We start from the raw sequence: 60,948 nt of genomic DNA, 5'->3' as shown, positions 1-60,948 counted from the left end.
AAGATGGGGGCTACATGGCTCAACAACACTACAAGCAAGAAGGATCTTGGAATTGTTGTCGATCACAAGCTAAATATGAGCCAACAATGTGATGTGGCTGCAAAAAAGGCAAATGCTATTTTGGGCTGCATTAATAGAAGCATAGCTTCCAAATCCCGGGAAGTCCTAGTTCCCTTCTACTCAGCACTGGTTAGGCCTCATCTGGAGTACTGTGTCCAGTTCTGGGCACCACATTTTAAGAACGATGCAGACAAACTGGAGAGGGTTCAGAGGAGGGCAACAAAGATGATCAGGGGACTGGAAACAAAGCCCTATGAAGAGAGACTGAAAGAACTGGGCATGTTTAGCCTTGAGAAGAGAAGACTGAGGGGAGATAGGATAGCGCTCTTCAAGCACTTGAAAGGTTGTCACAGAGAGGACGGCCAGGATCTCTTCTCGATCATCCCAGAGTGCAGGACACGGAATAATGGGCTCAAGTGACAGGAAGACAGATTCCGGCTGAACATCAGGAAAAACCTCCTGACTGTTAGAGCAATACAACAATGGAACCAATTACCTGGGGAGGTGGTGGGCTCTCCCACACTGGAGGCCTTCAAGACGAGGCTGGACAGCCACCTGTCAGGGATGCTCTGCCTTGGATTCCTGCACTGAGCAGGGGGTTGGACTCGATGGCCTTGTAGGCCCCTTCCAGCCCTACTATTCTATGATTCTATGACCTCCAGCATCTCCAGGGAGGGCAGAAAAATTCCTACCTGCAACTCTAGAGAGCCACTGCTGCCAATGTTGACAATACTGGGCTAGATGGACCCGGGGTCTGACTCAGTATAAGGCAGCTTCCTATGTTCCTTCTGAAGGATCAGGTTTGCAGATTTGGCGTGCTTTTAAATCCAGGCTTATCTTTAGATGTCCAAGTGCCATTTGTGGCATGACGCACCTTACAAGAACTATGGCTGATATGCCAGCTGCAAACCTTCTTGGACAGAGGCAGCCTGTCTGCTGTCATCCATGCCCAAGCGTGGAGAGTAGATTAATGCAAAGAGCTCTACATGGGGGGCTGCCTTTGAATGCATCGCAGAAATGTCCAATGGGGTGCTTCCAGATGAAGCTTTTATCACACCACCCTGCCCCATTCACAGAATTTTATGAGGTGGGGGTGTCCAAATATTTGTAATCCTCCTGTTTTTCCACCATTTCTGCCTTTTTCTTACTGCAGAAAATCAGTTTTGGAGAAAAAGACAGCATAGCTGCACAGTGGAGGGTGAACACATGGAGGGTGGTGGGCAACACCTGTGCATTGGAACTGAATGCTTTTCCAGGTTTTCTGAATGCACACATACAATTCTATGTGTTTACTGTTGTACATCATGAAGACATTCCACTAAGTGTATGTGGGGGTAGGGTCCTGCACCCATTCTATGGGTGTTCACTTACCTGGATATATCATGAGAGCAGGGTTTGAGATGTTTCTTGTTCCCCCACATACGTTCCACATAAATGCACCAGACACTTGCCATAGTTAACTCTGGCTGTGCCACTTTGAAAAAGACCCTAACACAGAGGTGTTGAACTTCTTTCAGCCCTAGGGCCAAATTCCATTTCAGAGAAGCTCTCTGGGGCAGCATTCCAGTGGTGAGGGGGGCCAAAAATACCAGCATACTTTAGCTTAAGGCTCCTACTGCTAGTTACTAAGCCTTAGGAGAGGCATTTCATCCATTTAGGGCACAATCCTATGCGTGCTGGCTGGGGAATGCTGGGAGTTGTACACTTTTTAATGTCTAAACGTGCATAGGATTGCACCCTTACACAACCCATTGGCATGGCAGATTGCAAATGAATGCATGGCAGGGATTAAAAACAGTTCCTGTAGCTGCTTAGACAAATAGAAGTAGGCACCAGGTGAGAAACCTGACTAACTCCAACTCACCCCCAAATAGCAAAAGCTCTGCTTAAGTGGACTGCTTTGGCAGGTTGCCTAAAAGAAAACAAAGGAAGAATGATCTCTCCTGGGGTAGGGTAGGGTGGGGTGGGGGAGTTCTACAAACAAGGTGCGGGTGGGGGAAAACCATGGGGGTTGGATTTTGGGTGGCCACCCATCCCATCTCATCTCCACCCACAGAGGCACTTGGAAGCGGGGGGGGGGGGTTGTGTCCCATCTAGCCTGATGAAGAGTTCTGGAGAACTTGAAAGCTTGCACACTATTCTTGACATGTTGGCTGGTCCTAATAAAAGCATTGCCCAAATGTACATAAATAAAATAGCAAAGTATTGTTTGTTGTTGTTATCTTTATCATCATCACTACACCTCCGTCCTATGAGAGGTATCACCTGCTGGATTTCTGCCTGTCATGCTGAGAACGGAACATGCTCGCAGGATGGGGAACCTGTGGCCCTCCAGATGTTGCTGGACTACAACTCCCGTCATCCTTGGCCACTGGCCATGCTGATGGGTGCTGGGAGCCCGACACCCTTCTTGAGGGCCACACGTTCCAGTAACAGACCCCTTTGCCAAAATAAAGGCAGCAGCCCTGTCTTATTCCAGGCGCCCGCAAGTCCAAAGAAGGAGCGGGCCGGGGGCTTTTTGGCGCGACTGTTTTGCCGCGGACCTGCCTCCTTTGCAGCTCAGAGTTACAATTGGCGCCGGGCCCCTTTAAGGGCTGGCCCCGCCTTTCGCCTCCCGACACCGGCTCCGCCTCCCCCTTGTTCTCCCGGCCCCCGTCTTCCTCGCGATTGGCCGGAACAGAGCAGCGCGTGCGGACTGTGGGGCCTCCGATAGGTGGATTTCAAAAGCTGGGGAGGCGGGCAGTGACTCGCCAATCAACAACAGCAACCACCAGCCGCCCCTCCCGTCGTTTCCTGTCGCTCTGTACGCGACACAGCCCGGCCCATAGAGATAGAAAGTGTAGAGGGTTACCCGGCTTCCGCTTTGGAATGTTCGCTGGACGCGGCTAGAGGGGAAGAAAAAAGCACCGCGCCTGCATGCCGGTGAATATTATTATTACTAGCATTAATCTCCGTCCTTCCTCCAAGGAGCTCAGGGCATGGTCCTCTTCCCCTACCCCGCCCCCATCCTTTGTCCTCACAACAGCCCAGTGAGGTAGGCCAGGCTGAGAAAGAATGAGCGCCCCAAGGCGGCCAGTGGCTCGGCGCGTCCCCTTGGCATTGGGCTCTGGACTGGGGTTTGCAAAGGGCGGGGTATGGAACCGATTGAGCTTCTGCTGCCCCGGGCTTTTGGGCGACAACTCCCATAATCCATCAGCCAGTTGTAGCCCAGCACATCTGGAGGCCGCCAGGTTTGGGGAGACTGGAGTAGACGATATTGCAGGGATAAGGCAACCTGGTGGCCTCCAGATAATTTGGACTATGACTCCCATAACCCATGACCATGGGCCATGCTGGGTGGGGCATATGGGCATTGTAGTCCAAACATCTGGAGGGTGCCAGCATGCCTTACCACTGCAATAGGGTTAGGTGATCGGAGCTGGTTTCAGGCCGCTTCCTCTCTTACCAGCCTTGAGGCTCAAAGGACACATTGGGAGATTTGGTTTGGGGGCTGTGCAGTTGGGCGCAGCAGTGGTGCTGGGGGGCGGAGCAGGCTATTTCCCCCTCAAAATTGTCTGGCCCTCTCCAAGCTGCTATTATACCTGTGAAAGCAGAAAAAATAGAGAGACTCCCAAGGGTGGGAAAGCAGCTTGGAGAGGGGGCAATTTTGAGAAGAAAAGCACTAGGTTCTCCCCCTTCAGCTCCCCAATCTGTCTTCCTCCTGCCCCCCCACAATAAAAACCATATGGCCATCTCCCACCCTTTTCTTAGATTCACCCCATTAGCGACAAAGACCAAAGGGGTAACAGTGTAGTTTGTTGCAGTAAAAACAACAGAGAGTCTCGCTGGACCGTGAAGACTAACTGATTTGCAGCGCAGTCCTGTGCATGTCTACTCATGCAGGTAAGACCCACCGTGTCTAGGAGCTTGCTAGTAAGTGTGTTAAGGCCTGCTGTCTTCCTGTGGTATCAGCTTTTGTGGACTAGACTCCACACATGAAGTGTTATCTTCGGTTCTTGCCACAATCCATCTGTCTGTCTTAAGGCCACCACAGGATGCACTGTTGCATTCGCTGTAAGAGACTAATATGGCTACCCTTCTGGAATTCGAGACAACAGATGTGAGTTGCTAAAAATACTTCTTATTCTGAAAGGATAAAAGCTATATTTGGTAAGGTCAAACGCTGTTACGCATGAAGAAAGAACAAACACTCCTGTGGCACTTTAAAGACCAACAGCTTTATTATGGCACATTAGCTTTGGTGGACGAGGGAGGAAAGCCTGCTTCCTCAGATGTGTGAAACATTATCCTCAAATTATGCCACAATAAATCTGTTAGTCTTTAGGGTGCTGCAAGACTCTTTGCTGTTTTTACCCCGTTCTCTGACAATATTCCTTTTTATGCGTCCTTTCAGGTCTTCCAAAGGTGACAGGCCCAACTCCCTTTGACCTCCTCCAGTCTCCTCCTATCTCTGGAAATCAAGACCTGACTGTCTGACACACTCAGTTACTTGTCCCCTAACTTAAATCTTTTCTCCTCCCCAGTCCATCCTACCACAGCTTCCTTACCTTTGGGCAATATGTCACCATGTGGGATCAGAAAGAGCAGTATGAGGGAGGAAGTCATGGCAAAGGCCCTGCTGTGGTGAAGGCTTCTGCTGCCACCGCTGTGAGAGATCCATGTGGAAAGGACTGTATATACCATGACTTCCTCACAATACTAATCTGATGTAAGACCCTAGAATAAACTTTCTTTACACTCATGCATGTCCATCACCAGTAAAATAGGTTTAGCAGCGATTGGCACCATGTCTGGTCCAGAGTGTATTAGAATTCCTTGAACAGCACTGATGTATATTGAAGTGCATGGGGGGGTTAACTGTCAGCATGGGGGTGTATGGCTTTGCTTACCATTCCTTAACCAAAGCAGTGCAGTTAAAGAAACAAGACTCCTGGGGGATGCGGGACGTAAACTCTAAAATGGCAGGGAAAGAGGTACTCCTGGGCATCTGCTCAGATTTGTTCATTTTCACTCCCATCATGCGCCACTAGGAGCCAAAACTGATCATTTCTGTATGTGTTTCAGGAAACTGATGCCCCAAGCCATTTCTGGGATAGTTCCTGCTCATCCTCTGTTTATGAGGAAGACTTATGTGGAGGGTTAGTGAGCTCAGAACTGTTGGTACGAGTCACTGCTGAATTGTCTGTCAGCCTGAACACCCAAGCAGCTTGTATGAATCACTCCTTTGCATATTTATTTATTTAACGTACCTATTTATTTCCATCAGCTGTAATTCTCACCCATCTGTATCTTGCTGTGCTTTAGATGGCAGTACAAACGGCCACTGAGTTCAACAGGACGAGGAGACGTGCAGGGTTTTAGCGATGAATCTGCTGTGGAATTCCACATAACCCTTGCTGGACTCACATGTGATCTTCTTCCCCATAGTGAGTTCAGGGAAAACTTCTGGTTTCTAGCTCTGACCAGCTGCTGCCTTCCCCTCTTTCATTTGGGCAGATTTTCAGTTGTTAATAAAGAGAGGATTAAAACAACAAGAATAAGAATAATGCACCAGACACCCATATGAGCAGCTAGACAAGCAAGGCTTTTGTGTTTAAAAACAAAAGAACAGAAAGATGGGGAAAGGGATGAGCAGGAAGAAGCCATCGGGATTCGATCCGGAGGCTGTACATGTGTCAGTTGAGGAGCAAAAGCAGGGGGGAAGCCGAGTCCGCCCCACAGCTGAACAACCTGCACCTGCCCCTCTTCAGAGGTATGTCTGCTCGCGCCCTTCCTTGTCTGATAGGTGACTAGTTGTAGATCTAGGGAGGACCCTCAGGTTCGTAGACACAGCTGGGAACGTACAGCAGCATTAAATTCATAATGAGATGATCAGTGATCATGCTGGCTGGGAATGATGGGAGTTACAGTCCAACACATCTGGAAGGCACCAGGCCGGGGGAGGCTGAATAACCTGTTCCCCAGCTCAGTGGGAGAAAGGAGGGGGGAATCTGCAGGGGACAGGGGAGGTTTTAGAAGACGTGGCGAAACCCTGCCTGTTCCTTGAGACTTGGCGGGGGGGTAATTTGGTGGTGCTACCATTTCATACTTGCACAAGGATTTTTATATTTTCACCCTTGAAATCATCGCATGGCTGCTTTTATGCATCATTTCTTTCTTTCTGTGCCTCCCATTCAAGTGGTTTTTTTGCAGAGAGGCGATTTATAAATATTTTTCAAGCAGCTTGTCTGTGCTCCAAAAGTGAAATAAGCATCCCAGAAGAAAGAGTCAAAAGTGTTTTCTGTCTTTACCTGCACTGACGTTGCCAAATTTCTGTTGCAGCCGGGAAGATGAGCAGCATGCAAGGTGGCGAGGTGGTAGCCGGGGGAATGGAGGAGGGGTCGTTCAGCAGAATGTGTAGGCTCATGAGCGATCAAGGCCTCGGTGTCATTCTCTTGAGTTAAGCCAAACAGCCTTTGGTACACCAGCTGGGGCTACTTGATACTGCTGCAAGGTGCTGCTGGTGTGGGTTGGTCTTGAACTGGGGGATCCCCCAGGCAGGTCTGGTGCTGTGATGGTCAAACAGACCACACCATCCAGCTGCTCAGTTCCTCAAACCTGAATTAGACCTGTTTGAGACTTTCCTGTTAAGATGTAGCCTGCAGGCCTGAGGTTCCACACCCCTGAACTAAACGGGATGTACCAACCTTTTGGCAAGTCCATGCAAGCCAAGGGGCTTCCTCTGTCTGTTCCCTCACATCTGCTGCTGGGTAGGATGGCTGCTGACCCAGCCAGTTCTAGAGGGTGGCAGTTGGCCCAGCCAGGTTTGGGGAAGGGTCTGGTTGTGTCTCCCTCTCATTCCAATTTTGCCATGGTGCTCTGAGCCCATCCTGGGCCTGCCCTGGACACTGAACAAGCCATTTTGTCACAACATCTACTGGTGAGGGTGGGCAGAAGATAGCTCAGGACCTACTGGTAGATCTCTGGGTGGTTCGCTGTAGTTCAGGGGTGTCAAACCTCTTTCAGCCCTAGGACGAAATTCAATTTCAGAGAAGCTCTTGGGAGCTGCATTCCTGTAGTGGGCAGGACCAAAGGCAAAAAAGGGGTGGGGCCAAACCACCAGCATGTTCCTGTTCAGGAGAGCAGTGGTGGCAGTTTAGGCCATCCCCGATTGACTGCAGACGTAAATATTCCAACAGACAGCAAGATCTGTGCCTAAATGGTATAGATGCTGTGATCCCTGAAGTACCTCCCAAGACAGGTAATACCAAAACGATACCAATAAATATACAGGGCTAGCGTAAGTGACCTCTAGTACAATGCCAGTAGCATAGGCTGGTGCGACGTGCTCTGCAGGCTGGATGGGGAACCTCCGCAGGCTGGATTAGGCCCACGGACTGGAGGTTCCCCATCTCTGCCTTCAAGGTTTCCCCTTGAATCAGCTGCAGTGAGTGGTTCTCTTGCGATGGTGATAATCCACTTCAGCTTGGCATTTAGGGTGTCTCTACATAAGCGATTTATTGCATGGTCGTGATTGGCCACTCACGGAATTTTGCGGGTCTTTTACACAACGTCATCAACCTCCAGGATGTCTCCCCTGCCTTTTCCCATTTATCCCGCTTTCAGAAAGGTTGGAGGTAAGCTAGAATAGAAAACAAGCGTGGGATATCGGCAGTGTGAAATGCTGGCATAGCGCTATGAACTTGCCGAAAAAGGACCTTCCTCGCTGTGGCAGAGCCATGTGTCTGCCATGTAAATGCTTGAACAAAATTCCTCCCTGCAACAAAGGGAAAATGATCTGATCCCCCATCCCACCAAGCCCAGACTCAATGTCTTCTGTTGATTCAGAGCACCCATTAAGTTCAGGGGGGCTTACTCCCAAGTAAGTGTGCCAAGGATTGTAGTCTTACAGTACAATCTTATGTCTACTCAGAAGTAAGTCGTAGCTTTCCTGGGGGCTGCGAGGAAACAGTACAGCACAATTTAAGCCGTGAAAACAAGACGCCCCCCCGCACTCCTTTGCACACATGAGGTGCTCCCTCGAGTCAAACTATGTGTCTACCATGTAAAGGAGCCCATCCTGATCCCGCAAAGAACCCAAAAGCAGAACGCCCCTGTAAGGATGCAGTGTTTTTGCTAATGTAGAGACATCTTCAGTGAAAAGGGAGTTCTACTTGTGGCTGGCATGAGGCCATCTTGATTTCTGTTTTAATCTTATTAGCACCTGGACAAAGACCAGCGGAGGCGGCTCCTCCAAGGTGAGCATCTCCGCCGACATCAGTCTAGATGAAGCAATGCAGAAATTACCTGGGAGGAGGGAGGGCCAGAAAGATCTTCCATTTGAAGACTTCAAGGACATTTTGATAGGTAATATTCCTAAAAGAAAAAAGCAGCGGGCTTGGGTGGGTGGGGTGGGGGGACGACAAAACAGGCCCAGATCATAAGCCTTGAAAAGGGTTTGGTGGGAGCAAGTGATTGAGGTCACAGCAATTCGGTGCTATTAAAAGTTACCCCAACTGGCATAGAGAGCCCTCCAAACAGGCACATGGAGGATTCTGAAGGGCATGTGAAGGACCTATTTCCCACAGTGGTAATGTTTACTTGACCTGTGCACTCTAGTACAGCTTCTCGGAGACCCAGGCTCTAAGGCAGCCATCCCCAACTTGGTGCTCTCCCCACGTGCTGGGTACGAATCCCCAGCCAGCACATCCCACCCCTTGAGCTGCTTCCTGAGGGCCAGTATTTATCCCATCTGCTGCTAGTGCCCCACCCCTGGCTCCCACGTTACGTTGTCATATTTTGTTTACATTTGATTTTAAAGGTTTATTGGCCACCTTTTAATGTAAAGCTCCCAAAAGCAGTGACAGAATTTCAAACCACAAAACACTAAAATCAAAATGTAACCATTAAAACCAGGTAACACTGTATACACAACAGTGTTTTCTTGTACCTTCGGTTTTGACAGTCAAATTATACTCGAGAGTTGTGTTCAAAACTATGAAATAGCATCAAGGCAAAATAAAATGAAGTGCACCCCTGACAATTCAAAATGATTAAATAGCAGCATTTTACTAAGTACCTTTAAAAGAAACAGGCCATTCAATGTAAAACCAGTTTAAATCAGTGGCTCTTCAAAGCCCACTTGAACAGGGCAGAGGGGAAGCTTGACCAATCTCCTCAGGAAGGGTATTCTAAAGTTTGGCGCCACCACCAAAGAGGCCCTGTCTCATGTACCTAGACTGCCAGTTGTCTCTTCAGTGGTGGCAGGAGAGAGAGCTGAACTCAGGGATTGGACAGCTTTGTGGGGAAGAAAGTGTTTCTTGATCCAGCATCTGCAGACACATGTGGAGCTTCATAAGGGAAATCCATGTGGGACTGGGCTACTGGCAGCAGCAGAGACAGTTCTGTCAGCAGTTCAGATAGGAGATGGAGTACTGTTCTATGATTCTAAGCAGAGGCTTGGAGGGCACGCTGGAGTCTTGGTGAGGCGGCCCACTGAGGAACAGGCAGCTCTGGCCTCTGCCAGCTCTACCTCCCCAGCATCCTTGTATTGTGATCATCAGTCAAGCACAGCTTCTGCTGGTTTGAAGGCCTTCCTCGTGCTCCTCTCTTGGCTTGAAGCAAGAGAACGCTCCTTAGGAACATCAGAAAAGCCCTGCTGGATCAGACCAAAGGTCCATCTAATCCAGCTTTGTGTTCACATGGTGGCCAACCAGCTGCCCACGGGAAGCCCACAAGCAGAACACAAGCCCAACCACATCCTCCCATCCATGTGCCCCACCAACTGGTGTACATTGGCATACTGCCTCTGATACTAGAGGTAGCACAGAGCCATCAGGACTAGTAGCCGTTGATAGCCTTTTCCTCCATGAATTTGTCCAATCCCCTTTTAAAGCCGTCCAACCTGGTGGCCATCACTACATCTTGTGGTAGCGAATTCCATAGTTTGTCTGTGCACTGTGTGAAGACGTCCCTCCTTTTATCTGTCCTGAATCTCCCGCCAATCAGCTTTATGGGATGACCCCACTGTGTTCTACTCTTGTGACAGAGGGAGAAAAATGTCTCCCTGTCCAGTTTCTCCACACCATGCATAATTTTGTACACCTCTGTCGTGTCTCTCCTTACCTTTTCTTTAAGCTAAACAGTCCCAGCTGTTGTAACCTTCCCTCAGAGGGGGGATGTTCCAGACCGTTGATCGTTTTAGTTGCCCTTATCTGCCCTTTTTCTATCTACAATATCCTTTTTTAGGTGTGGTGACCAGAACTGTACACAGTATTGCAAGTGTGGTCGCACCATAGATTTGTATAGGGGCAGTATGATACTGACAGTTTTATTCTCAATTGCTTTCCTAATTATGCCTTATCCCCTTGTTTAATAGGGTATTCTGGGAGGAAGAAACATAGAATCATAGAATAGTAGGGTTGGAAGGGGCCTACAAGACCATCAAGTCCAACCCCCTGCTCAATGCAGGTATCCAAGTCAAAGCATCCCTGACAGATGGCTGTCCAGCCTCGTCTTGAATGCCTCCAGTGTGGGAGAGCCCACCACCTCCCTAGGGAATGGGTTCCATGGTCGTATTGCTTGAACAATCAGGAAGTTTTCCTGATGTTCAGCCGGAATCTGGCTTCCTGTCACTTGAGCCCATTGTTCTGTGTCCTGCACTCTGGGATGTTGGAGAAGAGATCCTAGCCTTCCTCTCTGAGACAACCTTTCAAGTACTTGAAGAGCGCTATCCTATCTCCCCTCAGTCTTCTCTTCTCAAGGCTAAACATGCCCAGTTCTTTCAGTCTCTCCTCATAGCAGTGCCCAGAACTGGACACAGTACTCCAGATAAGGCCTAACCACTGCTGAGTAGAGGGGAACAAGTACTTTATGTGATTTGGAAGCTATACTTCTATTAAAGCAGTCCCAAATAGCATTTGCCTTTTTTGCAGCCATATCACATTGTTGGCTGATATTCAGCTTGTGATCTACAACAATTCCAAGATCCTTCTCGCTTGTAGTATTGTTGAGCCACATATCCCCCGTCTTGTAACTGTGCATTTGGTTTCTTTTCCCTAGGTGCAGAACTTGGCATTTGTCCCTATTAAATGTCATTCTATTGTTTTCTGCCCAGCGTTCCAGTCTATTAAGATCACTTTGAATTTTGTTTCTGTCTTCCAAAGTATTAGCTATCCGGCCCAATTTTGTGTCATCTGCAAATTTGATCAGCATTCCCTGCACCTCCTCATCCAAGTCATTAATAAAAATGTTGTAGAGAAGGGGATGAGCAAGGTGAAGTGGTCAGCCTGGGCAGAGTTTTGAGCGCTATTAAGGGTGGCAGAGTGGCAGACAACAGATCTGGCCTCTGTCCTGTCCTGCTGCTCCCATTCCTTTCAATGTGGCTTGTGCAAGAGACCCCCTTGCTGGGCGGAGCACTGTGCTGGTTAGCAGAGGAGGGAGGGTGGCTGCAGTTTGAGTGGTCCACCTCAGGCATTGAAATCCCTTGGAATGGCCCTGATTGAAAGGATGGTTGTCTGTATTTACTGCTGCTTGTGCGTTCTTTGTTCAGGAGTGAATTATATTCTTCCGAATGGGCAACAACCCAGAGTTTGGCTTTTTCAATTATTAATTTAGATCCAGCATCAATGCGTGCAAGGCGTAGTCCGCATCCTGAAAAATCCCTGAGATCCCTGTATTATGAACCTGGACGCCCGGAACACACTCAAGGTAAGTGTGGCCCATTCCTCAACAAGACAACCTCTCTCCACTCTCTGAGAGCTGTGGCCAGACCCTGTGTTTTTGACCCACTTGTTCTGCTATTCATATGATGTCCTGGTCATGGTGGTGAAGGGGGGGGGGGTCCTTCAGAAGCCAACAGCTGTCCTATACCAGCCCTCCCCAAGTGGGCCCCCTCCAGATGTGTTGGGAATGGAACTCCCATAATTCCCAGCCACCATGGCCATTGATAAAAAACAAATTGATCAAAGTTTTTTTTAAAGACTGGGGAAGTCAAAACGACCTTTGCCCAGTGCTGAAATGACATCAGAGTAGGCAGCAGACAAGCCTCCATAAACGAGGTGCCACACCTGAGAAGGCTGTTGTTATTATGAATTGTAATTTTTAACAGCTGGAAACAGACATTCCCCAACCTGAGGCCCTCTAGAGGTGCTATGCTGGCTGGGGAATGCTGGGAGTTGTGGTCCAGCACCTCTGGAGGGCCCCCTAGAGCCACAGCCCCTTTCCCCTAATTACCAATCATTTGGTGGTTTCCCGGCTTGTGTGCAGTTTCCCCCCATTCTCAGCTGTCAAAATGGGGAAGGCCGCTCTGAACGGAAGATGTAGCCTCTAGAGCTGTGTAGCTGCATCTCACTTTCCAGATGCCTCATTCTTTTCCCCAAGGCTGTTTGCTTTGAAGAATGGACACTCAGGTCAAAATAGAGAAGTCTTTTCCAGCAGTCTTTTGAGGATGCAGGTTTGAGACTTTCCGGTCACATTTAAATCAGGGGGCTGGGGAACCTCAGGCCCTCCTTGGGTCTGAATTCTGGGTATCTGGGCCTCCTAGAGCCACACCCCCTTTCCCCTGGGCCTGCCCCCTTTCCCCTAATTACCAATCATTTGGTAGTTTCCCGGCTTGTGTGTGGTTCCCCCCCATTCTCAGCTGTCAAAATCCCTCTCTGAAGGCTGAGTTACTGGCAGGAAGAGCTTTCAGCTACCATATGCTGGTGTTTTGGCCCCTCCCCTTTGCAATTAGTCCCACCCCCTTTGCCTTTGGCCCCACCCACCACTTAGAGCTTCTCTGAAATTGAATTCTGCCCTCTGGCCTAAAGAGGTTCCCCACCCCTGGTTCACATGGAGAGGTTTCTGTTTCCTGCCCAGAAAGCATGCAGTGGAATTAGTACCAGGCAAGGCGGACCAGCAGGTCTCAGATGTTTGTGAGCAGATAACTGAGGCCACTACTTTTGGGGCCCTGCTTGTGACTGAGTTGGAGCGGGTCTTTAAGCCATCCCCCTGTTTGATGCAGGAAACCCAGCACTGGAGCGCCCCCACCAGGTGGCTGTTCAGTCCCTCCCAATAAGGGAGAGCCCCCCCGCCCAAGCTAACTAGTTCCTCTCTCAAACTGCTCTCTTACCATTACAAAGTTTCCTATAATGTTCAGCTGCAATCTACCCTCCTGGAACTTAAGCCCACCAGAATGAGTCCTGCCTCTGGGGCAGCAGAGAAAAAGCCTTTGCCGTCTTCTCTGTGACATCCCGTTGGGGATTTGAAGGGTGCTACCTTGTCAGCTCCTCAGTCTTCTCCAGGCTGAACATACCCAGTTCTTTCCATGGCTTGGGACCAGGCTGCCTGAAGGTCCGCCTTCTCCCATGCATGGTGCAGTGGTCCATTTGGCAGTGCAGGTGCTCAGCATGATGGTCCCCATAGCCATGGCTCCAAGGAGAGTCCAAAAATGCAGGCAAGCGTGTTGATCCATGTCAACGGGCCAATTGTGGCAGATTTCATCTCCACCAAGAGCAGGTCTTTGGGAAAGTGAATGGGTCTGAACTGCCCGTTCGTGACCAAGCCACCCCAAAATATTTTGCATTGCAAGCGAGATCATTGCACAATGATCATTTGTTGCTGGGAAAATTCCGTTCCCCCCAGCTCCTGTGCGAATCGCAGTTCAGCTCAGACAGAGCAGGGAATTCTGGGGGGGGGGGGGGCAGGTGGTGTCAGTGACCCTGCTCATAAGTGCAGGTACTGCGTCCCTGTGAGCTCTGGCTCTGCTGCGACTCTGCCCGCACGAGCCTGCCCAGACCACCTGCTCTTCTGTGGGGGCCCTACTCTGGCTCCCACCTCCATCAGAGTCGCATTTGGTGGGGACGTGAGAGAGGGCCTTCTTGGTGGCTGCCCCCAGGCTCTGTAGCTCCCTTCCAAGGCAGGTGAGGTTGGCCCCCTCTCCGTTATCCTTCCTTTGCAGGCAAAGACGTTTTTATTCAGGCTGGTCTGTTGCTGATGGGGGTGGCCGTTGGTTGGCTGTTTCACTGGTTGACTGTTTCTTTGATTTTTATTGTTGCGTTTTTAATTGTGTTTTTAATTTGTTGTTCATGCTATGTTTTAATTAAGGTTTTGTTTTTAATCTGTGTTTTATTGTCAGCCGCCTTGAGCACCATTTTTTGGGTGGAAGGCAGGATATAAATACATAAAATAAATATACCTTTCATCATAGGACTTGTTTTCCATACCCCTGGCCAACTTCCTTGCCCTTCCCTGGACCCGTTCCCAGAGGCAAGCAGCTGGCTGCTGTCGGAAGCATGATACTGGGCTAGATCGACTTTGGTCCGATCCAGGAGTGCAGTTCTCACGTCCTTAATGGCCCGCACTAGAATGTGCTGCGGTCACTTGAGTCATTCCTTTCCAAGCGTTCCCTCTCACCCCTTCCGTGAAATAGTCCAAATCCAGTGCAAAGCATCCACGCAGCGCCCTGAAGGCTTCAGCAGCTGCCACCCCTGGACAGCGAGTGCCTGCTGCGTATCAGCCGAGGCCTGTTCTTGTCCCACAGGAGATCCTCCACCTTCAGCCCAGACTGGAAAGAGATGTGACTGGAGCAGCCTGGATGCTTGGCTTGAACCCAGGGCTCAAGATGGGACACAGTCCCTTACCAAAGGCACCCAAACAGAAGGTAACTCAGGTCTAGGGGATCATGCCCTTGGGAACCTAAGTGCAAGCCAGGGTGCACACACGCCAGGAGGAAGCAGGGAAGGACTCCTTGCCTCTCTCGGCAGGAGCTGCCCTTCCTTTCTTGGGAAGCACAGGTATATTGTTTTTCTATTGAGTTATATTGTTTTACAGTTTTATTGTTCTAAATTCTTGTGCACTGCCTTGATGGCTTTTGGGCAGACAAGGCGGTATGTAAATGCTAATAATCAATAAAGAACTAAATATCGAGGAAGGACGTCACAGTCTGCTGAGCACTGTACAAAAGGGAAAATGGGTCCCTGTCAGCCCAGAGTGGCACAGAATGACGCAGTGCAAAAGGGAGGAGAAGTGGGGAGAGGGAGAAGAATATGGGCAGGGCTTGGTATGCTGACTTGACATAAAATCCGCCTGAGGCAGTGGGGGCGAACTCCTTTTAGCCCAAGAGCCGAATTCCGTTTTGGAGGAGCCCTCGAGGGCTGCGTTCCAGAGGTGGGTGGGCCAAAGGCATGAGGGCCGAGGCCAAGCTGCCAGCATACCCTACCTAGCTTAAAGCTAAAGGGGCAGAAGGGGGCAACCCAAATGATCTCAGGGCTGGAACAGCTCCCCTAGGAGGAAAGGTTACAACATTTTGGGGCTTTTTAAGTGAGTGAGGGGAGACATAACAGAAGTGTATCAAATGATGCATGGTGCGGAGAGGGAGATAATGCTAGAACCCAAAGGGATCATCGCATGAAGCTGATTGATGGGAGATTCTGGACAAATAAAAAGGACTTCTGCACACAAGGCATAGTCCAGCTGTGGAATTCACTGCCACAAGAGGCAGCAATGGCTGCCCATTTGGATGTCCCTGAAAGGGGAATAGTCAAATTCATGGAGGAGAATAAGGCGGTCAATGGCTACTAGTCCTGTTGGCTCTGTGCTACCACCAGTATCAGAGGTGGTGTGCCTGTGTACACCAGTTGCTGGAGAACTTGGGCGGGAGGGCGCTGTTGCACTTGTGTCTGGCTTGTGGGTTTCCCACAGGCAGCTGTTTGCCCACTGTGTGAACGGAATGCTGGACTAGATGGACCCTGGGTCTGATCCAGCAGGGCTCTTCTGATGCTCCTATACTGCCAGTAGCTAAGTCTTAGGAGAGGCATTTCAGTGTTTTAGAATGAGGAAGAAACTGTGAAAAAGATGGGAAACCAGCAAACAGTTGATGGGTAGGGGGAAGGTTGTGGGAAGGGGCTGTGGGCATCTGTGGAATCCTGGAGGGCTGGAGTGGAACCCCAGATTTGCTGGAGTGAGGTTCAACACCCCTGCAGTTGTTTAACAATAGCCAGTACAATTTCAAGCAAAATAAGTTCTTGGCCATCGCAGGCCTTGCGCTAATAGCTGGTCTCTCTGCCTCTGTTCTTTGCCTGCCGAAGAGGTGTATCAATTGCTTGCTTTGGACCAGGCCTTTGAGCAACTCTGCTGGCTGGTTTTGCAGTTTTTTCTTGGCATCCCTGATCAGTAGCAGCCACTCAAATGCAGATTTTTACTTGTGCCTGCCGGCCACAGGATGCGCCAGGGGAATGGCTCCTCCCCTTGAGCCCCCATTTTGCACCTGGCTCCGCCCTGCCCCCTATTTTGTCCTGGCTTCAGTTGATGGACCTCAGGGCTCTAATGAAAAATAAAGTGGACCCCATAAGCCTGACGTTTGCCCACCGCCGCTCTAGTGAATCGGAGCGTGATTCCGCTCCACCTCCCTGAGTGACAAAGGGCAACACTTTGGCCCTAAGAAGAGGAACTCTCCTTGGCGGTGGGTGAGACAGGAAGGAAGTGGCTCCTGGTCTCTGAAGTGGAACACAAAGAGGAACTGAAAGAACAGGGGAGCTCTTCTGCTTTAAAGTATGTGTGTGCGCGTGCATTCGCGCGCGCGCGTGTGTGTGTGTGTGTGTGTGTTGCTTTGGGCCTCTGAGCTTCCCACTGCTATACATCCCATTCTGCTGCCTGAAACTAGTGAAAGCTTGTTTCAGAAAGATCAGCGTGTGTGCATGCCTGCGTGTGTGCGTGTACACTTAAGATTTTTTTAGACGCTCTTCTTCCGCCACATCTTCTAACCAGGGAACCCCCTGGTCTGGAGTTGCTTCTGCAGATGCTTACTGTATTTGCATATTTTCTGGTTGTGACATTTGGCTTTTTTCATTGGCTGGGAGAAAGAAGTGGGTAGGGCTCTCTGGGGCTCTGTGTGGAATGGAGGAGGTCTTCTGTGATGTTGGCCACTACTTGTTAGTTACATAATCTTCACAATATTCTAGGTCATCCTTCCCCAACCCAGTGCCCTCCAGGTGGGGTGGACTACAACTTCCATAATCCCCAGAGTTGTCGCCCACCCCATCTGGAGGGCACCGGGTTGGGGAAGGGTATTCTTGGCTCTGGCTTCCTAATCGCTGATAGCTCTGCTCAGTTCTCCCAACTGCATGTTTTCTTTTCAGCCATGGAAGCTGAAGTGTGCAGTTCACAGGAAGCCAACGTCAGTGCTGGCTTCTGCTCCTGCCTTGCACAGGGAAGTTGTCCCTGGGCACAAGGGTGGGTTTTAAGAAGAGGGAGGGAAAGTGTTGTCTGACGGCATGATTCTCTTCCGAACTACAGCAGCGCCAGGAGTGGCTTCCCTCAAGACTTCTTCTGACATAATGGGAACACTTTGGAATGATTCCTGGGGAGGCAAAGAACATGCAGAAAATGTAACAGGGATCCTGAAAATTCCAGAAGCCAGGGAGTAAAACATTGCATTGGAATCGGATAAGAGAGCAGGAAACGTTCCTTTGTAAAACAGTGTGTAAACATCTTGTTCTTTCTCTTTGGCAGTCATTTCATTATAGAGCTCCAAACCACCTCATTGTTACTGAGTAGCCCAAGTGCACTTAAAAAAAAAAAAACCCAAAAAATTTTCAGCATAAAATCGACCAGAAACATGGGAATGCACTGAGATCAGCTACTCATTGCCCTTTTTGGATACCTCTGTAGGCATCCTAAGCAGGCTGCTCCTGGAATCCCAATGTTTCTTAAAGTATTTATATCCTGCGTTTCCTTAAAAACACTCAAGGTTGCTAACGAAGAGAATAGTAATATAAAATACCATTAAAACAATCAAAAATTGGAGAGGACCCTCCCCCCCCTGAAAACAAGCAGCAGATAAAAAGTCAACAGGTGTGAACAATTAAAAATAGGCAACAAAAACATTAAAAATCAGAATCAATTAGGACCCAGGCAAGGGAGAAGCAGCCTCCAAAGGCTTTCTTTAAAACTGGTTTTTATGCCAGCATAAACATCCCTCTCTTGCCGCAATCAGAGATTCACAGAGAGCTGCAATGAATCAACTGCAGCAATCGCCATTCTGCTGCGTAACTTCAGTGTAGCTATTTCCAGAACCCTGCAGCAACAAAGAGTCATGTGGCACCTTTAAAGGCCAGTGCATTTTAGTATGGCATAAGCTAAATCTAATGAGATGGACTCTGATCCAGAAAAGCGTAACATGAGAACATCGGAAGAGCCCTGCTGGATCAGACCTAGGGTCCATCTAGTCCAGCACTCTGTTCACACGGTGGCCAACCCGCTACCTGTGGGAAACCCACAAGTAGGATGCCAGCACAACGGCACCCTCCTGCCCATGTTCCCCAGCAACTGGTGTACACAGGCATGCTGCCTCTGATGCTCGAGGTAGCACGGAGCCATCAGGACTAGTAGCCCTCGATAAAGGCTGGTCGTCTTAAATCAGGGTGTTGAACCTCTTTCAGCCCACAGCCTGAATCCCATTTCGGAGAAGCTCTCTAGGGCCACATTCCAGTGGTGAGAGGGGCTGAAGGCACAAGGCCCAGGACTCCTCGATGCTCTAGCTCAGCTGTTGCTTGCAGTATGCCATGAAGAGTAGGCCCACCAGTGTTCTTCTGCAGATAAATCTAGTCCGTGGCTCAAGGTAATAAATGGGAGAATCGCAGTGGTCTTTTCCAGCGCGGCGCTTCAGATAGTTGTGTGACGTGTGGATCCTTCTGTTTTGCCACAAGAGGGCACCCCCTGCTCTCTTTGTAGCCCTGTCTGCTAGCATCTTTCTGGCGCTGGACTTCTCCCACCACACTCACGTTGTGTTCTTGGATTTGGGACCCATCTCGGTGTCCTCCTTCCAGATGGAATCAGTCTGTACTGCACAAGCACAGTCTCTTGTTTTCCTGGTATTTCAGCCTCATGTACTGGCTATGAAGATCGGCTTAATTTCCCATCTGGAAGGGATCCCGATTCAGTCTACATGCTGAAGGTGGCTAAAAGGTAACTGTTGTCCGTGATGCTGGGGAAGGAAGATTCCTGACAGTGGGTGTCTTTGTATAATGGAATGACATGCCTTGGAAGTTGTAGCTCTGCAGCGCTGCATGTGAAGTTGCCCTTCTCACATTTTCTGGGAACAAACAGCCCTGGTGATGTGCCAGTGTCTTTTGGGATACAAATGCTTGGGGGGCCTGTGTGACAACGTGTGCCCGCCTTGAGGAGAACGGTATGTGGGAAGGGTTCCAGGGGAACAGGCTGCTGACTCGGGACCCCTTTGCCCAGCTTTGGAGGAGGCTGTGGCCAGAGGGTTGGGGAACATGACTGGGAGGGTGCCGTTCCTCTCCTGTCCTGCTTGTCGGTTTCCTGTGGGCAGCTGAGCGGCCACTGTGTGAACCCAGTGCTGGACTCGATGGACCCTGGGACTGATCCCGCATCAGGGCTCTTCTGGTGTTCTTATGGCTCTAGGACAATTCCCCAGACCAGGGGAATTTAGGAACATTGAAGCTGTCTTTAAGTGCTGTCTCTGTTAACAGCTTTGAGGAGCCTATTATAGTGAGACTCAAACATCCTTTTCCTACCATGCTTTTTGCTGAGTCTGAAATGTAACTGCAGGCGACAGATTTTGAAAGGGCTGGGCCTTCTCTGGCGGGTAACTTGGAAACACATCCAGGACCAGGCGTGGTAGTCCAGGATGTGTCCGGGCTTCCCGGAGGCATCTGGTTGGCCACTGTGGTGCTGAACGGGAGCCAGCAGGGCTCTTCCGATGTTCTTAGGATGCCCCCCATCCATTCAGGTGGGCCCCTTAACTCACTGCGGTGGCTTTCCAAATGGGGTGTTTCTTCCTGTAGCTGATGATGATCTCAGAGCACAGTTCAAGGGACGGTGTACAGTGGCGTTGCTTGGGCCAGACCACCAGGCCATGTCCGGGGCTCCACAGCCGCCATGGAATCTTTTTTAAACCTCAAGACGGGTTGGGCACGCTGTGGCATGAAGCTGCAGTTGCACCCAGTGTCTTCATTCCCCCCAAATGCTTCTAGGCACCTGAGCTCTGCTGCAAGTTGAAGAAAGAGGGAAGGAGTGCCGCCGTCTCATGGCTGGGGGAGGAAGGAGGAGGCCGGGGAGAAGACTGTGGTGGGCAGGGAGAGAAACCGGGGCAATGGAGTGCCCGGGAGTCTGCGCAGGCCCCAAAGGGCATCTTGTCCAGGGCTCCCTAAATCCTGGCAGCACCACTGATGGTGTGGTCCAGTTCCAGGAAGGTATAGGCCAGCAAGCAGTGCAGAACACCACAGAGCCGCCTCCTGACGGATGGACCTCTAGAAGTCCTTTCCATGTTGCCCTCTGACTGCTGGGATTTGAGTAGATGCTTCCTTCATGGTTTCTGAGGTTTCCTTCACACACACACACACACGAAACGTAACTGTTCATTCAAAATTAAAGCTGCGATTTGCAGGAAGCCCAATTCTGCCCTAGATTCCACATGCTGCACAAATGTGTGCAGTAACAGGCCTGAGCCCAGTCATATTATCCTATTTCCTGGTCCCTCTGAAAGATCAGGTCTGTAGTCTGGGGGTACTCCTAGATCCATCATTGTCGTTGGAGGCCCAAGTGGCTGCTGCAACTCGGAGTGCCTTTTACCAGCTTTGGCTGGTTCGCCAGCTACAGCCTCTCCTGGACAGGGATAGCTTGGCCACAGTGGTATAGGCACTAGTAACCTCAAGACTGGATTAATACAATGGGCTCTATGTGGGGCTGCCCTTCAGGTTGCTCCAGAAGCTGGAACTAGTGCAGAACACAGCAGCTCGGCTGTTGCCGGGAGCTGCCTCTTTCCAGAGTGCAACTCCTTTGCTGAGGAAACTGCACTGGCTGCCTATTCGCTACCGGCCAGATGTAAGGTATTAGTACTAGTCTACAAAGCCCTAAACAACATGGGACCAGGATACTTGAGAGAGCGCCTCCTTCCCTACCAACCTGCCCGGTCACTGAGGTCATCAGAGGGCATGTTCCTGGTGGTTCCATGGACATGGACTCATGGCCCAGTTGGAGTCCACCAGGAAAAGAGCCTTCAGTGTGGTGGCCCCCTTCCTGTGGAATTCCCTGCCTTTGGAGGTCAGGCAGGTGCCAACGTTGTGTTGTTTTCAGTGCCTCCTGAAGACGTGGTTATTTCGAGAGGCCCTCCCTGAGTGACCAGCTGTGGTTTATTAAGTTCAGAATCTGTTATTTTAAATTTTTTTAATTGTTTTAATAATGGGGTTTTATTCTTTTATCTTGTTGTTCACTGCTCTGAAATCTTTGATGTGGAATGGTATATAAATATTATAAATAAATAAATTAAATAAATACTTTCCAAAATAGAAAAATGGGTACTGGCAAGATTTTTCTGTTCTTTGTTGCCAGCCCTTGAACCCATTTCCCCCTTTTTTGGACAGTTCTGAGAAGCTGATTCAGCAAGGCTCAAGAGAGTTCTTTGGCTTCCTGAAGATCCTAGTTAATCTACCCACCATTTTCATGACTGAGCTGATCCATTTTCTCAGCAAGTCCGTATTCCAGGTAAGAGGATTGGACTTCGACTCTGTAGAACAGCATGCTGGCTGGGAATGATGGGAGTTGCAGTCCAACACCTCTGGAGGGCACCAGGCTGGGGGAGAAGCACTTCCTTCAGAAATGGGCAGTTGCAAGCAAGCAGGGCCTGGTTTATGTTTTCGGCTGATATAGAATGGAAGACCTAATCTGCGCGCATCCAGGCGCCAGAGAGATGCGACCTCGGCCACCGCTGGCGGAGCTTACAGCACTTTGGCTCCTGGATACATTCAAACTACAGCGGTCTCTGCCCAAACCTTTTCCATTAGTCCTGCGGCTGCTGTTCCCATTTTCTTCCCCTACCCCACATTCAACGAGGCTGTCCTGCGCTTCTCCTGCAAGGCTGGGTTGCCATCCTCAGAGGCTTTGTAGCTGACCATATAAAGCCACTTTTGTCTCGCATCACCTGTATTCCCCCCTGCAGCGGCTCTTTGTGGGCTTTCCCAGGCAGACCTACTACCTCCTATCCACCAGGGTGGGGAACTGCTTTCAGCCTGAGGGCCGCATTCCAGTTTCCGTTTCAGAATTTCGTTTCAGAGAAGCTCTTGGGGGCCGCATTCCAGTGGTGGGCGGGGCCAAAGGCAAAAGGGGTGGGGCCAGAACACCAGGATATTGTAGCTGAAAGTGTCTCTTCCTGCCAGTCCTTCAGCCTCAGGAGAGGCATTTCAGCCTTTTAGAACAGGGGAGAAAGGGCACAAAATCTTTATAACATTCTCTGACCTTTGGGGTGTACTGTCAGGATTGATTCTGAGCACAGGGAGGTAGTTAGCAGCTCAGATTCAGAAGAGGAACAGCCAGAACCGGGGGATGTATTTTCCAGGCCTGTTCAGATATAGGTAGGCGTGCTTCTGAGGTTACTAACTCCCAGATGGCTGGGCCTGAAGCTGCCCCCTTGCCCCCCTCTGTGAGAAGCTGGGAGGAGGACGGGGAGGAGGAGAGTGGGGGCTGTGACCTAAGAGATAGTAGACTGCCACGCAGAGCTAAGAGGGAAACACCAGGGGTGGAGCTGAGACGGTAGATCCAGTTAGCAATGCCTAAGAAGCATCACTGGAAAGGCGGGACATCCCTCCCTAAGTTAGTCTATCCAGCAAGCCTAATTTCAAACTGCAAGCAACTTCGATGTTCCCATTTGAATCCCCTGGAGGCATTCCTTTGTAGCCTGAGAGTCTTTGAGGATTTGCATCTGTAATGAACCTGTTGATAATGAATTAAAGGTGTGAGACTGAAGCCTCTCTATTTGTGTGTGTGAGTGCATCAGGAAAGAGGGGGGCCAAGGGAAATGTGACATGTACATGGTGACTGCAGTAAGAAAATTACTTCACGATCTGTCAACTACAGCATCATCTGTTTCACTTCTGTTCTTTGTGGATAGGATCAGTCGTGTTCAAGATTGTCACTTCATGAATAAGACTTATACCAAAACGGGTACTAGATTAGCAAATATGGAACTTATGTAAAAAAAAAAGTATTTCTTTTGTAAATTATGTAAAAAAAATCCTTTTGTAAACCACCCCGAGAGCTTTGGCTATGGGACAGTATAGAAATGTAATAAATAAATAATAAAGCCGGGAAGCCACCAAACAATTGGTGGTTGTGGAAACGGAGTGGGGCCAGGGGGAGGGAATGTTGCCATCTGGGGACCCCCAGAGGGCCAGATTTGGCCCGTGGGGCTCAGGTTCCCCACCTCTGCTCCATAGCTTCTGCTTTGAAAGCATGTGCCCTGACCCATCGAATGATGGCCTGTATCCCCAGACAGGAGAGTTGCTCTCATCAGCCCTTGTGGCATCTTGTCTATGTCTTGGAAGGTATGGCAGGGTATGGGGAGTTCAAGGCAAATGTTTCTATTGTGCCCTTAACACATACTCAGTCCCGGGGCTGGGGGGAGGTCTTTTCTCCACCCCCCACTCCATTCACATTTTTTAACTCTCCAGGAGGACTTCTTTATTGCCTTGAATTCATAGTCCAAGGTGGGGATGAGGGTGGGGCGTGTCCTTAATTGGTTCTTCTGACTTGCAAATGCCCAAAGGAGGACATGGGCTCCCAGCTCCTGGAAGACCATCTTCACTCCAAGGCCAGTGGCAGTGTCTTCAGGTTTGCCCATTTATTTGTAAGAATGTTAGGCTTTTGGCATGCGTTTGCCCACCCTGTATGCCTGTGCCAGTAGCGTGCGTGTGTTACTTGAACTCTCTGGGTGGAGGGAGGGTTGAAACTCCTTGTCTTGGGGCTAGCTTTGGTGTGGAGCACCAGTGTCATCTAGAGCAGAGATGGGCAGAAATTGGCTCTCCGGATGTTGTGGACTTCGATTCCCGACCTTCCTGGCTATTATTGGTCATGCTGGTACGGGCTTCTGGGAGTTGCAGCCCAAAACATCTGGAGATCTACCTTCTGCCCACCCCTGATCTAGAGGATGCAGGACAGTTGTGTGCGAAGGGTCCAAAGCAGGGGTTGTTTCTTTCAGAAGGTACCCTTCTCCTCTCTCTTAGCATTCAAATACAGCCCTAAGCCAGGGATGTTGAACCTCAGGCCTGGGGTTCAAATCCAGCTCCCTCGGGGTTCCAATCTGGCCCTCCGGGGTTCTCCAGATGCCCCCTTCATCTGGCCCCACCACCGTTTTCCCGGCCACCAATCATTGGGTGGTTTCCTGACTTTTCTGCAGTCCCCCCACCCCCGCCAATTCTAAAAGGTTGAAACACCTTTCCTAAGGCCCGGGGGCTGTCTTCACAAGTAGTTTAGTGTGAAGTTAGAGCAGTCTGAGTTCCTTTGCGACCGATGACATCCTCACCCATCTGCTGCCCACCAGCCGCTTCCCTCTTGAACAGCTGCATTCCCTGAAACTCCTTTTACTCAGACTTCTTTACTGGAAGTGGCTCCCTCGGGGTTTTACCTCAGTATGCCATGTCCCCCACCCCAGTATTAAATCCTGGGCGTGCCTCTGTGGTCTGGCAGTGACGTGGTCAAGGGCTAGGATGCCCCGTTCCCTCTTGTTTCCCCAAGGGAAGTCGTTTTCCCATTGAGAAACACCCCCCAGAGCGCAGCCGCAACCCCTCACATTGCCGCAGTGGTGGGGACGCTCGTTCACCTTAGGCAACCTGCTTTCAATCATTAACATATCTCCCCTTCCGTGCATGTTTACTCAGAAGTAAGAAATAAATCTTGCTCCCCTGCAGTGAAAAGGTTAAAGGCTAACTTTACTAACTTGCCATAAAGCACTCTTTCACTTCTCTGATGCTCTCTTAAATCACTATTGCAATGTTGCGCTTCTTTGATGTTCTGTAGTTTCTCTGATGTAAAGTCCCTTCTCTGCTTTATCACAGTGATCTTTTGGGTTTACAGGAGCTTCTCATTGCAGGGAGAAGGAGAAAGTGGGGGATTGGAAGCAATAGCTCTGGGGCAGAGTGCTGGACTGGGCTTTATCGCTTTATGGCAGTAATGATTTGGGGGGGTTACAGGAGCTTCTCATTCTGAGCTGGGAGGAGAAATGGGGGGGGTTGGAAGCAATAGGCAAAAGTGCACATATGGGGAGAAATGGGGTGGGAGCAATAACTCTGCAGCAGACTGCTGGGATGCAGCGAAATTGGGATGGGGAGCTCTCAGGAGCCTTCTGATGCTGCACTGGAGAACTGGGGATTTTGTTTTTTTCAGGGAAATCTGCACACACAGGGAAAATTAGTTGCTGTCATTTCATAATGTAGTGGCAGCGGTTAGCCTAGCCAGGTGCAAGCCTTTCTCATGGGTTGAGCAACCCCTGCCTGGTCGACAACGTTCAGTTCTACTCCCCCCAGCCCACCCTGAAGTATGTTCCTTTCAAGCGCTGAAAACCAGATTCTAAAGGTGCGCTACACTCAGCTTATCTTGCTTCGTGTGTCCCTGATGGACCAAAGCCGATTGCATGAAAATCCAGGGAATCCTCCAACACGCTTCTCACTTCGTTGTGGTGAAGATCCCCCCTTAGTTCCTGGCAGGAAGAGCTTCAAGCTGAAATGTGCTGGTGTTTTGGCCCCGCTCCTTTTGCCTTCAGCCCCGCCCACCACTGGATTATGGTTCCTGGCAGCTTCCCTGAAATCTGCCCTTGAGTTGAAAGAAGTTCAACACCCCTGGCCTAGGTTAGATGCACCTCTTTTGCAAGGATCGGCTGCTAGCCACAGCGCTCTTCTCTTCATGCAGGTGTTGGTGGTGGGTCTCTTGGCTGCGGTGGGAGACCAGATGCTGGAACCCCTCTTAGCTGCTTTGTTCAACAGCATCCTGCAGCCCCTGCTGATCTTCCTGCTGAATGTTTTCTACAGTATCCGGAACCTGAGCTGTCCTCTCATTGACATCCTCAAGGGCATCTGCTTGCAAGTTGCTGTCGTGCTGCGCGCTTTCCGGCTGGTAGAAATCAACCACCACCCAAACACGCCGTTTGTTGAAAAGGTCTAGCGGAGAGGGACGACTATCCCAAACTGGTAATTGACTATAAGTGCCCTACTATGGTGTCAGTCTTGTGAACCACCAGACCACATGGGCTGAGAACCAAGGATGCCGTGGGGGTGGTTCGTCTGTCCAGCTTAGCGGGCTTCAACCTGCTATTGGCTGGGGTTGTGCCACCCTAAAGGAGCAACTTCACAGTATGGAGGGGCTCCTGGTTTCAGCTTTGTCATGGGAGGCATAGGTTTTGGCTGGTGTGCCAGCTGCGACCCTACCCAGACAGAGCTAGCCTAGCCTCAGTTATCTAAGCTGTCTCGTAAGCTCTGGGTTACTGTTCCACATGGGGCTGCCTTCGAACACTGCTGGGAAACTCCATTTCATGCAAAATACTGCTGCGAGACTGCTAACTGGGAGTGGGCATTGGGAACATACGTTTCCTGCACTACAATATTTTCACTGGCGCTCAGTCCATTTCTGGGCTCAACTGAAAGTGCTGGTTCTTTGCACCATGACAAGGGGGTCCTCCTATAAAGCATCCAGAGGTCTGTATCCATCTGCTGGGATTTGTAGTCATTCTATGGAGGACTGTTTGCCTTCCTGGGAATAATGTGCGGCCACTGATGAATTCTGTTCTCGTTTATTCCAGAAGAGTTTGTAAGGAGCAGTTAAAAATTCTGCTGCGGCAGGCTCTGTAGAAACAGGGAGATCCAAATTCAACTGTTACTTCAGAGGGACAGTGAAGGCTTCTTTGGGGTTTATCTGATTTATGTATATGTTATGCATTGGGGACCCTCCCACCGAATGGCTTTCAAGGAGAACAAGGAGGTGATTTGGGAAGTGAGCAACCCCTGAAAGAAAGAAGACTTGGATGTTTCTGAGGTGCTGCACATGAAGTACATCTAGAACTTTATCCTTTGGGGAAGTGATGCTTGCAAAATAAAATGTTTTAAAGGGCTTCGGCCAAAGTGTATATTTTCCCACTTGCTTCTACTAGCACTAGACCAGGCAACCTGATGCCCTCCAGATTTTTGGATTGTGATTCCCATCAGCCTCAGCCAGCATGGCCAATGGGAGTTGTAGTCCAAAGCATCTGGAGGTCACTGGGTTGCTTTCCTGGGTACTAGGCCTTTATGCTAGTTTTCAGAATGGGCGTCTTTGAGGCTAGTTGTTCTTCATTGCGCCATCTCAAGATTTTGGTCATAGATCCACCAGCTAGGTCTTCAGTGACCCATGTACAGAATGCAAAATCTATCCTTTTACCACCTTGGTAACTGGCTCTTAGCCAGAGGTAGAATTGGATATTTGTTTTTATGTCATCATAAATAGTAAAAATATTTTTTATTTCATCAGATGTGCAAAGGCAGAAGCAAATGGTTTTGGGGTGGGGGATGTTTTAAACCGAATTGTGAGTATTTTACCTACTGCTGATTTTTGTTTTAAATGGTTTTAAGCTGGATTTGTAATTACTGACTAAAGTGGAAATTTATTTGACTGAAAATGTTTCTTTAATTAGCTTTATTGATGTTTTGGGACTGATTTTTTTGGAACACTGCCCTGAGGGACTGTTCATCCATTTGCCAAACAATTTATATAAATTGACTGGGAGTCTAAATGGTGTTCAGGGGAAACTTCTCCCTGTTAAGTGATCTTGAGGAGCTGCTTCTCCCTCAAGGTTGTAGCCACAACATTCTATAGTGTCTTGATTAAAATCAAGCTGCTGTGTCAGCTCAGCATTTCCCTCCCTTTTGGCAAGGGTGGCCATGTGTCTTGCTTTACAGAGGACAGTCCTCTATTTGAAGACAAATACCATGTATTTGAATGGCTGTTCAGTCTGAGTCCAATTTAAAGGTAAGAACCATAGGAAGGGAGAACAGGGGACTTGAAGTTCCTCAACAGCAGTCTGAACAGACGCAGTGCCTCCCTCAGCATGGAGAAGGAGACTCAGCCGGTGGTGGGAAGAGCCAGCTGAGTCCCAAACTGCCCGCATCCCCTCTGTTATCTCCTGAGATTGGAGAGAACAGCAGGAATTCCCCCACTCTCCCTCCAACAGGGACGTCCCCGTGGTTCATAGAATCATAGAATAGTAGGGTTGGAAGGGGCCTACAAGACCATCGAGTCCAACCCCCTGCTCAGTGCAGGAATCTTGAGTCAGAGCATCCCCGACAGATGGCTGTCCAGCTTCATCTCGAATGCCTCCAGTGTGGGAGAGCCCACCTCCTCCCTAGGTAATGGGTTCCATGGTCGTATTGCTCTAACAGTCAGGAAGTTTCTCCTGATGTTTATGAGATAACAGCCAGGATTCCTCCAGGGGACAGGGCTTGGAAGCCAAGCCCCACCCTGGATGCACACGAGGAGGCTCCATGGGCTGGATGCAGAATCCCCACAGGCTGGATTAGGTCCGCAGGTTGGAGGTTGCCCATCCCTGGTCTACCCTTTCAAAAGATGGTTTGAAATGCAGTAGTGAAGCCTGTAACAATGTGTCATATGTGTGTGAAGTACTTTATTTTCAACCACTTGATCAGTTTCATGAGTTCTAGTATAAGAGAGCAAGTGTGAGTGAGAACCTTCAGTGTACCATTACAGGGCACTGGTTCGTGTAGCCCTGCATTTCTTTAACAATTTAACATTTATCAATGCCTATTATTTTATTTATTTATTTTATTACATTTATATCCCACCATTTTTCCTCCTTAAGGTCCAAGGCAGCTTATACAATCCTCCTCCTCCATTTTATCCTCACAACCACCACCCTGTGAGGTGGTTTGGGCTGAAAGTCTGTGACTGGCCCAAAGTCACCCAGTGAGCTTCCATGTCTGAGTGGGGACTAGAACCCAGATCTCTCAACTCCTAGTCCAACACTCTCGCCACTACACCACAATGGCTCTCTATTAGTCCCAATGGTTCTATGCTACCTCCAGTATCAGAGGCAATATGAGAGCCAGTGTGGTGTAGCAGTGAGAGTGTTGGACTGGGAGCTGGGAGATCCGGGTTCTAGTCCCCACTAGGCCATGGAAGCTCACTGGGTGACTTTGGGCCACAGACTCTCAGCCCAGCCTACTTCACAGGCTGGTTGTTGTGAGGATAAAATGGAGAGGAGGAGGGCAATGTAAGCTACCTTGGGTTCCTTGCAAGAGGAAAAAAGGTGGGATATAAATGCAACAAATATGTACACCAGTTGCTGGGGAACATGGGTGGGAGGGTGCAGTTGCACTCATGTCCTACTTGTGGACTTCCCACAGGCAGCTGGTCAGCCACTGTGTGAACAGTATGCTGAACTAGATAGACCCTGGGTCTGGTTCAGTAGGGCTCTTGTGTTCTTACGTTTACTGTGACAGGCAAGGGCACTCAAGCAGAGATCTTTCCTTGTCCTACTAGCAGCTACCTTGAGATCCCCTTGGGGTAGCTACTAGCAGGGCAGATTTTCGTTCAGGTCATTCTGACTTATTTCAGCATTTTCCCAAACAATCTGATGATGTTACGCTTTCACATTATCTGCGAGCCTGTCGTTAGCCTCACATCAGGGACGATGTTTTCTTTCTCCTTGCCAAATCCTTAATGTCAGCCAAGACGCCAAGGTCTCGCTAACGGTGCTTCCGTAGGAGGTTCTTATCTGGCGAAAGCCCGGCTTCATTCCTGGAATTTTACAGGGGGCCCAGATGACATGGTCTTTCCTCAAGGACTCTTCTGACGTTAACAGGGGCACCGCGGAACGGTTCCTGGGGAGAAGTCGCACGTGCAGAAAGCGTTTCACGCGTTTGTCGCGTATGCATCGACGGGGCAGCTGGTCGGCCACTCTCGGAACACGAGGCCGGACTAGACGGGCTGTTGGCTTGATCCAGCAAGGCTCTTTGTAGGCCGCCAAGAAAATTAAGGGCACGGCCCTATGCGTGTTTAGACAGAAAAATGTCCTCCACCTCCCAGCATGCCCCAGCCAGCTATGCTGGCTGGGGCATGCTGGGAGGTGGAGGACATTTTTCTGTCTAAACACGCATAGGGCCGCGCCCTTTATAGTGTTGGCTCGAGACTGAGGGCTGGATCCTGATTTATAACACCCTACCAGATATTGTAACTGCCTCTACGTTCGACCCGTGGCTCCGTGTTTCAGGGAGCCCCTGCGCAAGGAGCCCGCCTCTGGGCCGGCGCCCAGCAAGCAGGCCCTTTCGCGCTTGTCTGTTCCGTTTCGGGGCGGCCCGGCGCCTCCCCGCCTGGACTCCGAGTTAGCCGCGCGAAGAGCAGGCCCGCGGGCCTCCGCGTCGCCCGCCTAAATCTGGCCGCAGCACAACAGCTCGCGCCGGCCAGGCCGGGCGCCGCCGGCTGCCCCTCAGGCGAGGCTGAGGCGAGGGACGTGGCTTTTATACCCTGGGGGGCGGGAGCGGCCCTCCCGCTCTGGCCAGCCGCTGCCCGAGGCTGCCGGAGTGACGGCCGGCGCCCGGTCACGCGCGCCCTGCTGCGCCTGCGCGGCTCCTCCCCCTTCCGCCCGCCGCCGTCCTCCTCCTCCTCCGTGCCCCGGCGAGGGCTGCTCCTGCCGCCGCCGCCGCCGCCGCCGACGCTACGTGGGGTTGGTAGGTTCGCCCGGGGGGCGGCGCGGCGCGGCGGGGCGAGTCGTTCCCTCAGGCGCGGGCGAAGCGGCGGGGGGGATCCTCCTCCTCGCCGCCGCCGCCCTCGGCCACCTCACAAGCGGGGCCGCCGCATCCGGCCGGGCGGGCGGGCGGCCCAGCCAGGAAACCTCCGGGCCCCGCCGCCGCCGCCGCTCGCTCGCAGCGCCGCCCCGGCCGCTTCCGCGCAGAAGCGGCGCCCCGCGGGCTGCGCGGGGGTTCACTTACTTCCGAGTAAGCGCGTGTAGAACGGCGGCGTTTAAAGCGCGCGTAAGCCGGGGCAGACCCTTTTTTTTTTTATTGCGCGGGCGAAATGCCGCCCATGTTCGGCGCCTCGGCGCGCACCCGCGTAGCTTTCCCCAGCCGGGCGCCCGGGAGATGTTGGCTCGTTGAATTCGTTTATTACATTTCTCGGTCGCCCATCTGGCCGGGCAGCCGGCCGCTCCGGGCGATGTACGACGCTGCGGTTTAGAACAGTGAAATCGCACGTTAAGACGTTATTTTAAAAAAAATACCCTAACCCGCCCCAAATGCCTGCCTGAACAGCCTCGTTTTCAGTGCGCGGCGGAAGCTCATTAAAGAGGGGGCACGGCGGAGTTTCCTAGGGAGGGAGTTGCACAGAGTGGGGGCCACCACAGAGAAGGCCCTCTCCCGTGCCCTCACCAGCCTAGCTGCCCTGGCTGATGGGACAGAGAGAAGGCCACCTGAGGCTGATCTTGTTGAGCGGCCTGTCTGGTGCTGCTGGAGGCGCTCCTTGAGATAGGCTGGGCCGGAACCATACAGGGCTTTAAAGGTCAAAACAACACCTTGAATTTGGCCTGGAAAACAACTGGTAACATGTTGGGCTACACTTCCCTCTGCCAGCCTGGCCTCCTAATTGGTTGTTTTTCTTATGTGTTGAACTACAACTCCCATCAACCCAGCAGCCTGGCCTTCCAAATCCTAGCACATGTGGAAGGAAACAACTCCCATCACCACCACCCCCAACTTGGCATCCCAGTTGGGTGCCCTCCATATGTATTGGACTACACCTCCCATCGCCCTCAGCCAGGCTGGCCTCCTAGTTGGTTGCTTTCCATATGTGTTGGACTGCAACTCCCATCAACCTGCCAGCCTGGCCTCCCAACTCCTAGCCCAACACATGTGGAAGGAAATGATTTCCACCACCACCACCTCAACCTGGCCTCCCAATTGAGTGCCCTCCATATGTATTAGACTACAACTACCATCACTCTCACCAACATTGTTGCTCAACTGGGAACCTGGCTGGGGTGATGAGAGTTGTAGTCCAACACATATGGAAGGTGCCCAGTTGGGGAAAGTTGTCCCAGGTGATGCCAGCAGCTCACTGGGCCTGTTGAGAAGAGCACCAATAAAATGAACGGGGTGGGGGAGAGGGATGGAAGTAACTTTTTCGGGATCCTGGGTGGCTGAGAAAGTCTCAAAAGGTGCAAGTTCTCTTGGCTGACTCTTAAGTTTTAGGACGCATTTACCAGCTAAGGTAGAAAGTTAGCTTGATTGTCAAGATCGGCTCTTGATAATCAAGCCAAGTTCAGAGAAAGTATGCGGCATGAAGAAGGCCAAAGAAGCTCTACAAAACAGCATTTGGGGACACAGGAATGCTGTAGTTTCATGTGAGGAGGAGGAGACACCTCAGAGCTCAGCCCAGCTTTATTCAGGGATTGAGTGAAGGTGCACTAGGCTTGATAGCTTATCAAGGTAGGGCTGATAAGCAGGAGTGTTTGGAACGTTCCCTCTTGCTGCTGATGAGAGTTACAAAAATCTGTTGATCTTAGTGTGGCCCTCTTCCTGCATATTCAGGAATCAAGGACATTCTGTACATATGTTGTGCTGTTAAAACAAAGTTAACATTCTGTGCCAAGGTAACCCAAATCTACCATTTGTATATTTTGTAGAATTTATTTTGCTTGGTGTAGTCATGAGAACAGGTTTAGAAGGCCTGTTTCCTAATTACCCAAACCCCCTTGGGATTGGGGGTCTTACCAGCTGTCATCCATATACTTCTTGTTTTTAAATCCCGCTTCTGGACCTTAATTTTTAACTGTATTTTTTCTGACTAATGTTGATATTGACTTTATCAGTGTAAACTGACCATTTGAGAATAGGCAGTCTAACCTCTTATCAAACAAACCAAAATATATAAACCTTTCATTAAAAATCAGTTGTGTTTGTGTAGCAGAACCACAGGAGCCATGCAGTCCTAGTGAAAGTCAACAGAACAGTGCTTTTTTAAAAGAGATTTTAATTTGCTAATGTTTGCATTGGTTTTTGGAGACATTGACCTGGTTTGCATGATCACCATGGGTTAAAGAAGCCATGGTGGCTTGTTAAAGCCCTGTTGTGTCCTGGGCACTGTTGGCCTAATCATCCATCTGTGCACAGCTTGTTGGGTTGCCCAAACCTGAGCAGCATGGCTTGTTGGAGGATGAAACAATGTTCAAATAACCCATGGTGATTGTGCAAACCAGCCCATTGTGAGTCCTACTTGTTGTAAAGCAAACCTGTCAGTGTGTGGCCTCTGGTCGTATGTGGCAGCCTGCAAAAATCAGGGTTGTAGCTTGATAAACAGCCCAAGGAAGTTGAATTTAGCAGCCATGGATTTTTGCAGGGTGGTAGTAAGAGTTAAATTAGGATATTTAAATAGAAGAGCATGTTGCTGCAATTGCTGTATGAACTAGGCATTGGTAACTGGCGGTGGGGTGGGGAACGTACTGCAGCCCTCTGAGGGCTGCTGTTTAGTTCCCTGGCTGCCAAACCTTCTCCTCCGTCTCTGCCTTGCTCCTTTCTGTAGTTCTTGAAGCAGCTTGATAAGAGGGTGAGATGGAGCTTTGAGATAGTGTGCATGCTCAAGGGGAGGGATAGGCAGCCTGGTCGCCTCCAGATGTTTTGGACTACAAGTTCTATAATACCTGACCATTGGTCATGCTGGCTGGCGCTTATAGGGGTTGTAGTCCAAAACATGTGAAGGGCCCCAGGTTGCCTACCTCTTCCCTAGGCTTTTCCATCCCGCCCAGTATGCTTTATCAGAAAAGGTGATTGGGTGGCACTAGTGAGGGATCTTTCTGATCCACCATTTCAGGTAGGAGAGTACTGTCTGTTTTGTTGCCATGCCATAAGTGTAGTGGGGGTTGTTTGGCCCTCCATGCTCCCTTCACCCATGCCCCTGGCCTTCATGTAATATTGGTGCTAACCGGGGTTGTGAAATATGAGTTTTTCTAAAACTGGAATTATGTCAGGAAGCAAAATGAGTGTGTGAGGACTTCATTGGGAAGTGTTAACTGCAACTCAAGGGTTTTATGTGTTGCTGCTGCAGTAGCCAACCTTCCCTGCCCTACAGAAAAAGAAACAGAAAGCAAGTGGAATATTGCATTGACTGGGCTAAATTGTGAACCATAAAGAGTTCTTCACGTCATGAAAACTGAAAGAGAGGGACCATAGGCAGGACCCCACAAAGGTCATCCAAAATGTATATGGAGAAACTCTATTGCACATGGAGAGCCTGTCCCTGCCTACCCTGTTGGAACATGCGAGGTGTTTCTTCTGCAGGCAGTGGCGGCTGGGGGTGTAGTGGGGGCAGGACTACACCACATGACCCTGCAAACCCCCCCCATGAATTTGTTTAATGTGGGGGGTGTCATGTGACCGTCCTTAGAAAGAACGTCTGTATTGTGCTCTTGGCATGTTTACTTCGCAGGAACAGATAAAACTGAAATTCCTAGGCAGCAGTCTTAGGCTTTTCTGGTATCAGAGCTGACGTAGGACTGCAAGCACACATACATTTCTAGGGAACCAGGCTCCTGAGATCTTCCAGCCCTGTTTCCTTCGGGCTTAAAAGAGTGACATAGGCCCTCTTGCTGTAATCTAGAGGGCACAGTTCAGGCATGCACAAGGGCCCTTTCACATTCTTTTGCCTCCAGCATCAATTCCTCTGTCAGCCTGCAGGAGCCTTTCATTAGGTGTTGCGGTGGCTCCTTTTGGAAAGCAGGAGCTTTTGGAAAGCAGGAGCCTTGTGGCATGTGAAGAGCTCACCATGGAGCCATTGGAGAGTGTGTGGAGGCGCTATAAATAGTTAGGCCTTGCTGCTGGAATGCATGTTGCAAAGAGCTCTTTCATAAATAAAATATATACAGTACTGTGGGGGTGTTAGTTGTGGGGCCCTCTAGAGTCTCTCCTCCAGGGGTCTTAAGCACTCACTCACGCACTCACTCACTCACTCACTCAGGCAACTTGGTGACTGTTTCTTTCCACCTCTTTCTTGTTATGTGCTTCTGGGTTGGGCTGTGAACTCTCCCAAGAGAAATTGTTTGTCTTTGTCTCATCTCATTTTACACTCAAAGTTGTTAAAATTCCATAACGGTGAGCAAAGTAGATATTGCTGCAGTATTTTGGGTAGTTAGTAGTTGACGGGAAAACACTTGGAATGTTGTGCCCCCACCCCATTTTTCTCAAAGGAATCTTAACCCCTTTTTATGTGTACAGTGCCTAGCTGCTGTAGGTGTTGTAACGTTTAATATTTATTGGTGTTGATCTTCAGTGCGGAATTCTCCTTCAAAATTGGAATTTCATAATGTTACAGAAGGCACTATGCTTAACCCTCCCAAACCAGTGGGTGTCTTTGGACCTCAGCAGATGTCTGAAATATTTGTAAAACTTTTTTAGGAAACATAAACCAATTCATGCACTCTCCTAGAATTATGGGGTCAGTTGTCTTGTGGCATTTCTTCCCTGCCCCCTCGTTTAAAAAATAAGCATTTAGAGAGCCGTTCTATGGCTCCTAGGCAGCATGCGGGGTGGGGGGGGTGGGGGCATAGAATAGTTTGGATTCCTGGATCTGAGGGTGGAGACAGTGCTAAATATAACAGTAAAAACAACACAATACAATTAATCAGCAAGAAAACCACAGACACTACAGTGTGCTACAAATTGTAGCTGGCTGGGTCAAACTTCAGGGAAAGCCTTTGCAAAGAGGTGAGTTTTAAGAAGACGTCTTACTGTCAGAACTGTGGGGGCCTGTCCAATATCCATTGGTGAAGTGTTCCATTGGGTAACACTAAATGCTCTGCTGCAAGTATTCCTGAGGCGAACGTCTGGAGTGCCCTCAGAAGTGCTCCCTCTGATGGTCACAAAGACTGGGCAGGGATGTAAGGAGTGAGACAGTTCCTGTGCTGTTAGCCCTAGCCAACATAGCCAGTGGTAAGGAATGATGGAAGCTGCAATCCAACAACATAGGGAAGGCCACACCTTCCTCATCCTTGCCCTGAAGGAGCTTCATCTGGGACCTTGGATCAGGGGGAGCTGTGTACAGTTGGCAGTAAAGGGATGGATGAACAAGGGAGCTTTTGGAGGCTGTGGGACTATGGTCAGTGAGCACCATCAAAGTGGTGGGATGTGTGGTGAGTGAATGTCCACTGGTTGGAAGGAAACAGCCACATCTTTGGCTGCACTTTACCCTCCTAAATATTTACAGGCAATGGGTTATGTCTCCGGCTTCGGTGGGGAGTGCGAGTGTCTGTCTGCCTTTGCAACTACAGAACAGCTCACTGGCAGGAGGGCAGCTTGGTCAGTCACATGTAGCTCAATCCAGCATATTAGTGTTGGGCAAATGTGTGCCCAGCTACTTACTGATGCCTCTATGGCAGGTTCTGGATGCGTCAGAAAGTAATAGGGCCAGAGATTATCTGGGCACGTTCCACATGCTGTTTTCAAATTCCATCACTTCTTGTTAATTAAGGCTAGTGGTGTCTTGTAAAATCACAGTCAACCCAGTAATGATGGCTCTAATGATCTTCCTTTCCACTTGGAAGCATCTTGGGGAAAGGATGGCTGTGAAACGTGATTGACAGTCCCCGTGGGAAACCGTGAACAGGCTGCAGTGTTAGTGCTTCGAGTTAAAGTAAGCTAACTGCTGCTCCTCTTCCCATTTCCTAAGGGCATTGTCGTCACCATGGTTGTGGCTATTCAGCAAGTCGTCTTGTACCTCTCCCTGTGGACTCTTTGTGTCCTGAGCAAACCCACTGAGAAGAAGGATCGCGTCCACCATGACCCTCAACTAAGTGACAAGGTCCACGATGATGCACAGAACTTTGACTATGACCACGATGCTTTCCTGGGTGCTGAGGAGGCCAAGACCTTCGACCAGCTGACGCCAGAAGAGAGCAAGGAGAGGCTGGGGTAAGAGAGCCTGAGCGTGCGCGGCTGGCCTGCGGGCAGAGTCTTACTCACTTCTCGAGAATCTTGGCATTTGCTGATGTTGGGAGGCCAGGTGGCAACCCCAGGCTTCTGCTGCCTGTCATATGTCCTGCCCACAACCCAGCTTCTGGGGGCTCCATTGAACCCGTGGTGCACTGTGTGAACGGGGCCTGTGGCATTTTCTTCAGTGTTGGAGAATGCTCCACATCTGCAATGGAAAAATGTGTGGAGCATTTCCTGGCCCTGAAGAGGAGGGGCAGCCTCACAAGAGCTCCGAAGCTTCTTGCTGGCACAAGCCAGCATCCCTGCCTTTAGGCAGACGCGCAGTCCAACGTTAGCCACATTTACTCAGAAGCCCCACTGATCTGAAAGGGGCTTACTCTTAGTTCTGTATATGTAGGGTTATGGCCTTGGTGAAGGTGCATCCTATTAAGTGAGCTTTAAGTAGCTGACTAACTGTAATAAAACTGAAGCACATGCTGAGATTCTTGCAATTTGCTCATCTTAACAGATATATGAACAGACTTAGCTACAGCCCCAGTGTTCACACTGAGGATAACAAGTAGCGCTAATAAATTAACCTCTTCTGTTTTGTTGCATCTGTTCAGATTTTCCCCACCAGAAGCCTATGACCTTGATGGGGCCCAGTGGCTCTCCCTCTGCAGTGGGAAATGCCACCCCCTCCCCACCCTGTGGCCAAGTGTCAAGTAACAGTAGTGACAGCTGTGCTTATATTTGGCTGTGCATGATGCTGGTACTGACTTAGAAGCTTTTCTTTGGAAAAAGAATCATCCAAGTTTGTCTGCTGAGTACCTTAGCATCCAGCTTTTCTTAACTCGTTGCAAGGATTGTCCTCTTGACCATTAAAATCTGGGGATCAAATTTCTTAATTGTCTACGCAGAAGCAGCTATTTTTGCTGCTTGTCTAGCAACATAGTAAGGTTGACTTTTTCCCTTCCTGATATTCCTCTTTGAATTGGGATTGATAAAGAACTGTTACTTTTTGGCAGTTGTGAGTGGGTGCTGCTGTGTTGGTTGCTACTAGCTTTTGAGGGTTTGGGCAAGAAGAAGGGGATATATTAGAGGCTTCACTTCCACTGGTGCAGGAGACCTCTTCGGCCCCCAGTTTGTTCAGGGCAATGCCAGCAGGTGTAGCAGAAATTAGGCCAGCTTACATCATGGGCTACCTCTTGAGCTTGTCTGCTTGTCCACAGGCTCTGCCCAAATTGTGTCTGGCAAAGTAAGTGGGTGTGCTGCTGCTGCAACAACGATAAGGGAGTGATCATTGAGTAGGTCAAGTAGTCTCCAGGGTACTTTCTGGGTCTCTGAGTCTTACCCAGAATCGCCACCTTGTTTGACCTTTCCCTGTGTGTTGGGTTTCAGTTCAGGCCTCTCCAGCATGCTCTGATGTAAGCAGAGGGGGGAGAAGGGGAGGGGAATGGCACAGCCACAACTCCTGGCACTTCAAGAGTTTGCCTGCCCGTGGATCATTTGGCAAAGAAAAGAATCTGCCACTCCAAACAAAAAGTGTGTCATGCAGTACAAAAGATCATTGCTGAAAGGAGGCAAACAGCTAGCTTGCCCCCCAAACTGAACTCTTAACTTAAAGCCAACAGCTCTCTGCTCCCCGTTACCTTGGCTGCTTTACAGTTCCTCAGTGGCTGCAGCCCTTCTCTCCCTGGCTGCCCTCCCTGGGAGCATTTCCTCTTCCTCCCCTAACCCTGCCTGCTTTATTGATTTGCAGCAGCAGCGGCTACAGATCTCTGAGGCAGCTGACACCTCCTTGGGGATAGCGAAGACGAAGGCTGTGCCTCTCTGTGGGCTTTCTTGCCTCAGAATTCCTGAGGCTGTTAATTGCAACATTGAATGTTTTAGATGCTTAATTGTGCCAAATAGTGAATTATGCCTTGCAGGATGTGGGGAGGATCTGGGCTGATGCTCCATGGCATTAAAATGGTGCACTCAGTGAATGTCTGAGAATACGGCAGGGTGTGGAGAGAGGGCTGTCTTGTCTGGTATTCTGCATATAAACTGTTGAGGGTTTAGAGGTCAAAACCAGCCCCTTGAGTTGGGCCTGGGAGACCATGTAAATGCTGAATCTCTCAGCACCTCATCAAGAGGAAAGCTGCCCCCCTCCCATCCCATCGCTGAATGGCACCGCTGAACACCAGAGGTTCAGTCTGTTTCTTTCCAGCACAGAAGAGGGTGAAAGAGCTTTTTCGTGGGCAGGCACCAGGCACTCTGGGCTTCTTCATCTGCAGGCATTCCACATGCCCATGCCAAAAATGCGCAGTCCCAAGTGGGTAGGGTTTTGTTTCTTTTAACTCTTGCTGGCTTTTTCTGCATTTCCTACAGAAAGATTGTAAGTAAGATAGACGAAGACAAGGACGGGTTTGTAACTGCTGAAGAGCTAAGAGACTGGATTAAGTTTGCCCAAAAGCGCTGGATTTACGAGGATGTAGAGCGCCAGTGGAAGGGGCACGACCTCAATGAGGACGGGCTCATTTCCTGGGAGGAGTATAAGAATGCCACCTACGGCTACATCCTAGGTAGGTCTTTGCACTGGGGATGAGAGCGTTGTGGAGCTGGCGCCTTGAAACTTGCTGTTTTGTCTTGTAGAATGATTGTAAATAAAATAGACACGGATAAGGATGGGGTTGTGACCGAGGGGGAGCTGAAGGACTGGATTAAGAAGGCACAGAAGAAGTACGTGTATGACAATGTAGCGCACCAATGGCAGGAGTATGACATGAACCAAGATGGCTTAATCTCCTGGGATGAGTACAGGAACGTGACCTATGGCACTTACCTGGGTAAGGGGCAAGTGTCAGCGCTGCAGAAACCCTGCTCTCCAGTCAATAAAGCAGAAGGCGAGAGAGGCCTGGCGTGCATAGCGGCTGGGGGTGGCCCTGCTGCACCCCAGCTGAGGGAATCCTGTGCTATTCCCCCTTTCGGAAAGAGTGCAGCTGCCCTCGTAGTCAGACTACGTATGGCAAATTGATATGGATGATGCAGAAGAACTCCTAAAATCTGAATGGAGATGTAACTTCGTACCTCTGCTTTATTGATGCTTTAATGAAATGTCATGAATTGGTCTGAACACTAATTCTGTTTAATGCTACCGTTGACTGTCTGTTAACCGTATATTTCCTATTGTTTTTGAACCCCTCAAGTCCTTTGTTTAGGGGCCCTTGGCTCCCTCTCTAGTGCTGGTGCTGTACAGCAGTCTTCCCCAACCAGCTGCCCTCCAGTTGTGTTAGACTACAACTCCCATGTTCCCTAGCCTAGGGATGTTGTAGTCCAACACATCCTGTTGGAGAAGGATGCTGCTGAGGAAGGAAAGTCCTCTAGTGCAGGGATAGTTAAGTTCTTAGTGCTCCTATCGTCTCCTGGGTGGATGGGCCTATGTGAAAGGGGGCATTGCTTAACAGCAATGGCTCCATGGCTGTGAAAAGTGCCATGGTCGTGTTCATAGAGTATGAGATTGGGTTGGGGGGTGGGGGGCTGAAAACAAATCTGCTTCTTGAAAGATCCTCTTGCCCGGGCAGGGTGAGAGGGACAGGCTGGGAGTGACCCTTTGCCTTCCTGAAATGTGTACGTAACATTGAGAGGACCTACAGGCAGAGAGGTTCATCTTTGTTTTTCCCAATGTGCAATGGTGAGCATTTTTTAATAGCCGCATCTTGATTAAAACATGGCTGGGCCGCTGAGGCCAGTTGATTTGGGGGCTGAATCTGGCCTTTCGTCCCCACCACTTGGCCACTTTGGTGTGCTAGCTGCTCCCAACTGCTAGTTCACATTTCACACATCATATATGCAACTCCTTGGCCACATGGTGATACTTGGTCCATTCTGCACTCTTTGGCTCCTTAGTGGTCATGTGAGCAGGGAATGGAAGTGACATGCAATGTTCACAGAGGCACAGTGTTCACAGATCCATGTGCAGAAAGTGGCTTCATATTATGGGAAGGGAATGTTTCCAAACACCAGAAGTCTCTGGGATTGATTGTACCTTTCTGTGAAGCAGGGCTGGGCAACTTCTGCAGGTCTGGAAGCCAATTGCCACACCCCTCCCCACCACCAATCTTGCCACTGAGATTCAGCGTTAGGGCAGGGGAGAAAAAGCAGTCATGCCGCTTCCAACAAGGCACCTGCTCCCCTCGTGGCTTGCTTTAAAGGGCAACTGCGGCTTTTTTGCTGCTGCAAATTCAGTGATGGTAGAGAGAGGCACAAAACCAGCCAGGATGTGTGGGAATGTTTTCCACCCCTGGTGTAAAGCTTTGAGCTTATTGAAAACAATGGTTTTTGGTTAGCTTGCACTTCCTGACTCTGGAAAGTTAGAATTGGTAAAAGTGCCAACCTGGTTTCATTGCAACATAGTTCTGTTCCCCTCATATGCCTTCAAGATTTGTTTTGATACAAGAATGAAAGTTTTATTATCTAAGTCAAAATAGCAGTTTGTTTGGCACTGAGCGATTGCTTTGATTAAAATAATCCGAAACGGGAGCTAGCCAAGCCACAAATGCTGGTCATCTGGATCTTGGTTGGCTGCTCTGTGGCTGAGGTTCTCCGAGTGCCTCGACAGCACAATGCCCAAACAGCTCTCAGCCTTCTCCCAGCACTGGAGTTGGGGAGGGGTGGAAATCGCTATGCTGCTGCTGTGATGATCCCTGCCCGCCTTTGCAGCTCCTTGATTGGGGGGAAGGCTGACCTCTTGACTCGCTTACTGGAGGGCAGTGGGGCACTTACTGTGGTGAGCCAAAATGTTAAGGCCTGAACAGTACGTGTGACTGCAGTGCTCTTACTGCAGAGGTGGGAAGCTTGTGGTCCTCCAGATGTTTTGGCCTCCCGAAACAAGCCCCATCAGCCTTAGCCATCATAGTCAATGGGGAGGGATCATGGGAGTTGTAGGCTAAAATATCTGGAGGGCCACAAGTTGCCCATCCCATCTGTGTGGCCCCCTGCTAATAGTGAATGTGATATTAGAATAGTTTGGCATTGTTTCAGCCTTAACTGTGGTGTGCTGTCTTCCCCGCACTCCACGCCTCATGCCCTCTGCCCCAAGTAATGGTGTCTTTCCTGGATATGAGGTCTGTGTGAGTTTCAGTGGAGCTGGACGCCCAACACTCACAGCAGTAGTAATGGTAGAATGGCAGTGTAGTTACCCAGCAAGTGACCACTTGGGTCTTAAATGGAAACGATCTTTCTCTTGCGACCTAGATGACCCCGATCCCGACGATGGCTTTAATTACAAGCAGATGATGGTGAGAGACGAGCGGAGGTTTAAAATGGCTGATAAGGATGGCAACCTGATTGCTACCAAGGATGAGTTCACTGCGTTCTTGCATCCTGAAGAATATGACTACATGAAGGACATTGTTGTGCAGGTGAGTGCTGTGGCCCCTGAGCCATATAAGAATGATGGTACTTTAAAAAGGGAACAAGCATAATTTATTAAATAGCCTGTCCCCCAGTACCCTGACCACAAAAAGCGTATGAAACAAAAAGGCATTTACGCTGCTTCTGAAATGTGTTCTAGCCAAGAGAAAGGAATGTTGCAGTTAATGGGTTGCCTCCCTGTCTCTTTGTATTTCACCGTTGGTACTTGGATAGTACTCTTCTAACAGGCAGCACACTTGAGTCCCTCTTTGGGGCTGTGATGGGGCAAGAGGAAGGTGAGATTTCTGGCCTGGTTGAAAGGTCTGTATGGCCCTTGCGCTCCCTTCTAGGTCGTTGGGTTTTTAAAAGTTGTTTTAGCTTAAGTCCCTTATTTTTTCTCCTGGAAGTAACTCTTCTCTCCCCTTGTCTTCACTCTGTGGTTAAGAAAGGACACAATTGGTTATGCTTTAGAGTAAGCTGTGCTGCTCACCCTGATTTATCTAACTAGGAAACAATGGAGGACATTGACAAGAACGGGGATGGCTTCATTGACTTGGAGGAATACATAGGTGAGCAGTATGCATGTTCCTTGTCCTCTTCTCCCTGGGCTTCTCTTCCCATTGTCACTCTGCAAGCCTGTTGTTCATGATGGTCGGGAGAGCTTTTGCGGTTGGGTCTTCCCAAGCCTACCTGGAAAAGTGCCTCTCTCTTTGTGGTTTGAGAACTGAACCAGAATCATTTTGTCCTCCTTAATCCTCCCATCCCCACCCAACCTGACAGTCATGAATTTGCTAATAATGCCACCCACAGCATCAGGGTTCATACACCTGCTCATCTTCCAGTGTGCTACATGCCGTCATTTGCCAGTGGTGCTCTACTGCATTCTGCATAGGGAAAACACAACTCTGTCTCTACACAAAAGAATAAATGGACACAACTCTGACATAAGGAACGGCAGTGTTGGGAAACCAGTGGGAGAACATTTCAGCTAGGAATGTATGAGAAATTCGTTTCAGTTTGTTTTTGATCAGGATGTATCCAATTCACACCTCTCAGACCGAATCCAGACTCAAATGCAATCTGCAGTTGAAGTCCATACATTTCCACGCTTGCAATGTGATTCGCAGACCAAAAAAAATGTGTACATTTGAAAAATGTCCATAAAAAATGCATACTTTTGAAAAATGTGCAAAAACACATCAGTGGGAGAAGAATGCGTACATTTCAGAGATGCACAATTGATGAGTACATTTGGGAAATACGCACAAATTTACATGCAGAAAGAAAGAAAAAACAAAGATCACAAACTGAAATGGACACAAGGTGGGATGAGCTTCAAGGTGGAATTTGGAGAACTTCAAACTCTAGTTTTGCTTGTATGCACATCCCTAATTTCAGACTCCCAGGATACTCTGTGATAGATTTTAAGGTGGCCATTCTTGAACAAAGGAATTTCAAAGACAGATATCAACACAAAATTGCTGAAGTACAGTTCATTAAGAGGTTCAACTCTTTTTCTGTGGGTTGAACAAGGACAAAGGTTTCTTTGTATCACACTACATACGTTAATTGGCTCACCATTGCAGTGGCGTCTGTTTTATCACCCAGCAATGTTTCGTGTAAGACAACTGTTAAGGTAATCATTGCCTGTATGTTTTACATTTCAGTACCGCAGGACAACATAGTTTACCTCTCCCTCTCCTTCCCTCAGCATGTGTATATAGCTATGCCAATTTGAGGTTAATCCGTTTTGCATCTCATGAAGTGGACAGTGTCCATGAAAGCTTTATGCTATAATAATTTTGTTAGTCTTTGAAGTGCCACAAGACTTAGTTGTTTTTTCTGCAACAGACTAACATGGCTGCCCCTCTGGAAATTAATTTTCTTTAAGGGCAGTGGGAAAAAGAGGAAGCTGCTGAATTTGACTGGAGCATTTGCTCTGCAGCCAGCTCAGTCCTTGCGAGCTAGAAAGTGCCCCTCTCTGCTGCTCTCTTGAATGCTGGGACATTTTTCAATGCTACGTGCTTTTAAATGGAAAATGTGGCACTGAATAATGGTAGCATTAGGTGCGCTGGGCACCACTGGGCATAACTCCCTACTCCTCACAAGCCCCAGCAAGCTTTCAGCATGTAGGCAGCTTCATAAGCATAGCAGTTGGAACTGGATTGAGAGCAGCAGCTGCATTTGAGAGATGATCAGCCCCATGCCACAGGTCTGAGGGCTGGTAACCCCGCACACCTCCTGTGTGATGTTTTCTGTGTTCCTTAAGCCATCCTGGCATATAGGGTACATTTTCTGACCAAGCCATTCAAAATCTAAAAGCAAACCCAAAAACTGGATGAAAAAACTGACTCCACGCTCCCTTCTCTGTACCTGTTGTTGCTCCTTCCTCCTCTGGCATTCACCTTGGCGATGCCTTTTTCAAATCTCCTTTTCTACTCTGGCCAGTTGCCACTCTGTCAGTGGCTAGCAGCAGTCCTTGCAGCACGGTGGATCAGCCCAGGGCAGCCAGAGAAGCTTCGGCTTGCCCAGCCCTTCTGTGACAGGGAGGCAGCAGGGCTGGTGGCTGCCAGAGGCTTCATGAGGCTGGACAGCCACCTGTAAGGGATGCTCTTACTTGGATTCCTGCACTGAGCAGGGGGTTGGACTCGATGGTTTTGTGGGCCCCTTCCAACCCTACTGTTGTTTGATTCATCACCACAATTACAAAATCCCGTGGGGTGTTAGTCACTTGTCCATTTCATTCTGGTTTTGTTTCTTTTGTAATTGCTGCCTGTGCCAGGGCAGTTGGACAGGTGGAAACTTGCACAAAGCAACAAGTTGAGTAGAGTTCTGGTTTCCACGCCTGATCCAGGATGTCTTTTCCCCCACCCTCAGGTGATATGTATAGCCAGGACGGAGATGCTGAAGAACCTGAGTGGGTGAAGACGGAGCGAGAGCAGTTTGTAGAGTTCAGGGACAAGAACCGTGATGGGAAGATGGACAAGGAGGAGACCAAAGACTGGATCCTCCCCTCAGACTATGATCATGCTGAGGCAGAAGCACGGCACCTTGTTTACGAATCGGATCAGAACAAGGTGAGGCGCGCTTCGCATGTCCCAGGCCACATCGAGGCCTTGATGCCTGACGACCTCTCTTCATGGTGGCCAAAGGACCTGCCATTGTTCTCAGTCAGTAAGGGAGTGGAGCAGGCAGGAAAGGCTTAACAGTGTGGTGTAGTGGTTAGAGTGTTGAACTAGGACTCAGGAGACCGGAGTTCTCGTCCCCACACAGCCATGGAGCTCACTGTGTGACTTTGGGCCAGTCACTGACGCTCAGCCTAACCTACCTCACAGGGTTGTTGTGAATGGAGAGGAGAAGGATTATATGTATGCTGCCTTAGGCTCCTTAGAGGAAAGGTGGGATATAAATGTAACAAATAAGTGAACTCGTACTTCCGTGGAAAACAGACATGTAGCTAGCTACCTTCTCAGTCTTGACTCGGCCTTCCACAGGCAGGCAGGGTGGATTTGTTGCCCCCAGTTGGTCTTGGGAGCGCTGACTTTGCTCTGCTCCCTCCATCAGCCCTTGGACAGGATGGTTGGGTTGTTTCATTGCTTTCCTTGGTGATTGGTATAATCTCCGTGGGGACAGGTGGGGATCTCTCTCTGTTTCCCCCTGCGTGGGGATTTTCACTTGAGCTCGCCCAGGACAGGAGAAATTCCTTCTGGTTTGTGCCCAGCATTTCTGAAAATTCCCCTTTCAAGCCCTCCCTGAAACCCGCAAGCTACCCTCACCTAAAGTTACCTATGCATCCTTCCCCATTGCCACGCTGATACCTGATCCTCATGGAGAATCCCAGTCCTCTCTTTGGCCACTTTGTTCTGGAATCCTGTTGGGGCAGAGACCTGTTACTTCGGTACTTTGTGTATCACCTAGCTAGCACACTACTGGCAATAATTAAAGAAGCAATCCGCTCAGAGGTTCTTCTGATCAAATCCTGCTGAAATACATGGGGACATGTATGGGGACAAGAGCATAGCTCCCGTCCATTTGAACAGGGCTTGTGCAAGAAAGCTTCCTGCTGGATTGTGTCTTAAACATTAAGTGGCAGTAACAAAGTCAGAAACGCGGTGACCTGCAACTTCCTCACCATGACTAATCGTTGCAGGTGAGAGTGAATTGTTGGCATAGCGTTGGAGGTCCAAGCTCTCACCTTCGGTCTCTTCCCATTTCGTCCTCTAGGATGGCAAACTCACCAAAGAGGAAATCGTGGACAAGTATGACCTGTTTGTGGGCAGCCAGGCTACAGACTTTGGCGAAGCATTAGTACGACATGACGAGTTCTAAGCCTGAGAACCCTCTTTTAAAAAAAATATATTATTTTTTACGGTTTCTGGAGTAACACAAACCCTCACTACAAAGACTGGCAGTTTCAGGCAACAACGTGGAAAAAAAACCCGCTCGTCCTTGATTTATTTCTTTCTCCCATAGGGATGGGAGCTCAGTGTTCTAAAAAGCAACATTCAGTTGCAACACTTGGGTTTTATTGTTTTATAGGTTTGCATGTTGTTTTATGTCTAACAAGCTCTGTTTATTTTTGTATTATTTTTGTTCCGCGTGAGATGAAGAATGCATATCCTGAAATATTCGCCCTAGAGCAGCACTAGCTCCCCATCATGCCACCTCCCACTTTTTAACTCCTTTGTGTTTAGCTGCAAAATTCCAGAGAACAAGGAGGGCCAAGGAGAATAAAAAACCTGCCGTGTTTGAGGAGCCTACCAGAGAATTTTGTCAGCATATCGGTCCAGTTTAGCTTGTTCCTGTTCCCTTTTTCAATGCAAGAGATTTCCTCACTATCCACCTCCCACCTCAGAATAGACAGGACTGTTTGGCTAAGGCTGCTTGCTTGGCACCCTTCAACCACAGGAGGTGTGGCATCTGCTTCTCCCCAAGCATTCATTCCAGGGGCTTCTGCTGCCCTTGTAGTCGGCAGCATTAATCCCCCGGAAAATGGCATCCCTTTAGAAGTCATTTTGTGCAAGAACTGGAGCAGTTTGGCCAATGCTGCTACAGCCCTCTGTTCAGGGCATTTTCCCTGGGACTTTGTATGTCATGAAAGCCAATTGTCTTCACCGATTCTCTTCCAGATTAAAATTGCTGCTCATAACCTGTAGTTTGAAACCAGGAGGGTGATGTGGATTTGTGGTGGTCTACTTGGAACAGCAAGCACCTGATCCTCATCTGGTTCCTCGAGACACTGGGTAGTGTGCAGATGCTATGTGGGTGTTGAGGACCAGCAGAATAGTGAGGCTGTTAAACACATGTGGAAAGCCTGCATTTTTTAAGTGCCTTTATCATAAAAAAAATCAGGTTTCCTAGCTGAAGGGAATCCCAGTGCAAAATTTGCACCTAAATGTGGAGAGCTGCTCTTTCTGGATGCACATCTGGTTGATTAAGCAGCAGTTCAGTATTAAATGCCTTCCCAAATGGCATTCCTGTTCTGTTGGTGGGTTTTAAGCCCCCAGCTGCCTAGTCTGTCAGGGAGGGCCTTATCCTTACCTCAAAAGGCCATGCTCTCTCCTGCTCTTGGGTCTCAGGATGTCATGAGAGGTTCTGATCTCTTCTTGCAACTACCTTATTTGAGGGCCACATAACCTAGATTGCAGCTACTCTCTCCCTCAAGTTTCCCTTTTTAGTGCCAGTTTGCACAGGCATTGGGCTGCTTATGCTTTGTGCTGGGCTGGCAGGGTGTGTGTGAATGTAGAACTGGTTTAAGCCAGGTGTTCTGTCTGCAGCTTTTTGGATCCAACCCAGCAGGAACTGCACCTCCTGCAAGCCAGTGAAAATGAAATGTGATCAGTATTCCTTTTTAAAAAAAATCTCAGCAAGGCTTCAGTGTGAGCAGTTCCCAGGGGCTCAAACCCTTCAGATTCCTCTCTGTGTTGGACCCTTGAACACTAAAAGCCAGCCCCTCCCTTTGGCCCACTAACCTCAATAATCATGAGTTGTTTGGTAAGATTTTCTGTTTCCTTTAAACCATGGCTTCAAGGATTACATGCTTGAAAGACTATTCCTGTTAATTTCACAAAACTTTTTTTTTTTAATAACTTGATACAATGAATAGGAAATCACTCCTATAACTCACTTTTATCAATAAAAAACCTAGCACTCAGACCAGGATTTCTAAAGATGTGTGTGTAGTGCAGCTGTTAGCAGTCCTGAGCACAGCTTTATGTTGGATGCGAAACAGTGGAATGTACCTTTTTCAGTAAAGTTTCTTCTAGGAAGGGGAACAAGGAGCCAGCCAGCGGGGAGGCGGCTAATCCGGGGATGGCCGGTCCCCTTTGGTTCACAACAGAATTGTGGAAGCGGCGGGTGGGGGGGGGAGGAAACTCCTTGTCCACTGTGAAGGGAACATAGGGGGCTGCTGCCCTGGGCTTCCACTGCTTTAGGAACACTAAAGGCATGGCAGCAACGCAAACTTCTTCCTCCATTGCCACTTTGCACTCGTAAGCGAGAGCACTGTACCTGCACTGAGCCTGCCCTGGTCCCCAACTAATCTGAACTGCGGATTTCGGGGCGGGGGGCGGGGCAGCCACTCTGCATGCACATGGCCAATAGCGATGCAGGTGCTTTGGGGGACCTGTACCCATGGTCCTGCTTTTTAACAGTGTTGAGCCAAAGTTTTAGGCCCCTGCTGTGCAGGTATGTGTGAAAACCATCCCACTGCAACTCTCCCCCCCCCCCATCAAAGTTACCATTGGAGAGTTCTGTCTGGACTGAGACATCCTGCAGTGCACATCCAATTTTTTAAAAATAGTCTGGCACGTTCCTCCTTTGCACAATCTTCTAATTATTAAAAGAGATACAAAGCTGGTGGTGAAAGAAACCGAATCACATGCCCCAAAGCTCTTCATGGCCCACCTTTTGAGGAGGTTTTTTTTAGAGTGTAAATGGAATTTTATATAATGTACAACATACAGATTAAACGGTGTCTTAATAAAACTGTTTACATCCCTCACGGCTCTGTATATATTCAGTTGTGTGAGCTTGTGTGTTATGTCTTTGCTACTTTGCTCTCAGGCTCTGGCCTGTGTTTCTGTTTAAGAACCTAGAAAGAGCCCTGCTGGATCAGACCCAGGGTGGGAGTGGGGGCGGCAGCATCTTGTACAGCAGCCTTCCCCAACCTGGTCCCTCCAGGTGTATTAGAGGGCAACTCCCATTCTGCTGGGAATGATGGTAGTGGTAGTTAAAGACATCTGAGGCGCACCAGGTTAGGGAAGGCTGTCATGTATACCACACCCCCTTTCCCACTGTGGCCAAGCAGGTAAGTCCAGGGAAGCCTACAAACTGGACTTGAAGGTGCTGGTCCATGTAGTTCATCTCCTAGCAGTTGGGGCTTCTCTTTAACCTGTCCCAGGTAATGGCTATTGATGGACCTCTGCTCTCTAAATTTGTCTAGTCCCCTTTTAAATCCTTGTAAGCGAGTGGTCACCCCCGCTTCTTGCGCTCAGTGGGTTCCATCAATGACTTGCCCGTTGGGTGAAGTACTGTCTTTTATTCTGCTTGGCGAAGTGACCTGAAGTTCAAGCATTATGAGAGAGGGAGAAAAACGGCTCTCCGCTTTCTCCACACCATTCACAATTTTGGAAAGGGTTTTTTGTCTGAATTCTTTACTGGGCGTCATCAGGTGGTGGTGGCTGTAGGGTTCTGTTAGGCCTGCATTCAGGAAGCCCACATTTTAATCCTATAATGCTTACTGGATTGCCTTGAGCACAGAGTTAAACGGGCGGGAAACTGATGGCTCAAAGTCTAAATTTAACCCAAAAGTAATTATAATTGATCCATAGTCAACCCTACCTTATTTGAATCAATATCTGGAGGAAAAAGTTGCTGGCAGCCTCATGTCCAAGGAAAAGAAAAATGGTGTGAGATTCCTTACTTTCAAATTGTTGCATATAACATTCCTGCAGGTACCACGAGCGCATCCTGAACACAGGACAGATCTCACTCGGGGACACAGGATAGTCAGAGCGACAGGAGGAAGAGACCCTTTCCTAACCCAGTGAGCTGTGCATGGGCCATGAAGGTCTCCCGAGGGACACAGACACCATCTGGAAGTGACCTGTGATACACCTCAAAAGGGTGCAGAGAGGAGGGGCCTACATCAAAGAGAAGGTGCAGATCTGTGGACCAGCCATTGGGGGAGCTGTGGGGTGAGAAGAGGTGAAGGCAGCCAAGGGGAGAGTGAATGGGGAGGGAGCTGGATTTCACACACCCTGATAACCAGCCAGGTGCTGGGTTGCATGCTGTCCTGTGAACCGTGGTTCACAGATCCATCTACAGGCTTCCCCAACCCGGTGCTCCCCGGATGTGTTGGGCTCCCTCACCCCCCAACAAATAATCTCCCCATCCCTGGCTGGGGGATTATGGGAACTGTATTCCAACTCAGCTGGACACGCGCTAGGTTGGGGAAGGCTGATATACTGTGACTTAAGGGGCTGCTCCGCGATGCTTGGTGTTTGCAGGTGCTCATCTCGGCCCCCCTGTTTTCGGAGAGGGTAAAGCTGCCATTTCCCTGCTCCTTGCAGGCAGGCGGCCAACCTCCGGCCGGCCACTTTGTTAAGCACACGCAACCGCTCTCCAAAGCTGCATTGCATTGGAACGTTTGCCGTTGATCGATTATAGCAGCTCCTTGGTCCTGGTTCTTAGACAGAGCATTCCCGTCTTATTGCATATAACTTGGTGAATTTTTAGGAGCTGCTCTTAGCAAAACCAGTACAAATAATTTTCCAAAGCTTATGTCGCGTGAGAGTCTAAGCACAAGCGGGATGTATATTTCTGGAAACAACCCAGAGCATGGATTGGGTATGGCTTGTTGAATCGTGGGTTGTCGTCACATGCAAACCCTGCACTATGGTTTAGCAATGGATTGTTAACCACAAACAACCCAAGAAGAGAACCCATGGTTTGTTATTTGATTGTGAACTCTGGGTTGTTCATGGTTAAGGTGCGAACCAGGCCAACCTCTGGGCTGTCAGGTACTGATGTTGCCACGAGCAGCTGGTGTTGGGAATTCAACTGTTTAACACAGGACTGCTAGTGGGTATTATACAGAAGCGGTTTATGAGCTGACTTTACAACATGTTTTTCTGTGGTTCTGTTTCTGTGGGTGTTTTAAAAAATTAAGTGACTAGTCCTCATGCTTTCAGCTTTAACATGTGCTGCCAGCATCTGCAAAATAGCTGAAAGCCCAAAGGGAAGCCCTGAGCAAGCCTGTGCCAGTTTCAGCAGACTGACTCCACAGCACCCCTGGTCCTCCCCTCCAGTTCTGCTGTCCACCCCTCTTCTCTGCTGTCAGCTAGCTCTTGGATTGTGTTGTATACACTGCAGGTCATCATTGCTCAAGCTTAATGCAAAGTCAATTTTAGGGGAATCAGGTGCATATATCTCTGACGGCTTCTTGCACTGCTTCCAAATTAGGGGCAAATCTGACCGTTTACACAGCATTCGGTCGTTTTGTGCCCAGACATATGCTGGGCCAGAGATGCTGAGAGGCTCAACCTCATGGCAGCTGAAGGACAGCCAAGTTCCCCGCTGGAGTCCCTGTGAACTTCCTCGGAAGGCAGCCCATGGGTTCCCTTCCCTTCGACACGGCCCTCTCAGCCACCTGGATTAAGCCTGTCTGTGGTGCCCGTGTAGAACTAAGGTCCCAAATTAGCTGGATATTCAGGTCCTGTGCTTTTGCCCTCCAAGCCGTGGCACCCTCTCCCCATGGGCATCATGGGCATGGCAGGGGTGGTGGTGTTTCTGTGCTCCTCGGGGCCCCACGACACTGTCTCCTTAGCTGGGCTGACCTGGCTAGAGAACACCAATGAACCCTCCGTCTTCGGAGCAGAGCTGGGCCCATCGGATGCAACGGCCATGGCTTTGCCACTCACAGTTTCCATGAGGCAAGCCCGGAACTGGGTGAGTGGGGCGAGAGAGGCATTTTAGATCTTTCCGGGCCCGTGGGGGTGGGGAGTGGGGTGTCACCACGTCCAGCAACCTGGCTGGCAATTACGGAGCATCATTCTTCCTTTAGTAAGGCTCAGTGGGGCCAGACTCCATTTGGAAGTAATCAAGCCTTCCTGCTACTGCAAGTGTACCACCGGCAGATTCACACGGCACAGCTTTCCCTGGAGGTTGCAGGAGGGAGGGGTAGAGTTCATGTTTAAATACTCCTCCCACCCCAGACTTGAAGAATAATCCACACAGGAGATACAGCCATAAACCAACGCCTGTGTAAATGTATCCAGAACTGGATCATTGCCTGGCAAAGTTTGGACTGGGGTTTACCCCTCTGTCCACGTAGACTCTCTTAGCACAGGGGTGGGTGACCTTTTCCGGCCCACAAGCACAAATGACATTTTGTTAAAGTGTCCTAGGCATTGCCACAAATTGCCATGAGGGTGGTAAAACGTTGGGAGGGCCCCCTCCTCTGGATTCTCATTTTTCATGACTCCCCTCCCGCTGTTTTTTGGCAGGGTACTTTTGAACCAATCTTTCTGAGAAAGGTAGGGGCCAATTTAGAAAGCGGGGTGGGGGGAGAAGTTGAGTATGTCTTCTTAAAAGGCGCCTCATTAATTGTAAGCACTTTTAACATCATTTGGAAGGGCCTTTTAAAATTATGGTTTATAATTTCAAATACATCAGACCATAAACAAGATAAACAAATCATAAATAAGATAAACAAGAAGAAAATGGTGGTTTATACTGGAAGGCATTACCCTTGGGAAGATTTTATTTGGCATTCCAGAAATCCCTAAACCATTTCCATTCCTCCCCAGATGTCTTAGTTTTAAACATCCCTTGCCCTATCTGAATGTACCATGTGATCTTATTAACTATATCCAACTCTCAAAGTTTAATATGCCATTTTTCCGCATGTGCCCACATCATATGAAACCAAAGAGTTTCTTTCCTTATCTTTTGACACCATTCCTTGCAGATCGGGTGATAAACATATTTCGCAACCTAACGACAAATTAACATTTGGCATTTTATTAACGAAGTACAGAATTTGCATCCAAAATGTTCTGGCTTCAGTATACGTCCACCAACAGTGAATAAGAACGGTGATTTCGAATCAGTTGGTTCAGATTATTCATTCAGTGTTGCAGCCATACCAAAGGAAGGCCTCTCTCGCTCTGCCCTTCCCTTGCTCGTTGGGACTCACCTGTTTGTTCATGAAGCAGTAAATGATGGGGTTGTAGACACAGGCGCTCTTGGCGAAAAAGGCAGGGATGGTGACCAGGCGCAGGTTGAGACCATGGCCACTATTGCTCACCATGCACAAGGCCAGGGCCGCACAGGGACCATAGCAGAGGTTACGGAGCCAACCATCACTACCACCATACGGGACACCTCCCACTCGGCCTTCTGGGTCGTGGCTGACTCCTGTGGCCGAGAAGCTACCTGTTGGGAACCAGTGGAAAAGATGGAGGGTGGGGATGCTTCACTTTGTACTGTACATCAGAAGACCCCTGCTGGGTCAGACCCAGGGTCCATCTAGTCCAACATTCCGTTCACACAGTGGCCAACCAGATGCCACCAGAAACCCACAAGTAACAACACCTTCCCACCCATGTTCCCCAGCAACTGGTGTACATAGATTGCCTCTGGTATTGGAGACAGCATACAGCCATCAGGACTAGCAGCCATTGACAGTCTCCTCCTCCATGAATTTGTCTAGCCTTCTTTTCAACCCATCCAACTTGGCGGCCATCATTACATCTTGTGGTAATGAATTCCACAACTATGCGCTGTGTGAATATACTGTAAGGCGGGGTGGGCAAACTTTAGGCTTACGGGATCTACCTTGTTTTTCACTAGAACCCCCAAAGTCCACCAGCTAGAGCTAGGTGCAAAATAGGGGCTCAAGAAGGCAGATAGTCCAGGAATTTCCTTATCTTTTGTGATGTTGCTATGTGATGTGCACATGTGATGTGCACAATGTGATGTGGCTGCAAAAAAGGCAAATGCTATTTTGGGCTGCATTAATGGAAGCATAGCTTCCAAATCCCGGGAAGTACTAGTTCCCCTCTACTCAGCACTGGTTAGGCCTCATCTGGAGTACTGTGTCCAGTTCTGGGCACCACACTTTAAGAAGGATGCAGACAAACTGGAGAGGGTTCAGATGAGGGCAACAAAGATGATCAGAGGACGGGAAACAAAGCCCTATGAAGAGAGACTGAAAGAACTGGGCATGTTTAGCCTTGAGAAGAGAAGACTGAGGGGAGATGTGATAGCGCTCTTCAAGTACTTGAAAGGTTGTCACAGAGAGGAAGGCCAGGATCTCTTCTTGATCATCCCAGAGTGCAGGACACGGAACAATGGGCTCAAGTTACAGGAAGCCAGATTCCAGCTGAACATCAGGAAAAACTTCCTGACTAAGAGCAATACGACAATGGAACCAATTACCTGGGGAGGTGGTGGGCTCTCCCACACTGGAGGCCTTCAAGACGAGGCTGGACAGCCATCTGCCAGGGATGCTCTGACTTGGATTCCTGCATTGAGCAGGGGGTTGGACTCGATGGCCTTGTAGGCCCCTTCCAACCCTACTATTCTATGATTCTATGAATTTGTATTCAGTACCAAAACTGGATCTTGCACATTAATCCTTTCATGCACGAATATCTACTGTTATTTCCCCCTGAAATTTGTTGATTTCAGCAGCTTAATTTAGGAGCAGGGGGAAACATTTTTGCTGTTGTTGCTCTTGTTAAACCATTGGGAGTTGGAAAATCTTGCTGATCTACGTGCAAATCACCCAGAGATCTACTAGTACATCCCAAGCTACCCTCTGCCTGCCCCCTGTAAGGGAAAGCTTTTGTGTGGGGTTAGTGAAGCAATGCCCATATTTCACATAGCTTGCTTGCTTACTGACAGACCATGGTGGTCAGTTGACATTCCCCAAACAACCCGAAGATGCTTGCTCAATGGCTTCTGATGGCTAGAAGATGTTTATTTAATGATCATAGATGGTTGGTGGATACTAGTTAGAATACACCCTGGCATGCTAGGATGTGAAATTGGGAGTAAGAGGTTGGAGCTGGGATTTAGACAGCAAATGGGAAAGAAATCTAGTTGGCTGTAAGTTCCCCAGCAACTGGTGTACAGAGGCCCACTGCCCCTGATACTGGAGGTAGCATATATATCATCAGAACTAGTAGCTGTTGATAGCCTTCTCCACCACGGATTTCCCTCATCCCCTTTTAAAGCCATCCAGCTTGGAGGCCATCACTGCATCTTCTGGTAGACAATTCCATGCTTTAACAGTACGCTGAGTGAAGAAGTCCTTCCTTTTCTCTGTCCTGAATCTTCTACCACTTAGCCTCGTGGGATGCCTCCGGGTTCTAATATTATGAGAGAAAGAAAAACGTATCCCTTTCTACTTTCTACACGCCATGCATCACGTTGTCCCCCTCTGTTGTGTCTCCACCTCACTCGCCCTTTTTTCTAAACTAAAAAGCCCCGAACACTGTAACTCCCCTCACAGGGGAGTTGCTCTGGCTCCAGCATCATTTGGGTTACAGTTTTCTGCTCCCAGATGGAAACAGGTTCTGCTGTAACTGCTTTTGGAACTCCCAACCACTTGGGAAAGTGGCAAAGGGCCCACATGGGACTATATAATAAATGTAATGTATGATAAATATTTAAAAAAGTACCACACATGCTTCCAGGGTTTCATGTTGAGATCAGCTGCTCTATGGGACCAGCTGTCTTTGCAATAAAAATGCAGCCAACATCTGTTGAGACCAAGCGCCTGCTGAGAAATACTTCATCTTTATTAATGTCACAGTGCATTTGGCCTTTTCACTGACTATTGACCGGAGATGTTGCTTCAGGCTTGTCAGGCCTGGGACTGAAGTTATTATTTATTAATATTAGTATTTTAGCTACAGGCCTGTCAAGCCTGGCATTTACATATCATTATTATTATTGTGGTGGTATCATGCACAGAACAAAATGATAATTCCCTTCCTCTAAGGACCTTACAATCAATTCCTTCCTTTTATACCCTGCCCTGCCTTTCATGCAGAAGTCATTCTTTGGACATGTCTGACACCCTGCATCAGCTGTCCTTCCTGCTTCCTCTCACTTTGTGGATCTTTGGTCTGATGCAGCCAGGGCTCTTCATATGTCCTCGCAATGTTGGTCCTTCTAACCTGGAAGGCTTGGCACTGAACATGGGCTTTGATACTAAAGCCCTCACAAGCCCTGGCTCCACATAAGCCCCACACAGGCACATGGATGCCACATGCTTCCCGGCACCAGCCTTGATATAGCTGGTACTTACAGCCCGAAGGGTGCCCAGGAGCTGTGACTAGGAGAAGACAAAGAGGGTGAGCAGCACGATGAAGCAGAAGAGGAAGAGGAACCAGGTGTAATATTCACTCTTGTACTTGGTCCCCACTGTGTACCAGCTGGGGCCTCAGGAGCACTGCAGGTCTTCTGGGATGAACCTGAAAGACAGAGGACAGAGCCGGATTAAGGCTAAGGATGCTGGGGGTATTGGAGCTTAAATTTAATTCTTTAAGGGGGGAAGGGGAAAGAACCTTCTTCCTTTTTCTTCGCCTCCTTTCCTCCTCCCTTTGCCTTTTTTCCTTTTTCTTTCTTTTTCCTTCTCTTTTTGTTATTATGGTGTCCTCATCAGAATATTGTATTGCTGGGAAATTCTAGTATTGATCAGGTTGTTGGTATGTTTGGTATTGTATATTTCATTTATAAAGGTAAAATAAATAAAAATATATTCAAAAAAGAAAGAGAGAGAGAGAGAGAGAGAGAGAGAGAAAGAAAGAAAGAAAGAAAGAAAGAAAGAAAGAGAAAGAAAGAAAGAAAGAAAGAAAGAAAGAAAGAAAGAAAGAGAAAGAAAGAAAGGCTAAGGATGCTACTGCAGAGAAGGCCCTTACCGTGCCTATTGAAAACCACACTGCCTTTTTCCTCACTATGGAGAGCATGTTTCTGGTTTGCACTGCATTTGTGCCCAGTACTAGAGCTCAGTACAAGATCACCAAAAAAAGAGGACTGTGACATGCATGAAATTTGCATGTGCTAATTTATACGTATAGATGCACATTTAGAAATAATTACTATGATTGAAGCAGAAATCCGGCCCATCTCACCCTAGTCTGGAAGCCTGCGACCCGGTGAGCGGTGTGGATGGGCGACACTTCTTAGCGCTCCTCCTTCAGAGGACGACTTTAAGCAGAGGATGGTCCTCTGTAAAAGAGGACACCTGGCCACCATTGTCAGCTTGCCTGTATATGGAGGTCACGTGCTGATGCTCTGCTCCGGGTGCCTGCTGTCTGATGAGGGCGTCTCCAGATGAGGCGATCTGCAGCTCTGGAACTCATTCCCAAGTAAGTGTCCCTAATGGCTGTCTTAATTTTATCTGGCAAAATTGTCTGTCAGATCTTTCTGTTCTCCCAGGCCTTTTAGTGGGTTAAGGACACAATCCTATGCACGTTTAGACAGAAAAAGGTCCTACAACTTCCAGCATTCCCCAGCCAGCCATGCTGGCTGAGGAACGAAGGGAATTGTAGGACTGTTCTCTGTCTAAACATGCATAGGATTGCACCTTAAGTTTTGTAAATACTTTTGCGGCTCCTACATTCAGCTGGTTTTAATACTGTGTTTGTGTTCTTTGTTGTATTTATATTATCACTGTGTTTTATTGTTTTAATACACTGTAAACGACCCAGGGATCAATTTAATGAAGGATGGTATAAAAGGGTATAAAATGAAGATAAATAAACCAAAATAAGATTGAACCTATTCTTCTCTTGATTGTTGCAAATGGGCCTTAACACTGTGGTTTTGCATAACCTGGCACCTGAACTGCAGGCCAAACTACACTTGACAATGGAGATGCAGGAATGATTTTACTGAAGGCACAAAGAGCAGTTTCTTTATTAGGAAAACAGCACAGGGAGAAAGAGTTAAGCCCCCTCCCCATGGTCTGGATCCAGGTGCCTGTTATTTGTAAAAGATTTTTAAAAAGACCACCAGGGCTCTTTCACAGCTTCTCCCTGTGTGTGGCAATGTGCCGTGTGGCCCTTAATAGTCCTTAATGGCTGGAAATCTCTCTCTAACCTCTGGAATGCCACATCCATCAGAGTATGAGGGAGGAAGAGGTTGACAGCTTTAAGCAGTTTTGTACTTAGAACCCAGGAGACACAGAGTCTCCTCTTTGCCTACAAGGGACTAGTGTTTTCTGTGGGAATTTTATATTGGAGTGGGTCTGAATTTTCAGTGGGCGTGAGGTATGAGGGGGTGAGACCCCTTGAGCTTGGCAAGTGTGGGCTCAGGGTACAGGAGGGTGTTCAAAGAATTCTGGGTTTGTGAGTAGGGAATGCCCTGCAACTTGGGATCCATGTGTTCCAATCTGTGCTAGAAAGAGATCCAAATAACTGTTAGCGTTTAGATTTTCAAAGGGAGAATGAACAGCCATTGCTTTTTTGTCCCAGTATACTTTGGTGCAACCTGATAGGCCTCCACCATGATCTTTGCCAGCAAGATCTTTTCTGCCCTTCCTCTCTAACACGTGAAACTCCGGAAGCTCGCTCACTACTTTCAGTTGGTCCTAATCAAGGAATTCTGTTCCTGCTTATACTTGAATGTTCTCTCCACTTTTGTTGAGAGAAAGAAACATCTCATGGTTCCCACCTCTTCCAACCTCACCTGCTCCACCCAAAAAAGGGCAGGTTGGAAACCCCGACCCCAATGAACGAAGTGGCCACAACCACCAGGAGCGCATGCTTGGAGTTGAAGCAGAAATTCCCAAAGGGTTTGCAGATGACAATGCATCATTCGAAGGCGAGGAAGGCCAAGGACCATCCAGTGACCAGACCTGGAGATGGACAGACAGACAGACACAGGAAAGGGCTGAATTAAGATTAGATTGAGCAAGAGTCTAGAATCTGATGCCTCTAAGGTTTCCAGTTCCCCTCTGGCTTTCTGCTGAGGGTTTGCCCATCTCCAGATTTCAACAATATTTCCGTCTGTTTGAAGGTTCGAAGAACATCATGTACCTTCCCTCTGTAATCTTGGCAATGGATGAATAAGGTGGGCCAGTATTACTGCCCGCATGTTTCTTTCTTCACACAGTGCAAACATAATTTGTGGAGTTTACTCTCACAGGATGTGATGATGGTCATTATGTAAGATGGCTTTTGAAAAAAGAGTAGACAAACTGTGGGAGTACAGCAGGGGGACCTGTAGCGCCCCCCCCCCGGTGTTGGACTGCAACTCCCATCAGCCCCAGCCAGCATGGCCACTGGAGAGGGACTATGGGAGCTGAAGTCCAACAACACCTGGAGGGGTGCAGGGTTCCCCACCCCTGGAGTATCACTTTGTCAGCAGCTCTGACTTACTAACACTAAAGGGTGACTCCATGTTCAGAGGCAGCAGGATATATCCCTGGACACCCAGAAGGAAGACTACTCCCTTCATCTCCTCTTTGAAAACTTCTCGTTGACATCAGCAGGACCAGCGTCAAGAGCAGGCCTGGTCAGGCACCTGCCAAGAGCCCCTGCCCCAGCAGGGACCCACAGCAACAGCCCCTTGGACCTCCTCCTCCTCTTCACCATTGCAACTGGCTTGTTCACTGGCCTCTTGCTCTGGTCCATGCAACGGTGGTGAGAAGGTGGACTCACTGAGGGAGGGGGACCACTGAGGGTGTCTTGTCAAAGGGAGCTGGCACTGGGCATCGGGTTGGCCAATGCTGGGAACAGAAAGCTGGGGGAGGAGATGGAACATTGGCCCTGATCCACCAAGAAAATACTGTGAAGGACTAGGCCATGTTTTAAATGGATTATCGTGAGTGAGAAGGTTCTAGAACAGCCTTCCCAACCTCTTGCTCTCCAGATGTGATGGACTACAACTCCCAGCCAGTTGTACCAGGTTGGGGAATGCTATTCTAGAAAGACCCTATGGAAATGTGACGGTATTCTCTTACTGGTTTCTGGTTTCTGGATTCAGCTTCTAAACCCCAGGCCCTCTGTGTCATCTTCATCCAATCCTGCCCTGGCAGTGGCTGCTGGGTGTCGGCCCTCCCTCTCCGCCCCCCCTCCTCCTCCAGGAGCCCCTATGTGGTGTCTGCCTCTCGTTTCCTCGGCCCACATGATCACCTGCCACCGAGACTAGGAAGCCTCCATGGCGCAGATGTGACGCCCGAAGAAGCAGCAGCCTCGGGAACTGGCCAGGAAGATGGTGAAGACCGAGACGACGCAGAAGAGGAAGCTGGCGAAGGCGATGTTGACGAGGATGTTGAGCAGCTGCCGGAGCTTCTTGTACTTGATTGTGACAATGAGGACGATGGCATTGAGCAGCGTGCCCACAAAGAACACGAAGCCCATAAAGGCCACCTGAAAGTAGAAGGCCCACATTGGGGCAGTGTGGTACTGAGGGCCATCCCAGGGCCCCACTGGGGAGATGTTTTCAAAGAGGTAGAAATCTTCCCTGGACATCCTGCCTTGTGTTGGGACCGCTGTGCAAACCCTTCCCATGGGACCCCTTCCCTCCTATTATAGAATGCCTGAGCGAGGCAAATCCACTTAAGGGCTCAAGCCTGGATCAGGCTGTAATCCTGATCATCTCAGAGGCAAACGTGGTGATTTGTGGGCTTCTAAGATCCTTACCTTCTGTCCCATAAACCCCTCTGAGAGGTCAGTCTCGTCTGCTGTGCAGCTTAGAGCCGACTGAGAGGGCCTCTTTGGATTGCAGAAGGCAAAACCAAAATGCCCCAAGAAACGGTGTAGAGCCAAGGAGAGCCTTC

General features: G+C 49.2%; 3 protein-coding genes across 9 annotated transcripts; 2 read left to right on the top strand and 1 right to left on the bottom strand.

Moving 5' to 3' along the window:
- Window positions 1–2,896: 2,896 nt before the first annotated feature.
- On the top strand, window positions 2,897–27,472 carry LOC146339266 (uncharacterized). 4 transcript variants are annotated; one of them, XR_014784211.1, is made up of 12 exons: window positions 2,897–2,982; window positions 3,864–3,942; window positions 5,125–5,269; window positions 5,365–5,812; window positions 6,382–6,456; window positions 8,261–8,406; window positions 11,656–11,748; window positions 14,561–14,680; window positions 18,900–18,984; window positions 21,408–21,528; window positions 25,842–26,000; window positions 26,609–27,456. XR_014784211.1 is itself a non-coding variant. In XM_084808921.1 (9 exons), the coding sequence occupies exons 1-8, from the start codon at window positions 5,676–5,678 to the stop codon at window positions 25,972–25,974; spliced, it is 1,029 nt and encodes a 342-aa protein (XP_084665047.1). In that variant the 5' UTR covers window positions 5,587–5,675; the 3' UTR covers window positions 25,975–26,000; window positions 26,609–27,456. The 4 variants fall into 4 exon arrangements, 3 of the variants coding, with proteins under 3 accessions (XP_084665047.1, XP_084665045.1, XP_084665048.1); XM_084808921.1 differs by lacking the exons at window positions 2,897–2,982; window positions 3,864–3,942; window positions 5,125–5,269 and having other exon boundaries at window positions 5,587–5,812; window positions 25,723–26,000; XM_084808919.1 differs by lacking the exons at window positions 2,897–2,982; window positions 3,864–3,942; window positions 5,125–5,269 and having other exon boundaries at window positions 5,587–5,812; window positions 25,723–27,472.
- Window positions 27,473–30,463: 2,991 nt separating this feature from the next.
- Window positions 30,464–49,166, top strand: CALU (calumenin). Of its 4 annotated transcripts, none has more exons than XM_084808915.1 (7): window positions 30,464–30,524; window positions 36,508–36,749; window positions 39,123–39,316; window positions 41,988–42,154; window positions 42,655–42,715; window positions 45,024–45,223; window positions 46,371–49,166. In XM_084808915.1, the coding sequence occupies exons 2-7, from the start codon at window positions 36,523–36,525 to the stop codon at window positions 46,473–46,475; spliced, it is 954 nt and encodes a 317-aa protein (XP_084665041.1). In that variant the 5' UTR covers window positions 30,464–30,524; window positions 36,508–36,522; the 3' UTR covers window positions 46,476–49,166. The 4 variants fall into 4 exon arrangements, with proteins under 4 accessions (XP_084665041.1, XP_084665042.1, XP_084665043.1 ...); XM_084808916.1 differs by having other exon boundaries at window positions 30,464–30,791; XM_084808917.1 differs by lacking the exon at window positions 39,123–39,316 and adding an exon at window positions 39,387–39,580 and having other exon boundaries at window positions 46,371–49,165.
- A 2,666-nt stretch (window positions 49,167–51,832) lies between these two features.
- Window positions 51,833–60,767, bottom strand: OPN1SW (opsin 1, short wave sensitive). Its single transcript, XM_084811425.1, is given in 8 exon segments — window positions 51,833–52,093; window positions 53,347–53,501; window positions 53,504–53,585; window positions 56,470–56,635; window positions 58,854–59,022; window positions 60,302–60,322; window positions 60,325–60,709; window positions 60,711–60,767. Coding segments are annotated over 8 exon segments (1,296 nt in total).
- Between the last annotated feature and the right edge of the window lie 181 nt (window positions 60,768–60,948).

The sequence above is a fragment of the Heloderma suspectum genome, chromosome 7, assembly GCF_057233095.1.
Source record: "Heloderma suspectum isolate Gila_16-S chromosome 7, 16-S_ref, whole genome shotgun sequence".
In the NCBI taxonomy this organism is placed as follows: Eukaryota; Metazoa; Chordata; class Lepidosauria; order Squamata; family Helodermatidae; genus Heloderma; species Heloderma suspectum.
Note: the sequence above shows the minus strand (reverse complement) of the source record. Positions and strands in the feature narration are given on the sequence as shown.

Coding starts and splice junctions, on each gene's coding strand:
- LOC146339266 (XM_084808919.1), top strand. CDS start 5,676: ATGGGGAAAGGGATGAGCAGGAAGAAGCCATCGGGATTCGATCCGGAG. Junction 6,457..8,260: donor GGGGTCGTTCAGCAGAATGT/GTAGGCTCATGA, acceptor TAATCTTATTAG/CACCTGGACAAAGACCAGCG. Junction 14,681..18,899: donor CAAAGGCACCCAAACAGAAG/GTAACTCAGGTC, acceptor CTGGTATTTCAG/CCTCATGTACTGGCTATGAA.
- CALU (XM_084808915.1), top strand. CDS start 36,523: ATGGTTGTGGCTATTCAGCAAGTCGTCTTGTACCTCTCCCTGTGGACT. Junction 36,750..39,122: donor GAGAGCAAGGAGAGGCTGGG/GTAAGAGAGCCT, acceptor CATTTCCTACAG/AAAGATTGTAAGTAAGATAG. Junction 45,224..46,370: donor ACGAATCGGATCAGAACAAG/GTGAGGCGCGCT, acceptor TTCGTCCTCTAG/GATGGCAAACTCACCAAAGA.